Source organism: Triturus cristatus, chromosome 1_1, assembly GCF_964204655.1.
Source record: "Triturus cristatus chromosome 1_1, aTriCri1.1, whole genome shotgun sequence".
NCBI lineage: Eukaryota > Metazoa > Chordata > Amphibia > Caudata > Salamandridae > Triturus > Triturus cristatus.
This window is the reverse complement of record NC_140579.1, coordinates 428,363,274-428,429,082: the sequence shown is the minus strand read 5'-3', so window position 1 is coordinate 428,429,082 and position 65,809 is coordinate 428,363,274.

Here is a 65,809-nt window from a genome sequence, read left to right as displayed (position 1 = left end):
CCTCCCTCTCTCTCCCTCTGTCTGTCTGTCACCCTCTGTCTCCCTCTGTCGCCCTCTGTCTCCCTCCCTCTCTCTCCCTCTCTCTCCGTCTGTCACCCTCTGTCTCCCTCTGTCGCCCTCTGTCTCCCTCCCTCTCTCTCCCTCCGTCTGTCTGTCTCCCTCTGTCGCCCTCTGTCTCCCTCCCTCTCTCTCCCTCTCCCTCCGTCTGTCTGTCTCCCTCTGTCGCCCTCTGTCTCTCTCTCTCCCTTCTCTCTCTCCCTCTCCCTCCGTCTGTCTGTCTCCCTCTGTCGCCCTCTGTCTCCCTCTGTCGCCCTCTGTCTCCCTCCCTCTCTCTCCCTCTCCCTCCGTCTGTCTGTCTCCCTCTGTTGCCCTCTGTCTCACTCCCTCTCTCTCCCTCTCCCTCCGTCTGTCTGTCTCCCTCTGTCGCTCTGTCTCCCTCCCTCTCTCTCCCTCTCCCTCCGTCTGTCTGTCTCCCTCTGTCGCCCTCTGTCGCCCTCTGTCTCCCTCCCTCTCTCTCCCTCCGTCTGTCTGTCACCCTCTGTCTCCCTCTGTCGCCCTCTGTCTCCCTCCCTCTCTCTCCCTCTCCCTCCGTCTGTCGCCCTCTGTCTCCCTCCCTCTCTCTCCCTCTCCCTCCGTCTGTCGCCCTCTGTCTCCCTCCCTCTCTCTCCCTCTCCCTCCGTCTGTCTGTCTCCCTCTGTCTCCCTCTGTCGCCCTCTGTCTCCTTCCCTCTCTCTCCCTCTCCCTCCCTCTGTCTGTCTCCCTCTGTCGCCCTCTGTCTCCCTCCCTCTCTCTCCCTCTCCCTCCGTCTGTCTGTCTCCCTCTGTCGCTCTGTCTCCCTCCCTCTCTCTCCCTCTCCCTCCGTCTGTCTGTCTCCCTCTGTCGCCCTCTGTCTCCCTCCCTCTCTCTCCCTCTGTCTGTCTGTCACCCTCTGTCTCCCTCTGTCGCCCTGTCACCCTCCCTCTCTCTCCCTCTCCATCCGTCTGTCTGTCTCCCTCTGTTGCCCTCTGTCTCCCTCCCTCTCTCTCCCTCTCCCTCCGTCTGTGTGTCACCCTCTGTCGCCCTCCCTCTCTCTCCCTCTCCCTCCGTCTGTCTGTCACCCTCTGTCGCCCTCTGTCTCCCTCCCTCTCTCTCCCTCTCTCTCTCTCCCTCTCCCTCCATCTGTCTGTCACCCTTTGTCTCCCTCTGTCGCCCTCTGTCTCCCTCCCTCTCTCTCCCTCTCCCTCCGTCTGTCTGTCTCCCTCTGTCGCCCTCTGTCTCCCTCCCTCTCTCTCCCTCTCCCTCCCTCTGTCTGTCTCCCTCTGTCAGCCTCTGTCTCCCTCCCTCTCTCTCCCTCTCCCTCCGTCTGTCTGTCTCTCTCTGTCTCCCTCTATTGCCCTCTGTCTCCCTCCCTCTCTCTCCCTCTCCCTCCATCTGTCTGTCTCCCTCTGTCGCTCTGTCTCCCTCCCTCTCTCTCCCTCTCCCTCCGTCTGTCTGTCTCCCTCTGTCGCCCTCTGTCTCCCTCCCTCTCTCTCCCTCTGTCTGTCTGTCACCCTCTGTCTCTCTCTGTCGCCCTCTGTCTCCCTCCCTCTCTCTCCCTCTCCCTCCGTCTGTCTGTCTCCCTCTGTCGCCCTCTGTCTCCCTCCCTCTCTCTCCCTCCGTCTGTCTGTCACCCTCTGTCTCCCTCTGTCGCCCTCTGTCTCCCTCCCTCTCTCTCCCTCTCCCTCCGTCTGTCTGTCACCCTCTGTCACCCTCTGTAGCCCTCTGTCTGCCTCCCTCTCTCTCCCTCTCCCTCCCTCTGTCTGTCTCCCTCTGTCGCCCTCTGTCTCCCTCCCTCTCTCTCCCTCTCTCTCTCTCCCTCTCCCTCCATCTGTCTGTCACCCTCTGTCTCCCTCTGTCGCCTTCTGTCTCCCTCCCTCTCTCTCCCTCTCCCTCCGTCTATCTGTCTCCCTCTGGCGCCCTCTGTCTCCCTCCCTTTCTCTCCCTCTCCCTCCGTCTTTCTCCCTCTGGCGCCCTCTGTCTCCCTCCCTCTCTCTCCCTCTCCCTCCGTCTGTCTGTCTCTCTCTGTCTCCATCTGTCGCCCTCTGTCTCCCTCCCTCTCTCGCCCTCTCCCTCTGTCTGTCTTTCTCCCTCTGTCGCCCTCTGTCTCCCTCCCTCTCTCTCACTCTCTCTATGTCTGTCTGTCTGTCTCCCTCTGTCACCCTCTGTCTCCCTCCCTCTCTCTCCCTCCGTCTGTCTGTCTCCCTCTGTCACCCTCTGTCGCCCTCTGTCTCCCTCCCTCTCTCTCCCTCTCCCTCCGTCTGTCTGTCTCCCTCTGTCGCCCTCTGTCGCCCTCTGTCTCCCTCCCTCTCTCTCCCTCCGTCTGTCTGTCACCCTCTGTCTCCCTCTGTTGCCCTCTGTCTCCCTCCCTCTCTCTCCCTCTCCCTCCGTCTGTCTGTCTCCCTCTGTCGCCCTCTGTCTCTCTATCTCCCTCCCTCTCTCTCCCTCTCCCTCTGTCTGTCTGTCTCCCTCTGTCGCCCTCTGTCTCTCTCTCTCCCTCCCTCTCTCTCCCTCTCCCTCCCTCTGTCTGTCTCCCTCTGTCGCCCTCTGTCTCCCTCCCTCTCTCTCCCTCTCCCTCCGTCTGTCTGTCTCCCTCTGTCGCCCTCTGTCTCCCTCCCTCTCTCTCCCTCCGTCTCTCTGTCTCCCTCTGTCGCCCTCTGTCACCCTCTGTCTCCCTCCCTCTCTCTCCTCTCCCTCCCTCTGTCTGTCTCCCTCTGTTGCCCTCTGTCTCCCTCCCTCTCTCTCCCTCTCCCTCCGTCTATCTGTCTCCCTCTGTCTCCTTCTGTAACCCTCTGTCTCCCTCCCTCTCTCTCCCTCTCCCTCCGTCTGTCTGTCACCCTCTGTTGCCCTCTGTCTCCCTCCTTCTCCCTCTCACTCCGTCTGTCTGTCACCCTCTGTCACCCTCTGTCTCCCTCCCTCTCTCTCCCTCCGTCTGTCTGTCACCCTCTGTCTCCCTCCCTCTCTCTCTCTCTCCCTCCCTCTGTCTGTCGCCCTCTGTCGCCCTCTGTCTCCCTCCCTCTCTCTCTCCCTCTCCCTCCCTCTGTCTGTCTCCCTCTGTCGCCCTCTGTCTCCCTCCCTCTCTCTCCCTCTCTCTCTCTCCCTCTCCCTCCATCTGTCTGTCACCCTCTGTCTCCCTCTGTCACCCTCTGTCTCCCTCCCTCTCTCTCCCTCTCCCTCCGTCTGTCTGTCTCCCTCTGTCGCCCTCTGTCTCCCTCCCTCTCTCTCCCTCTCCCTCCCTCTGTCTCTCTCCCTCTGTCGCCCTCTGTCTCCCTCCCTCTCTCTTTCTCTCCCTCCGTCTGTCTGTCTCCCTCTGTCTCCCTCTGTAGCCCTCTGTCTCCCTCCCTCTCTCTCCCTCTCCCTCCATCTGTCTGTATCCCTCTGTCACCCTCTGTCTCTCTCTCTCCCTCCCTCTCTCTCCCTCTCCCTCCCTCTGTGTGTCACCCTCTGTCGCCCTCTGTCGCCCTCCCTCTCTCTCCCTCTCCCTCCGTCTGTCTGTCTCCCTCTGTCGCCCTCTGTCTCCCTCCCTCTCTCTCCCTCTCCCTCCGTCTGTCTGTCTCCCTCTGTCGCTCTGTCTCCCTCCCTCTCTCTCCCTCTCCCTCCCTCTGTCTGTCTCCCTCTGTCGCCCTCTGTCTCCCTCCCTCTCTCTCCCTCCGTCTGTCTGTCACCCTCTGTCTCCCTCTGTCGCCCTCTGTCTCCCTCCCTCTCTCTCCCTCTCCCTCCGTCTGTCTGTCTCCCTCTGTCGCTCTGTCTCCCTCCCTCTCTCTCCCTCTCCCTCCGTCTGTCTGTCTACCTCTGTCGCCCTCTGTCGCCCTCTGTCTCCCTCCCTCTCTCTCCCTCTCCCTCCGTCTGTCTGTCAGCCTCTCTCTCCCTCTGTCGCCCTGTCTCCCTCCCTCTCTCTCCCTCTCCCTCCGTCTGTCTGTCTCCCTCTGTCGCCCTCTGTCTCCCTCCCTCTCTCTCCCTCTCCCTCCGTCTGTCTGTCTCCCTCTGTCGCCCTCTGTCTCTCTCTCTCCCTCCCTCTCTCTCCCTCTCCCTCCGTCTGTCTGTGTCCCTCTGTCGCCCTCTGTCTCCCTCCCTCTCCCTCTGTCTGTCTGTCTCCCTCTGTCGCTCTGTCTCCTTCCCTCTCTCTCCCTCTTCCTCCGTCTGTCTGTCTCCCTCTGTCGCCTTCTGTCGCCCTCTGTCTCCATCCCTCTCTCTCCCTCCGTCTGTCTGTCACCCTCTGTCTCCCTCTGTCGCCCACTGTCTCCCTCCCTCTCTCTCCCTCTCCCTCCGTCTGTCTGTCACCCTCTGGCTCCCTCTGTCGCCCTGTCTCCCTCCCTCTCTCTCTTTCTCCCTCCGTCTGTCTGTCTCCCTCTGTCGCCCTCTTTCTCCCTCCCTCTCTCTCCCTCTCCCTCCGTCTGTCTGTCACTCTCTGTCGCCCTCTGTCGCCCTCTGTCTCCATCCCTCTCTCTCCCTCTCCCTCCCTCTGTCTGTCTCCCTCTGTCGCCCTCTGTCTCCCTCCCTCTCTCTCCCTCTCTCTCAGTCTGTCTGTCACCCTCTGTCGCCCTCTTTCGCCCTCCCTCTCTCTCCCTCTCCCTCCGTCTGTCTGTCACCCTCTGTCGCCCTCTGTCTCCCTCCTTCTCCCTCTCCCTCCGTCTGTCTGTCAGCCTCTGTCGCCCTCTGTCTCCCTCCCTTTCTCTCCCTCTCCCTCCCCCTCCGTCTGTCTGTCACCCTCTGTCTCCTTCCCTCTCTCTCCCTCTCCCTCTGTCTGTCTGTCGCCCTCTGTCTCCCTCCCTCTCTCTCCCTCTCCCTCCCTCTGTCTGTCTCCCTCTGTCGCCCTCTGTCTCCCTCCCTCTCTCTCCCTCTCCCTCCGTCTGTCTGTCGCCCTCTGTCTCCCTCCCTCTCTCTCCCTCTCCCTCCGTCTGTCTCCCTCCCTCTCTCTCCCTCTCCCTCCCTCTGTCTGTCGCCCTCTGTCGCCCTCTGTCGCCCTCCTTCTCTCTCCCTCTCCCTCCGTCTGTCTGTCACCCTCTGTCGCCCTCTGTCTCCCTCCTTCTCCCTCTCCCTCCGTCTGTCTGTCACCCTCTGTCGCCCTCTGTCTCCCTCCCTCTCCCTCCGTCTGTCTGTCACCCTCTGTCTCCCTCCCTCTCTCTCCCTCTCCCTCTGTCTGTCTGTCGCCCTCTGTCTCCCTCCCTCTCTCTCCCTCTCCCTCCGTCTGTCTCCCTCCCTCTCTCTCCCTCTCCCTCCCTCTGTCTGTCTCCCTCTGTCACCCTCTGTCTCTCTCTCTCTCCCTCCCTCTCTCTCCCTCTCCCTCCCTCTGTCTGTCTCCCTCTGTCGCCCTCTGTCTCCCTCCCTCTCTCTCCCTCTCCCTCTGTCTGTCTGTCACCCTCTGTCGCCCTCTGTCGCCCTCCCTCTCTCTCCCTCTCCCTCCGTCTGTCTGTCACCCTCTGTCGCCCTCTGTCGCCCTCTGTCTCCCTCCCTCTCTCCCTCTCCCTCCCTCTGTCTGTCTCCCTCTGTCGCCCTCTGTCTCCCTCCCTCTCTCTCCCTCTCCCTCCGTCTGTCTGTCACCCTCTGTAGCCCTCTGTAGCCCTCTTTCTCCCTCCCTCTCTCTCCCTCTGTCTGTCTGTCTCCCTCTGTCGCCCTCTGTCTCTCTCCCTCTCTCTCCCTCTCCCTCCGTCTGTCTGTCACCCTCTGTCGCCCTCCCTCTCTCTCCCTCTCCCTCTGTCTGTCTCCCTCCCTCTCTCTCCCTCTCCCTCCCTCTGTCTGTCGCCCTCTGTCGCCCTCTGTCTCCCTCCCTCTCTCTCCCTCCGTCTGTCTGTCACCCTCTGTCTCTCACTGTTGCCCTCTGTCTCCCTCCCTCTCTCTCCCTCTCCCTCCGTCTGTCTGTCACCCTCTGTCTCCCTCTGTCGCCCTGTCTCCCTCCCTCTCTCTCCCTCCGTCTGTCTGTCAACCTCTGTCGCCCTCCCTCTCTCTCCCTCTCCCTCCGTCTGTCTGTCACCCTCTGTCGCCCTCTGTCTCCCTCCTTCTCCCTCTCCCTCCCTCTGTCTGTCACCCTCTGTCGCCCTCTGTCTCCCTCCCTCTCTCTTCCTCTCCCTCCGTCTGTCTGTCTCCCTCTGTCGCCCTCTGTCTCTCTCCTTCTCTCTTCCTCTCCCTCCGTCTGTCTGTCACCCTCTGTCGCCCTCCCTCTCTCTCCCTCTCCCTCTGTCTGTCTCCCTCCCTCTCTCTCCCTCTCCCTCCCTCTGTCTGTCACCCTCTGTCGCCCTCTGTCTCCTTCCTTCTCCCTCTCCCTCCGTCTGTCTGTCGCCCTCTGTCTCCCTCCCTCTCTCTCCCTCTCCCTCTGTCTGTCTCCCTCCCTCTCTCTCCCTCTCCCTCCCTCTGTCTGTCGCCCTCTGTCGCCCTCTGTCGCCCTCTGTCTCCTTCCCTCTCTCTCCCTCTCCCTCCCTCTGTCTGTCTCCCTCTTTCGCCCTCTCCCTCCGTCTGTCTGTCTCCCTCTGTCTCCCTCTGTCGCACTCTGTCTCCTTCCCTCTCTCTCCCTCTCCCTCCCTCTGTCTGTCTCCCTCTGTCGCCCTCTGTCTCCCTCCCTCTCTCTCCCTCTCTCTCTCTCCCTCTCCCTCTCCCTCCATCTGTCTGTCACCCTCTGTCACCCTCTGTAGCCCTCTGTCTCCCTCCCTCTCTCTCCCTCTCCCTCCGTCTGTCTGTCTCCCTCTGTCGCCCTCTGTCTCCCTCCCTCTCTCTCCCTCTCCCTCCGTCTGTCTGTCTCCCTCTGTCGCTCTGTCTCCCTCCCTCTCTCTCCCTCCGTCTGTCTGTCTCCCTCTGTCGCCCTCTGTCGCCGTCTGTCTCCCTCCCTCTCTCGCCCTCCGTCTGTCTGTCACCCTCTGTCTCCCTCTGTCGCCCTCTGTCTCCCTCCCTCTCTCTCCCTCTCCCTCCACCTGTCTGTCACCCTCTGTCTCCCTCTGTCGCTCTGTCTCCCTCCCTCTCTCTCCCTCTCCCTCCGTCTGTATGTCTCCCTCTGTCGCCCTCTGTCTCCCTCCCTCTCTCTCCCTCTCCCTCCGTCTGTCTGTCACCCTCTGTTGCCCTCTGTCTCCCTCCTTCTCCCTCTCCCTCCATCTGTCTGTCACCCTCTGTCGCCCTCTGTCTCCCTCCCTCTCTCTCCCTCTCCCTCCGTCTGTCTGTCACCCTCTCTCTCCCTCTCCTTCCGTCTGTCTGTTGCCCTCTGTCTCCCTCCCTCTCTCCCTCTCCCTCCCTCTGTCTGTCTCCCTCTGTCGCCCTCTGTCTCCCTCCCTCTCTCTCCCTCTCCCTCCATCTGTCTGTCACCCTCTGTCGCCCTCCCTCTCTTTCCCTCTCCCTCCGTCTGTCTGTCACCCTCTGTCGCCCTCTGTCTCCCTCCTTTTCCCTCTCCCTCCGTCTGTCTGTCACCCTCTGTCGCCCTCTGTCTCCCTCCCTCTCTCTCCCTCTCCCTCCGTCTGTCTGTCACCCTCTGTCTCCCTCCCTCTCTCTCCCTCTCCCTCCGTCTGTCTGTCGCCCTCTGTCTCCCTCCCTCTCTCTCCCTCTCCCTCCCTCCGTCTGTCTCCCTCCCTCTCTCTCCCTCTCCCTCCGTCTGTCTGTCTCCCTCTGTCGCCCTCTGTCTCTCTCTTTCCCTCCCTCTCTCTCCCTCTCCCTCCCTCTGTCTGTCTCCCTCTGTCGCCCTCTGTCTCCCTCCCTCTCTCTCCCTCTCCCTCCGTCTGTCTGTCACCCTCTGTCGCCCTCTGTCACCCTCCCACTCTCTCCCTTTCCCTCCGTCTGTCTGTCACCCTCTGTCGCCCTCTGTCTCCCTCCTTCTCCCTCTCCCTCCGTCTGTCTGTCACTCTCTGTCGCCCTCTGTCTCCCTCCCTCTCTCTCCCTCTCCCTCCGTCTGTCTGTCACCCTCTGTCTCCCAACCTCTCTCCCTCTCCTTCCGTCTGTCTGTTGCCCTCTGTCTCCCTCCCTCTCTCTCCCTCTCCCTCCCTCTGTCTGTCTCCCTCTGTCGCCCTCTGTCTCCCTCCCTCTCTCTCCCTCTCCCTCCATCTGTCTGTCACCCTCTGTCGCCCTCCCTCTCTCTCCATCTCCCTCCGTCTGTCTGTCACCCTCTGTCGCCCTCTGTCTCCCTCCTTTTCCCTCTCCCTACGTCTGTGTGTCACCCTCTGTTGCCCTCTATCTCCCTCCCTCTCTCTCCCTCTCCCTCCGTCTGTCTGTCACCCTCTGTCTCCCTCCCTCTCTCTCCCTCTCACTCCGTCTGTCTGTCGCACTCTGTCTCCCTACCTCTCTCTCCCTCTCCCTCCGTCTGTCTCCCTCCCTCTCTCTCCCTCTCCCTCCCTCTGTCTGTCTCCCTCTGTCGCCCTCTGTCTCCCTCCCTCTCTCTCCCTCTCCCTCCGTCTGTCTGTCTCCCTCTGTCGCCCTCTGTCTCTCTCTCTCCCTCCCTCTCTCTCCCTCTCCCTCCCTCTGTCTGTCTCCCTCTGTCGCCCTCTGTCTCCCTCCCTCTCTCTCCCTCTCCCTCCGTCTGTCTGTCACCATCTGTCGCCCTCTGTCTCCCTCCCTCTCTCTCCCTCTCCCTCCATCTGTCTGTCACCCTCTGTCGCCCTCTGTCTCTCTCTCTCCCTCCCTCTCTCTCCCTCTCCCTCCGTCTGTCTGTCTCCCTCTGTCGCCCTCTGTCTCTCTCTCTCCCTCCCTCTCTCTCCCTCTCCCTCCCTCTGTCTATCTCCCTCTGTCGCCCTCTGTCTCCCTCCCTCTCTCTCCCTCTCCCTCCGTCTGTCTTTCACCCTCTGTCGCCCTCTGTCGCCCTCCCTCTCTCTCCCTCTCCCTCCGTCTATCTGTCTCCCTCTGTCGCCCTCTGTCTCCCTCCCTTTCTCTCCCTCTCCCTCCGTCTGTCTCCCTCTGTCGCCCTCTGTCTCCCTCCCTCTCTCTCCCTCTCCCTCCGTCTGTCTGTCTCCCTCTGTTGCCCTCTGTCGCCCTCCCTCTCTCTCCCTCTCCCTCCCTCTGTCACCCTCTGTCTCCCTCCCTCTCTCTCCCTCTCCTTTGTCTGTCTGTCACCCTCTGTCGCCATCTGTCGCCCTTCCTCTCTCTCCCTCTGTCTGTCTGTCACCCTCTGTCGCCCTCTGTCTCCCTCTTTCTCCCTCTCCCTCCGTCTGTCTGTCACCCTCTGTCGCTCTCTGTCTCCCTCCCTCTCTCTCCCTCTCCCTCCGTCTGTCTGTCGCCCTCCGTCTCCCTCCCTCTCTCTCCCTCTACCTCCGTCTGTCTCCCTCCCTCTCTCTCCCTCTCCCTCCCTCTGTCTGTCGCCCTCTGTCGCCCTCTGTCTCCTTCCCTCTCTCTCCCTCTCCCTCCGTCTGTCTGTCTCCCTCTGTCGCCCTCTGTCTCCTTACCTCTCTCTCCCTCTCCCTCCCTCTGTCTGTCTCCCTCTGTCGCCCTCTGTCTCCCTCCCTCTCTCTCCCTCTCTCTCTCTCCCTCTCCCTCCATCTGTCTGTCACCCACTGTCTCCCTCTGTCACCTTCTGTCTCCCTCCCTCTCTCTCCCTCTCCCTCCGTCTGTCTGTCTCCCTCTGTCGCCCTCTGTCTCCCTCCCTTTCTCTCCCTCTCCCTCCGTCTGTCTCCCTCTGTCGCCCTCTGTCTCCCTCCCTCTCTCTCCCTCTACCTCCGTCTGTCTGTCTCCCTCTGCCGCCCTCTGTCTCCCTCCCTCTCTCTCAATCTCTCTACGTCTGTCTGTCTGTCTCACTCTGTCGCCCTCTGTCTCCCTCCCTCTCTCTCCCTCTCCCTCCGTCTGTCTGTCTCCCTCTGTCGCCCTCTGTCGCCCTCTGTCTCCCTCCCTCTCTCTCCCTCCGTCTGTCTGTCACCCTCTGTCTCCCTCTGTCGCCCTCTGTCTCCCTCCCTCTCTCTCCCTCTCCCTCCGTCTGTCTGTCACCCTCTGTCTCCCTCTGTCGCCCTCTGTCTCCCTCCCTCTCTCTCCCTCCGTCTGTCTGTCTCCCTCTGTCGCCCTCTATCTCCCTCCCTCTCTCTCCCTCTCCCTCCGTCTGTCTGTCTCCCTCTGTCGCTCTGTCTCCCTCCCTCTCTCTCCCTCTCCCTCCGTCTGTCTGTCTCCCTCTGTCGCCCTCTGTCGCCCTCTGTCTCCCTCCCTCTCTCTCCCTCTGTCTGTCTGTCACCCTCTGTCTCTCTCTGTCGCCCTCTGTCTCCCTCCCTCTCTCTCCCTCTCCCTCCGTCTGTCTGTCACCCTCTGTCTCCCTCTGTCGCCCTGTCTCCCTCCCTCTCTCTCCCTCTCCCTCCCTCTGTCTGTCTCCCTCTGTCGCCCTCTGTCTCCCTCCCTCTCTCTCCCTCTCCCTCCGTCTCTCGCCCTCTGTCTCCCTCCCTCTCTCTCCCTCTCCCTCCGTCTGTCGCCCTCTGTCGCCCTCTGTCTCCCTCCCTCTCTCTCCCTCTCCCTCCGTCTGTCTGTCTCCCTCTGTCTCCCTCTGTCGCCCTCTGTCTCCCTCCCTCTCTCTCCCTCTCCCTCTGTCTGTCTGTCACCCTCTGTCTCCCTCTGTCGCCCTGTCTCCCTCCCTCTCTCCCCCTCTCCCTCCGTCTGTCTGTCTCCCTCTGTCGCCCTCTGTCTCCCTCCCTCTCACTCCCTCTCCCTCCGTCTGTCTGTCACACTCTGTCGCCCTCTGTCGCCCTCTGTCTCCCTCCCTCTCTCTCCCTCTCCCTCCCTCTGTCTGTCTCCCTCTGTTGCCCTCTGTCTCCCTCCCTCTCTCCCCCTCTCCCTCCGTCTGGCTGTCTCCCTCTGTCACCCTCTGTCTCCCTCCCTCTCACTCCCTCTCCCTCCGTCTGTCTGTCACCCTCTGTCGCCCTCCCTCTCTCTCCCTCTCCCTCCGTCTGTCTGTCACCCTCTGTCGCCCTCTGTCTCCCTCCTTCTCCCTCTCCCTCCGTCTGTCTGTCACCCTCTGTCGCCCTCTGTCTCCCTCCCTCTCTCTCCCTTTCCCTCCGTCTGTCTGTCACCCTCTGTCTCCCTCCCTCTCTCTCCCTCTCCCTCCGTCTGTCTGTCGCCCTCTGTCTCCTTCCCTCTCTCTCCCTCTCCCTCCCTCTGTCTGTCTCTCTCTGTCGCCCTCTGTCTCCCTCCCTCTCTCTCCCTCCGTCTGTCTGTCACCCTCTGTCGCCCTCCCTCTCTCTCCCTCCGTCTGTCTGTCACCCTCTGTCGCCCTCTGTCTCCCTCCTTCTCCCTCTCCCTCCGTCTGTCTGTCACCCTCTGTCGCCCTCTGTCTCCCTCCCTCTCTCTCCCTCTCCCTCCGTCTGTATGTCACCCTCTGTCTCCCTTCCTCTCTCTCCCTCTCCCTCCGTCTGTCTGTCGCCCTCTGTCTCCCTCCCTCTCTCTCCCTCTCCCTCCGTCTGTCTCCCTCCCTCTCTCTCCCTCTCCCTCCATCTGTCTGTCCCCCTCTGTCGCCCTCTGTCTCCCTCCCTCTCTCTCCCTCTCTCTCCCTCTGTCTGTCGCCCTCTGTCGCCCTCTGTCTCCCTCCCTCTCACTCCCTCTCCCTCCGTCTGTCTGTCACACTCTGTCTCCCTCTGTCGCCCTCTGTCTCCTTCCCTCTCTCTCCCTCTCCCTCCCTCTGTCTGTCTCCCTCTGTCGCCCTCTGTCTCCCTCCCTCTCTCTCCCTCTCTCTCTCTCCCTCTCCCTCCATCTGTCTGTCACCCTCTGTCTCCCTCTGTCGCCTTCTGTCTCCCTCCCTCTCTCTCCCTCTCCCTCCGTCTATCTGTCTCCCTCTGTCGCCCTCTGTCTCCCTCCCTTTCTCTCCCTCTCCCTCCGTCTTTCTCCCTCTGTCGCCCTCTGTCTCCCTCCCTCTCTCTCCCTCTCCCTCCGTCTGTCTATCTCTCTCTGTCTCCATCTGTCGCCCTCTGTCTCCCTCCCTCTCTCTCCCTCCCTCTCCCTCCGTCTGTCTTTCTCCCTCTGTCGCCCTCTGTCTCCCTCCGTCTCTCTCACTCTCTCTACGTCTGTCTGTCTGTCTCCCTCTGTCGCCCTCTGTCTCCCTCCCTCTCTCTCCCTCTCCCTCCGTCTGTCTGTCACCCTCTGTCTCCCTCTGTCGCCCTCTGTCTCCCTCCCTCTCTCTCCCTCCGTCTGTCTGTCTCCCTCTGTCGCCCTCTGTCTCCCTCCCTCTCTCTCCCTCTCCCTCCGTCTGTCTGTCTCCCTCTGTCGCCCTCTGTCTCTCTCTCTCCCTCCCTCTCTCTCCCTCTCCCTCCGTCTGTCTGTCTCCCTCTGTCGCCCTCTGTTGCCCTCTGTCTCCCTCCCTCTCTCTCCCTCCGTCTGTCTGTCTCCCTCTGTCGCCCTCTGTCGCCCTCTGTCTCCCTCCCTCTCTCTCCCTCCGTCTGTCTGTCACCCTCTGTCTCCCTCTGTCGCCCTGTCTCCCTCCCTCTCTCTCCCTCTCCCTCCCTCTGTCTGTCTCCCTCTGTCGCCCTCTGTCTCCCTCCCTCTCTCTCCCTCTCCCTCCGTCTGTCGCCCTCTGTCTCCCTCCCTCTCTCTCCCTCTCCCTCCGTCTGTCGCCCTCTGTCGCCCTCTGTCTCCCTCCCTCTCTCTCCCTCTCCCTCCGTCTGTCTGTCTCCCTCTGTCGCCCTCTATCTCCCTCCCTCTCTCTCCCTCTCCCTCCGTCTGTCTGTCTCCCTCTGTCGCTCTGTCTCCCTCCCTCTCTCTCCCTCTCCCTCCGTCTGTCTGTCTCCCTCTGTCGCCCTCTGTCGCCCTCTGTCTCCCTCCCTCTCTCTCCCTCTGTCTGTCTGTCACCCTCTGTCTCTCTCTGTCGCCCTCTGTCTCCCTCCCTCTCTCTCCCTCTCCCTCCGTCTGTCTGTCACCCTCTGTCTCCCTCTGTCGCCCTGTCTCCCTCCCTCTCTCTCCCTCTCCCTCCCTCTGTCTGTCTCCCTCTGTCGCCCTCTGTCTCCCTCCCTCTCTCTCCCTCTCCCTCCGTCTGTCGCCCTCTGTCTCCCTCCCTCTCTCTCCCTCTCCCTCCGTCTGTCGCCCTCTGTCGCCCTCTGTCTCCCTCCCTCTCTCTCCCTCTCCCTCCGTCTGTCTGTCTCCCTCTGTCTCCCTCTGTCCCCCTCTGTCTCCCTCCCTCTCTCTCCCTCTCCCTCTGTCTGTCTGTCACCCTCTGTCTCCCTCTGTCGCCCTGTCTCCCTCCCTCTCTCCCCCTCTCCCTCCGTCTGTCTGTCTCCCTCTGTCGCCCTCTGTCTCCCTCCCTCTCACTCCCTCTCCCTCCGTCTGTCTGTCACACTCTGTCGCCCTCTGTCGCCCTCTGTCTCCCTCCCTCTCTCTCCCTCTCCCTCCCTCTGTCTGTCTCCCTCTGTCGCCCTCTGTCTCCCTCCCTCTCACTCCCTCTCCCTCCATCTGTCTGTCACACTCTGTCGCCCTCTGTCGCCCTCTGTCTCCCTCCCTCTCTCTCCCTCTCCCTCCCTCTGTCTGTCTCCCTCTGTCGCCCTCTGTCTCCCTCCCTCTCTCTCCCTCTCCCTCCGTCTGTCTGTCACCCTCTGTCGCCCTCCCTCTCTCTCCCTCTCCCTCCGTCTGTCTGTCACCCTCTGTCGCCCTCTGTCTCCCTCCTTCTCCCTCTCCCTCTGTCTGTCTGTCACCCTCTGTCGCCCTCTGTCTCCCTCTGTCTCCCTCCCTCTCTCTCCCTTTCCCTCCGTCTGTCTGTCACCATCTGTCTCCCTCCCTCTCTCTCCCTCTCCCTCCGTCTGTCTGTCGCCCTCTGTCTCCTTCCCTCTCTCTCCCTCTCCCTCCCTCTGTCTGTCTCTCTCTGTCGCCCTCTGTCTCCCTCCCTCTCTCTCCCTCTGTCTGTCTGTCACCCTCTGTCGCCCTCCCTCTCTCTCCCTCCGTCTGTCTGTCACCCTCTGTCGCCCTCTGTCTCCCTCCTTCTCCCTCTCCCTCCGTCTGTCTGTCACCCTCTGTCGCCCTCTGTCTCCCTCCCTCTCTCTCCCTCTCCCTCCGTCTGTATGTCACCCTCTGTCTCCCTTCCTCTCTCTCCCTCTCCCTCCGTCTGTCTGTCGCCCTCTGTCACCCTCCCTCTCTTTCCCTCTCCCTCCGTCTGTCTCCCTCCCTCTCTCTCCCTCTCCCTCCATCTGTCTGTCCCCCTCTGTCGCCCTCTGTCTCCCTCCCTCTCTCTCCCTCTCTCTCCCTCTGTCTGTCGCCCTCTGTCGCGCTCTGTCTCCCTCCCTCTCACTCCCTCTCCCTCCGTCTGTCTGTCACACTCTGTCTCCCTCTGTCGCCCTCTGTCTCCTTCCCTCTCTCTCCCTCTCCCTCCCTCTGTCTGTCTCCCTCTGTCGCCCTCTGTCTCCCTCCCTCTCTCTCCCTCTCTCTCTCTCCCTCTCCCTCCATCTGTCTGTCACCCTCTGTCTCCCTCTGTCGCCTTCTGTCTCCCTCCCTCTCTCTCCCTCTCCCTCCGTCTATCTGTCTCCCTCTGTCGCCCTCTGTCTCCCTCCCTTTCTCTCCCTCTCCCTCCGTCTTTCTCCCTCTGTCGCCCTCTGTCTCCCTCCCTCTCTCTCCCTCTCCCTCCGTCTGTCTGTCTCTCTCTGTCTCCATCTGTCGCCCTCTGTCTCCCTCCCTCTCTCTCCCTCCCTCTCCCTCCGTCTGTCTTTCTCCCTCTGTCGCCCTCTGTCTCCCTCCGTCTCTCTCACTCTCTCTACGTCTGTCTGTCTGTCTCCCTCTGTCGCCCTCTGTCTCCCTCCCTCTCTCTCCCTCTCCCTCCGTCTGTCTGTCACCCTCTGTCTCCCTCTGTCGCCCTCTGTCTCCCTCCCTCTCTCTCCCTCCGTCTGTCTGTCTCCCTCTGTCTCTCTCTCTCCCTCCCTCTCTCTCCCTCTCCCTCCCTCTGTCTGTCTCCCTCTGTCGCCCTCTGTCTCCCTCCCTCTCTCTCCCTCTCCCTCCGTCTGTCTGTCACCATCTGTCGCCCTCTGTCTCCCTCCCTCTCTCTCCCTCTCCCTCCATCTGCCTGTCACCCTCTGTCGCCCTCTGTCTCTCTCTCTCCCTCCCTCTCTCTCCCTCTCCCTCCGTCTGTCTGTCTCCCTCTGTCGCCCTCTGTCTCTCTCTCTCCCTCCCTCTCTCTCCCTCTCCCTCCCTCTGTCTATCTCCCTCTGTCGCCCTCTGTCTCCCTCCCTCTCTCTCCCTCTCCCTCCGTCTGTCTTTCACCCTCTGTCGCCCTCTGTCGCCCTCCCTCTCTCTCCCTCTCCCTCCGTCTGTCTCCCTCTGTCGCCCTCTGTCTCCCTCCCTCTCTCTCCCTCTCCCTCCGTCTGTCTGTCACCCTCTGTTGCCCTCTGTCGCCCTCCCTCTCTCTCCCTCTCTCTCCCTCTCCCTCCCTCTGTCACCCTCTGTCTCCCTCCCTCTCTCTCCCTCTCCCTCCGTCTGTCTGTCACCCTCTGTCGCCATCTGTCGCCCTTCCTCTCTCTCCCTCTGTCTGTCTGTCACCCTCTGTCGCCCTCTGTCTCCCTCTTTCTCCCTCTCCCTCCATCTGTCTGTCACCCTCTGTCGCTCTCTGTCTCCCTCCCTCTCTCTCCCTCTCCCTCCGTCTGTCTGTCGCCCTCCGTCTCCCTCCCTCTCTCTTCCTCTCCCTCCGTCTGTCTCCCTCCCTCTCTCTCCCTCTCCCTCCCTCTGTCTGTCGCCCTCTGTCGCCCTCTGTCTCCTTCCCTCTCTCTCCCTCTCCCTCCGTCTGTCTGTCTCCCTCTGTCTCCCTCTGTCGCCCTCTGTCTCCTTACCTCTCTCTCCCTCTCCCTCCCTCTGTCTGTCTCCCTCTGTCACCCTCTGTCTCCCTCCCTCTCTCTCCCTCTCTCTCTCTCCCTCTCCCTCCATCTGTCTGTCACCCACTGTCTCCCTCTGTCACCTTCTGTCTCCCTCCCTCTCTCTCCCTCTCCCTCCGTCTGTCTGTCTCCCTCTGTCGCCCTCTGTCTCCCTCCCTTTCTCTCCCTCTCCCTCCGTCTGTCTCCCTCTGTCGCCCTCTGTCTCCCTCCCTCTCTCTCCCTCCGTCTGTCTGTCTCTCTCTGTCTCCCTCTGTCGCCCTCTGTCTCCCTCTGATGAATACAGGCCCCAGCTAGGCCCGCAGGACACAAGGGTTCGCTCTCCTGTAATGGAATCTACAAGGAAGTTGGCACGGAAACTGCAAAGTACAAAGACAGCATTTATTAACCCTTAAGGGTGGTCCTACAATCCACACAACACTCTTCAGTATTGCATAGAGTAGCACAAAGAACATTCGTACATGGTCCCCTTTTATACACAGTAGAGGGGCTCATAAGTGGGTGGATACAACATGAAGACGAAGAACATTACCATTTATGGTCATTTTCGATACTGAATCAATATGTGGGCGGAGCTAACGCACTCCTTGAGCCCGCGAAAACATGGTCAAGCAAGGCTAACTGATAACAGATGTGGTCAAGTCTGGGCATGCGCCAGATGGACAAAGGAGCTATTTATAGACTGTTACTGGGCAGATTACGAGAGCAACTAACACAGAGGTTGGACTCTTCTCGTGGGGAACACGTGGAGGCATGACAATACAAAATGGAGTCCAAGCTTTGGTCAACATAACAGAGAAAACACGATCTATAACAGAGGAACTAATGTCTTTAGTAAATGCTTAATCACATCGTTGTTTCAATTTACAACAGACGACCCTTTCAGCATTTACTGAAGACATCCGGCTTGTTAGGATAATCATCATATATATCAATTGTCATCATTTCTTCAACTTCTTTAGCTAAACGTTTTTGGTGGGCAACATCAGCAATAGCTTTCTTATCAGGGATACAGAATGATACACATAATGAGCAGAGTAAGGGACCACATTGGATACAAATACAGCATGAGAACAGAACCGCTACAATAATACAGAGACCAGTTAGAACCTTCCATCCCCAGGCAGTAATTAACGCCCAAAACCATCCAGAAAAAGACCAAGTGCCGTTTTCTGTATGGATCTCAGCTGCAATTTTATGCAGTTTATTGATGGCATTATAAACTGATGGCGTATGATCAGGGATAAACACACAGCAGCTACTTCCAATAATTTTACATGCTCCTCCTCTGTCAGCTAGCATAACGTCTAATACCATACGATTCTGCAATGCAACAATTCTTGTGATCTGCAATTCCTCCGTAAGATTCCCAAGAGCAGCAGCAGTCTGATTTGTCACAGCTTCTACCACTCTTGTTAATCTTCGGATCTTCCTACTGTTCAGGGCAGCTCCAACAAAGAAAAACAGTCCTAAGTTAAAATCAATATACTGTTGCAGACTGGTGTCAGTCTGATCTACATCATCAATTGATAGAGTACGTTTATACCTATTTACAGTCACATTATTCAATAATTTCAAATCCTTATGATAAGATGCAGGAGCTAGGAATACAGGAGGTAGTAGAAATGATACATAGCATACCCCAGACCACCCAGCCGGCAGACGGTAATAACCTTTATTTCCACACACAAAGTACGTATTATGGGAGGCTAAAAAGGTACTGTTGTTCAACCCATCAATGTTTAAAACAGTAATGCAATCACTGACACCAACAGGGATGAAACCCACACTCTGGACACACAGGTCCGCTTGAGCTTGTGCTACTTGAATTACAAATTTATCTCTTCCCACAGTGTCTCTTGTGTTCGTAAAGATGTAGGGAATGGATTCATTGTCTGGTCGGTACTCTTCCCACTCCCAAATTGTCCCATTCGCTTGTGGATACCCATTCTTATCTTGATGGCATTCTTTATTAAGTCTAAAAAGCAATCGTCCCACTGTCGGTTTCCGAGTGGCAAAAAGCAAAGTATACCATGCTCTACAAGAGCCATTATGAGAGAAAGGAAGTGGTATAAATGGCGTTCCTCCTTTCTTCTGATGGGCTGGCATCATCCCACATATCCAACAGTTCGTAGCATTCGTAGCAACGTGGGTATGATGCAGCATCTGGATGAAAGTGTTATTCAAGTAGGATTGTCGATGCTTCAACTCTTGATACGGTAATGTATAAAAATAGTGCTCCTCAGGCACCAGAGTTGTCAGCACAAGAATCTTCCGAGCTGGAGTTACATCCTCCACGAACCATGTGGTTATCCCAACAATGGCTACTGTCAACATGAACCCTAATGCGCAAAGAATTTTCTTTTTCTCCATATCAACGTAAAAAAGAAAATAAAATCCAATATCTTCCTGAAACTAAAAAGTCTGTCAGAACTCTTCCCCTTGGGCAGCGGTTGATTTCTTCACCAGCGGGCCAAGACGGGTGTCGCTACACTAATGCAGGGCTGATCCCCCCCCCCTTGCCTCATCGGCTCTCCGTTTCACTAGCCCAAGGGCCGTTCTGACAGTATGTCCCGATACTGGAAAACTCACTTCCGTGGTCGAAGATGATATCGCCTTCCTCCAGAAGTCGCGTGGTCCGGAAAGAGCTCCTCAGTGGCGTTTGGCTCCGCAGCACGACCTGTCTCTGCAGCCAAAATGTCTCGTTGATCGGTCAGCACGGCAGGTTCCACCAATCCGGGCGGCACCTTCCTACAGTGCAGAGAGTGGATCCAATTCTTTCTGTTGGAGACTCGCACAGCCGTCCTCGTGGCGAGGAGGACCTGCTCAGGGCCCACCCATCTCGGTTCCAAGCTGTTCGTTCTGTCGAAGACTTTCACCATGACATGGTCCCCAGGCCGGAGACCATGTCCTTCGCCGGTAGACCGATCAGGGAGCGCCTCTCGGACCTGTTGATGGATAGAATCCAAGTTATCCGTTAACTGTGCCAGATAATCGCTCATCATTACACAAGGTACATCATACACAGCCTTAGGTCTTGGTGGACCCCAAATATTCATTGGGCGTCCAAAGACAATCTCGTACGGCGTAAGGCCAGTTCGAGAGTGCGGTACTGATCTGATTGACAATAACGCCAGTGGCAGAGCGTCTGGCCAAGTCAAAGACGTCGAAGCTTGAATTTTGGCGATCTTAAGCTTCAGTGTACCATTATACTTCTCAACTAGGCCTGCAGACTGAGGGTGAAACACGGCGTGGAACTTCTGAGTGATGCCTAGACCCTTCAAGACATACTTTATAACATCCGCTACAAAGTGGGGGCCATTATCACTCCACAGAAGTCTACAAACGCCATATCGGGGGAAAAACTCCTTCAGCAGCAGCTTCGCAGTAGTCATTGCAGTATTGTCTTTCGTAGGGTACGCTTCAACCCATTTGCTGAAAGCGCAGACCACTACTAGAACATACTTCAGATTATTACAGCGCTCAAGCTGGATGTAATCCATCTGCAGAACCTCAAAGGGTGCAGTGGGTGTCACAAATCCTCCTGCTGGAGTTCGAGTACCCTTTCCTGGGTTATACCTCAGACAGATCATACAGGTCTGCACCACCCTCTTTGCCGTGCTAGCAATCTCTGGATGCTCCCAGACTTGGGTAAGCAATTTCACAATTGCGGAAGCTCCAACATGTGCTAGCCCATGTGCCATCTGAACCATCGGTTGTACAAAGGCCGTGGGTAATTTCCATCTATCCATCTGCTTATTTCTCCAGCAACCCTCGTCATCCAGTTCTCCCTCGCTAGCCCATTGTTCCCGCTCTTTGTCAGAAGCGGTCCTTTGCATTTCTCGCACTTCCTCCTTCGCATCATGCCATCTCTCCACCTGTGACTTTACTACATACATGGCAGTAGTACCGGGCTGCATCGCAGTCTCCCGTGCTACTCGATCCGCTAACGCATTCCCTTCTCCAACTTTATCAACCACTTTCCTATGGGCGCTACACTTTACAATGGCAATTTTCTTTGGGTACGTCAATGCAGTTAAAAGATTATGAACTAACTCTCCATGCATTATCTGTACTCCATGTGACGTTAAAAACCCTCTCTCCTTCCAGAGTAGGCCAAAGTCATGCGCTACCCCGAAGGCATAGCGGCTATCTGTATAAACATTCACACATAATCCTGTACTGAGCTCACATGCTCGTGTTAATGCTATCAGTTCCGCTGCTTGAGCTGATTTCTGTGGTATGCGTGCTGTCTCCACTATCGTTTGTAATGTGGTAATTGCATATGCTGCTAAAGCCGTACCATCTGGTAGCTTCAGACAGGATCCATCCACCCACAGTTCTCCATCTACATCTGAAAAGGGCGTATCCTGGAGATCAATACGACCCTTTGTTTGTTCCTCAGTCACGAGAATACAATCATGCGCTTTCCGCGCCTCAGGCTGGGTTTCGGGGTATGGCAGCAATGTTGCCGGGTTTAGCGTTACGCACCTTTTCAACGTAATATGAGGAGCCAAAAGCGTCAGCTCATATCCCGTTAAACGGGCACTGGTCAAATGCTGCGTCTTTGTTTGATTAAGCAGGGCATCAACAGCATGGGGGACTAATACCAACAGCTTATGAGATAACACAATTCCCTCGCTTTGGCGTATTGACACAGCTGTCGCCGCAACCGAGCGAAAACACCCTGGTAATGCTCGGGCGACAGGGTCAAGTACAGCCGAAAAATATGCACATGGGCGCTGCTTATCGCCGTGCATCTGCACTAAAACTGACAATGCACATCCATCTTTCTCATGCACATGCAACGAAAAGGGTTTTGCATAATCAGGGGTCCCTAACACTGGTGCTGAACAAAGGGCCTGTCGTAGTTGCTGAAAGGCAGTATCACACTCATCTGACCAAGGGATTGGGATAGGCGTGTCCTTTGTCAAGAGGGCTAACAATGGCTTAGCTATGTGCGAAAACCCCAATATCCACTGTCTACAAAAAGAAACAAGGCCCAAAAATGCACGCACATCCTTCTGTGTGGACGGCCTCGGTGTATCCAGAATTACTTGGATACGATCCGGTGTGAGTGCACGTCCCTCCTTAGACAAAAGGTGACCCAGATAAGTCACCTTTGGTCTACAGAATTGCAACTTCTTCCTAGATACCTTATGATTGCGGGACGCTAGAAAGGAAAGTAAGGATAACGTACTTTTTTCACATAACTCCAGAGTGTCAGCCGCCAGTAAGATGTCATCAACATATTGAATGAGGGCGACACCCTCGAGCAGGACAAAGGAATCCAATTGTCGTTTCAAAGCCTGACTGTAAATGCTAGGGCTTTCTGTATAGCCCTGGGGAATCCTACAGAAACGATAAGATCTATTATTCAGTGTAAACCCAAAAAGATATCGGCTATCAGGGTGAATGGGAATGGAAAAGAAGGCATTCTTCAAATCGATCACTGAGAACATAGTCGCCGTAGGCGGGACCAAGGTAAGCAACGTCGTGATATCGGAAACCACTGGGTATTGAGGGATCACGATCTTGTTCACTTCTCTTAAATCAATTATAAACCGATAAACTCTGGCATCCGTATCCTTTTTCAGTATGGGAAGAATCGGACTGTTACAAATGTTGTAGGGGACTTCCTCGACTACTCCTACCGTTATCAAATCCTGCACTATCTGTATGAGAGCCTCCTCGCCCTCCTGGGAAATACGGTACTGTGGGAGGCGTGGTAGCACCGCCCCCTCCTGGACGCTAATGTGGACCGGTGGAATCACCATTTGTCCCACATCAGTATCCGAAGTTGCCCACAAAGCACGAGGGAGGGTAGATAACAGCGCATCTTCTGACATCGTACACATGGCTGCCGAACAACGTATTGACCCGAAACTTGTAGCCTACGCTCCTTCTCTTGCCTGTCCGTCTGCTCTCTGTCCTCCCGACGCTTCGCTTCCTGTGCTCGCACATGATCATTCTTCCGTTGTTCCTTATCAAACAGCGCTTTCTCACGTTTCTCTCGCTCACGCACCTCCTTCACCCACAACCGTACACACTCAAACATATCCTGACGAGCACGCCGCTTACACATACACTGTTCCACATACTCAATCTTACGTATATCAAACGATCCATACAAAGGCCATCGCAACTCAGGATCTTTTTTTGTATATTTCCTCCATACTGTGCTGTACATTATGGAAGAAAGACCATGCTTCACGTACATATCCCTATTAGGAGTCCCCTCTGGGGGAGCTGGAGTAGATTCCTCGAGGTTCAACCGGTTTCCGAAACAGCAGCACCACTTACGGAGTGCGCTGAAAGCAGGCATGCTCAGAAATAATGCAAAATATGCAATATCATAAAAAAAATGGCACTTAATCGTTGCGCCGTTCAAAGTTACACAGTTCTGGAGAAATCTCTCCACATTACCTGCCTATATGTGTTGCAACGCATATATATTCACGAAGACAAACCCAAAATATGACTAGTCATCACAAATCAAACTCAAATAGCCAGATCAGGCTTCAAAAACTCGGAGCAAGTACCGTACACCGGTTCTTACCAATCAAGAGTCCAGGTTCCAACTGCCAAGCTCCACAATCGCCCAAACGGCTGTCACGGCAAGACCGACAGAAGAGGTCTCAGTCGAGGACCGGCGCCACCCAGACGGTCAGCTCGGAAGGGAAGGAAGAAAAACCTTGGGATGCCAGGGCTAAAACGCCGCTGGCAGTGATCACGTCCCCGGCCCAATTCCTCACCTTCGTCGCGACCAATCCTTCAAGCATCCGAGTCGCCGATGAGCCCCACGTGACGGGCGCCAATTGATGAATACAGGCCCCAGCTAGGCCCGCAGGACACAAGGGTTCGCTCTCCTGTAATGGAATCTACAAGGAAGTTGGCACGGAAACTGCAAAGTACAAAGACAGCATTTATTAACCCTTAAGGGTGGTCCTACAATCCACACAACACTCTTCAGTATTGCATAGAGTAGCACAAAGAACATTCGTACATGGTCCCCTTTTATACACAGTAGAGGGGCTCATAAGTGGGTGGATACAACATGAAGACGAAGAACATTACCATTTATGGTCATTTTCGATACTGAATCAATATGTGGGTGGAGCTAACGCACTCCTTGAGCCCGCGAAAACATGGTCAAGCAAGGCTAACTGATAACAGATGTGGTCAAGTCTGGGCATGCGCCAGATGGACAAAGGAGCTATTTATAGACTGTTACTGGGCAGATTACGAGAGCAACTAACACAGAGGTTGGACTCTTCTCGTGGGGAACACGTGGAGGCATGACAATACAAAATGGAGTCCAAGCTTTGGTCAACATAACAGAGAAAACACGATCTATAACAGAGGAACTAATGTCTTTAGTAAATGCTTAATCACATAGTTGTTTCAATTTACAACACCTCCCTCTCTCTCCCTCTACCTCCGTCTGTCTGTCTCCCTCTGTCGCCCTCTGTCTCCCTCCCTCTCTCTCAATCTCTCTACGTCTGTCTGTCTGTCTCCCTCTGTCGCCCTCTGTCTCCCTCCCTCTCTCTCCCTCTCCCTCCGTCTGTCTGTCTCCCTCTGTCGCCCTCTGTCGCCCTCTGTCTCCCTCCCTCTCTCTCCCTCCGTCTGTCTGTCACCCTCTGTCTCCCTCTGTCGCCCTCTGTCTCCCTCCCTCTCTCTCCCTCTCCCTCCGTCTGTCTGTCACCCTCTGTCTCCCTCTGTCGCCCTCTGTCTCCCTCCCTCTCTCTCCCTCCGTCTGTCTGTCTCCCTCTGTCGCCCTCTATCTCCCTCCCTCTCTCTCCCTCTCCCTCCGTCTGTCTGTCTCCCTCTGTCGCTCTGTCTCCCTCCCTCTCTCTCCCTCTCCCTCCGTCTGTCTGTCTCCCTCTGTCGCCCTCTGTCGCCCTCTGTCTCCCTCCCTCTCTCTCCCTCTGTCTGTCTGTCACCCTCTGTCTCTCTCTGTCGCCCTCTGTCTCCCTCCCTCTCTCTCCCTCTCCCTCCGTCTGTCTGTCACCCTCTGTCTCCCTCTGTCGCCCTGTCTCCCTCCCTCTCTCTCCCTCTCCCTCCCTCTGTCTGTCTCCCTCTGTCGCCCTCTGTCTCCCTCCCTCTCTCTCCCTCTCCCTCCGTCTGTCACCCTCTGTCTCCCTCCCTCTCTCTCCCTCTCCCTCCGTCTGTCGCCCTCTGTCGCCCTCTGTCTCCCTCCCTCTCTCTCCCTCTCCCTCCGTCTGTCTGTCTCCCTCTGTCTCCCTCTGTCGCCCTCTGTCTCCCTCCCTCTCTCTCCCTCTCCCTCTGTCTGTCTGTCACCCTCTGTCTCCCTCTGTCGCCCTGTCTCCCTCCCTCTCTCCCCCTCTCCCTCCGTCTGTCTGTCTCCCTCTGTCGCCCTCTGTCTCCCTCCCTCTCACTCCCTCTCCCTCCGTCTGTCTGTCACACTCTGTCGCCCTCTGTCGCCCTCTGTCTCGCTCCCTCTCTCTCCCTCTCCCTCCCTCTGTCTGTCTCCCTCTGTTGCCCTCTGTCTCCCTCCCTCTCTCCCCCTCTCCCTCCGTCTGTCTGTCTCCCTCTGTCGCCCTCTGTCTCCCTCCCTCTCACTCCCTCTCCCTCCGTCTGTCTGTCACACTCTGTCGCCCTCTGTCGCCCTCTGTCTCCCTCCCTCTCTCTCCCTCTCCCTCCCTCTGTCTGTCTCCCTCTGTCGCCCTCTGTCTCCCTCCCTCTCTCTCCCTCTCCCTCCGTCTGTCTGTCACCCTCTGTCGCCCTCCCTCTCTCTCCCTCTCCCTCCGTCTGTCTGTCACCCTCTGTCGCCCTCTGTCTCCCTCCTTCTCCCTCTCCCTCCGTCTGTCTGTCACCCTCTGTCGCCCTCTGTCTCCCTCCCTCTCTCTCCCTTTCCCTCCGTCTGTCTGTCACCCTCTGTCTCCCTCCCTCTCTCTCCCTCTCCCTCCGTCTGTCTGTCGCCCTCTGTCTCCTTCCCTCTCTCTCCCTCTCCCTCCCTCTGTCTGTCTCTCTCTGTCGCCCTCTGTCTCCCTCCCTCTCTCTCCCTCCGTCTGTCTGTCACCCTCTGTCGCCCTCCCTCTCTCTCCCTCCGTCTGTCTGTCACCCTCTGTCGCCCTCTGTCTCCCTCCCTCTCTCTCCCTCTCCCTCCGTCTGTATGTCACCCTCTGTCTCCCTTCCTCTCTCTCCCTCTCCCTCCGTCTGTCTGTCGCCCTCTGTCTCCCTCCCTCTCTCTCCCTCTCCCTCCGTCTGTCTCCCTCCCTCTCTCTCCCTCTCCCTCCATCTGTCTGTCCCCCTCTCTCTCCCTCTCCCTCCGTCTGTCACCCTCTGTCTCCCTCCCTCTCTCTCCCTCTCCCTCCGTCTGTCGCCCTCTGTCGCCCTCTGTCTCCCTCCCTCTCTCTCCCTCTCCCTCCGTCTGTCTGTCTCCCTCTGTCTCCCTCTGTCGCCCTCTGTCTCCCTCCCTCTCTCTCCCTCTCCCTCTGTCTGTCTGTCACCCTCTGTCTCCCTCTGTCGCCCTGTCTCCCTCCCTCTCTCCCCCTCTCCCTCCGTCTGTCTGTCTCCCTCTGTCGCCCTCTGTCTCCCTCCCTCTCACTCCCTCTCCCTCCGTCTGTCTGTCACACTCTGTCGCCCTCTGTCGCCCTCTGTCTCGCTCCCTCTCTCTCCCTCTCCCTCCCTCTGTCTGTCTCCCTCTGTTGCCCTCTGTCTCCCTCCTCTCTCCCCCTCTCCCTCCGTCTGTCTGTCTCCCTCTGTCGCCCTCTGTCTCCCTCCCTCTCACTCCCTCTCCCTCCGTCTGTCTGTCACACTCTGTCGCCCTCTGTCGCCCTCTGTCTCCCTCCCTCTCTCTCCCTCTCCCTCCCTCTGTCTGTCTCCCTCTGTCGCCCTCTGTCTCCCTCCCTCTCTCTCCCTCTCCCTCCGTCTGTCTGTCACCCTCTGTCGCCCTCCCTCTCTCTCCCTCTCCCTCCGTCTGTCTGTCACCCTCTGTCGCCCTCTGTCTCCCTCCTTCTCCCTCTCCCTCCGTCTGTCTGTCACCCTCTGTCGCCCTCTGTCTCCCTCCCTCTCTCTCCCTTTCCCTCCGTCTGTCTGTCACCCTCTGTCTCCCTCCCTCTCTCTCCCTCTCCCTCCGTCTGTCTGTCGCCCTCTGTCTCCTTCCCTCTCTCTCCCTCTCCCTCCCTCTGTCTGTCTCTCTCTGTCGCCCTCTGTCTCCCTCCCTCTCTCTCCCTCCGTCTGTCTGTCACCCTCTGTCGCCCTCCCTCTCTCTCCCTCCGTCTGTCTGTCACCCTCTGTCGCCCTCTGTCTCCCTCCCTCTCTCTCCCTCTCCCTCCGTCTGTATGTCACCCTCTGTCTCCCTTCCTCTCTCTCCCTCTCCCTCCGTCTGTCTGTCGCCCTCTGTCTCCCTCCCTCTCTCTCCCTCTCCCTCCGTCTGTCTCCCTCCCTCTCTCTCCCTCTCCCTCCATCTGTCTGTCCCCCTCTGTCGCCCTCTGTCTCCCTCCCTCTCTCTCCCTCTCTCTCCCTCTGTCTGTCGCCCTCTGTCGCCCTCTGTCTCCCTCCCTCTCACTCCCTCTCCCTCCGTCTGTCTGTCACACTCTGTCTCCCTCTGTCGCCCTCTGTCTCCTTCCCTCTCTCTCCCTCTCCCTCCCTCTGTCTGTCTCCCTCTGTCGCCCTCTGTCTCCCTCCCTCTCTCTCCCTCTCTCTCTCTCCCTCTCCCTCCATCTGTCTGTCACCCTCTGTCTCCCTCTGTCGCCTTCTGTCTCCCTCCCTCTCTCTCCCTCTCCCTCCGTCTATCTGTCTCCCTCTGTCGCCCTCTGTCTCCCTCCCTTTCTCTCCCTCTCCCTCCGTCTTTCTCCCTCTGTCGCCCTCTGTCTCCCTCCCTCTCTCTCCCTCTCCCTCCGTCTGTCTGTCTCTCTCTGTCTCCATCTGTCGCCCTCTGTCTCCCTCCCTCTCTCTCCCTCCCTCTCCCTCCGTCTGTCTTTCTCCCTCTGTCGCCCTCTGTCTCCCTCCGTCTCTCTCACTCTCTCTACGTCTGTCTGTCTGTCTCCCTCTGTCGCCCTCTGTCTCCCTCCCTCTCTCTCCCTCTCCCTCCGTCTGTCTGTCACCCTCTGTCTCCCTCTGTCGCCCTCTGTCTCCCTCCCTCTCTCTCCCTCCGTCTGTCTGTCTCCCTCTGTCGCCCTCTGTCTCCCTCCCTCTCTCTCCCTCTCCCTCCGTCTGTCTGTCTCCCTCTGTCGCCCTCTGTCTCTCTCTCTCCCTCCCTCTCTCTCCCTCTCCCTCCGTCTGTCTGTCTCCCTCTGTCGCCCTCTGTTGCCCTCTGTCTCCCTCCCTCTCTCTCCCTCCGTCTGTCTGTCTCCCTCTGTCGCCCTCTGTCGCCCTCTGTCTCCCTCCCTCTCTCTCCCTCCGTCTGTCTGTCACCCTCTGTCTCCCTCTGTCGCCCTGTCTCCCTCCCTCTCTCTCCCTCTCCCTCCCTCTGTCTGTCTCCCTCTGTCGCCCTCTGTCTCCCTCCCTCTCTCTCCCTCTCCCTCCGTCTGTCGCCCTCTGTCTCCCTCCCTCTCTCTCCCTCTCCCTCCGTCTGTCGCCCTCTGTCGCCCTCTGTCTCCCTCCCTCTCTCTCCCTCCGTCTGTCTGTCTCCCTCAGTCGCCCTCTATCTCCCTCCCTCTCTCTCCCTCTCCCTCCGTCTGTCTGTCTCCCTCTGTCGCTCTGTCTCCCTCCCTCTCTCTCCCTCTCCCTCCGTCTGTCTGTCTCCCTCTGTCGCCCTCTGTCGCCCTCTGTCTCCCTCCCTCTCTCTCCCTCTGTCTGTCTGTCACCCTCTGTCTCTCTCTGTCGCCCTCTGTCTCCCTCCCTCTCTCTCCCTCTCCCTCCGTCTGTCTGTCACCCTCTGTCTCCCTCTGTCGCCCTGTCTCCCTCCCTCTCTCTCCCTCTCCCTCCCTCTGTCTGTCTCCCTCTGTCGCCCTCTGTCTCCCTCCCTCTCTCTCCCTCTCCCTCCGTCTGTCGCCCTCTGTCTCCCTCCCTCTCTCTCCCTCTCCCTCCGTCTGTCGCCCTCTGTCGCCCTCTATCTCCCTCCCTCTCTCTCCCTCTCCCTCCGTCTGTCTGTCGCCCTCTGTCTCCCTCCCTCTCTCTCCCTCTCCCTCTGTCTGTCTCCCTCCCTCTCTCTCCCTCTCCCTCCCTCTGTCTGTCGCCCTCTGTCGCCCTCTGTCGCCCTCTGTCTCCTTCCCTCTCTCTCCCTCTCCCTCCCTCTGTCTGTCTCCCTCTTTCGCCCTCTCCCTCCGTCTGTCTGTCTCCCTCTGTCTCCCTCTGTCGCACTCTGTCTCCTTCCCTCTCTCTCCCTCTCCCTCCCTCTGTCTGTCTCCCTCTGTCGCCCTCTGTCTCCCTCCCTCTCTCTCCCTCTCTCTCTCTCCCTCTCCCTCTCCCTCCATCTGTCTGTCACCCTCTGTCACCCTCTGTAGCCCTCTGTCTCCCTCCCTCTCTCTCCCTCTCCCTCCGTCTGTCTGTCTCCCTCTGTCGCCCTCTGTCTCCCTTCCTCTCTCTCCCTCTCCCTCCGTCTGTCTGTCTCCCTCTGTCGCTCTGTCTCCCTCCCTCTCTCTCCCTCCGTCTGTCTGTCTCCCTCTGTCGCCCTCTGTCGCCGTCTGTCTCCCTCCCTCTCTCGCCCTCCGTCTGTCTGTCACCCTCTGTCTCCCTCTGTCGCCCTCTGTCTCCCTCCCTCTCTCTCCCTCTCCCTCCACCTGTCTGTCACCCTCTGTCTCCCTCTGTCGCTCTGTCTCCCTCCCTCTCTCTCCCACTCCCTCCGTCTGTATGTCTCCCTCTGTCGCCCTCCCTCTCTCTCCCTCTCCCTCCGTCTGTCTGTCACCCTCTGTTGCCCTCTGTCTCCCTCCTTCTCCCTCTCCCTCCGTCTGTCTGTCACCCTCTGTCGCCCTCTGTCTCCCTCCCTCTCTCTCCCTCTCCCTCCGTCTGTCTGTCACCCTCTCTCTCCCTCTCCTTCCGTCTGTCTGTTGCCCTCTGTCTCCCTCCCTCTCTCCCTCTCCCTCCCTCTGTCTGTCTCCCTCTGTCGCCCTCTGTCTCCCTCCCTCTCTCTCCCTCTCCCTCCATCTGTCTGTCACCCTCTGTCGCCCTCCCTCTCTTTCCCTCTCCCTCCGTCTGTCTGTCACCCTCTGTCGCCCTCTGTCTCCCTCCTTTTCCCTCTCCCTCCGTCTGTCTGTCACCCTCTGTCGCCCTCTGTCTCCCTCCCTCTCTCTCCCTCTCCCTCCGTCTGTCTGTCACCCTCTGTCTCCCTCCCTCTCTCTCCCTCTCCCTCCGTCTGTCTGTCGCCCTCTGTCTCCCTCCCTCTCTCTCCCTCTCCCTCCCTCCGTCTGTCTCCCTCCCTCTCTCTCCCTCTCCCTCCGTCTGTCTGTCTCCCTCTGTCGCCCTCTGTCTCTCTCTTTCCCTCCCTCTCTCTCCCTCTCCCTCCCTCTGTCTGTCTCCCTCTGTCGCCCTCTGTCTCCCTCCCTCTCTCTCCCTCTCCCTCCGTCTGTCTGTCACCCTCTGTCGCCCTCTGTCACCCTCCCACTCTCTCCCTTTCCCTCCGTCTGTCTGTCACCCTCTGTCGCCCTCTGTCTCCCTCCTTCTCCCTCTCCCTCCGTCTGTCTGTCACTCTCTGTCGCCCTCTGTCTCCCTCCCTCTCTCTCCCTCTCCTCCGTCTGTCTGTCACCCTCTGTCTCCCTCCCTCTCTCTCCCTCTCCTTCCGTCTGTCTGTTGCCCTCTGTCTCCCTCCCTCTCTCTCCCTCTCCCTCCCTCTGTCTGTCTCCCTCTGTCGCCCTCTGTCTCCCTCCCTCTCTCTCCCTCTCCCTCCATCTGTCTGTCACCCTCTGTCGCCCTCCCTCTCTTCTCCCTCTCCCTCCGTCTGTCTGTCACCCTCTGTCGCCCTCTGTCTCCCTCCTTTTCCCTCTCCCTACGTCTGTGTGTCACCCTCTGTTGCCCTCTATCTCCCTCCCTCTCTCTCCCTCTCCCTCCGTCTGTCTGTCACCCTCTGTCTCCCTCCCTCTCTCTCCCTCTCACTCCGTCTGTCTGTCGCACTCTGTCTCCCTCCCTCTCTCTCCCTCTCCCTCCGTCTGTCTCCCTCCCTCTTTCTCCCTCTCCCTCCCTCTGTCTGTCTCCCTCTGTCGCCCTCTGTCTCCCTCCCTCTCTCTCCCTCTCCCTCCGTCTGTCTGTCTCCCTCTGTCGCCCTCTGTCTCTCTCTCTCCCTCCCTCTCTCTCCCTCTCCCTCCCTCTGTCTGTCTCCCTCTGTCGCCCTCTGTCTCCCTCCCTCTCTCTCCCTCTCCCTCCGTCTGTCTGTCACCATCTGTCGCCCTCTGTCTCCCTCCCTCTCTCTCCCTCTCCCTCCATCTGTCTGTCACCCTCTGTCGCCCTCTGTCTCTCTCTCTCCCTCCCTCTCTCTCCCTCCGTCTGTCTGTCTCCCTCTGTCGCCCTCTGTCTCTCTCTCTCCCTCCCTCTCTCTCCCTCTCCCTCCCTCTGTCTATCTCCCTCTGTCGCCCTCTGTCTCCCTCCCTCTCTCTCCCTCTCCCTCCGTCTGTCTTTCACCCTCTGTCGCCCTCTGTCGCCCTCCCTCTCTCTCCCTCTCCCTCCGTCTATCTGTCTCCCTCTGTCGCCCTCTGTCTCCCTCCCTTTCTATCCCTCTCCCTCCGTCTGTCTCCCTCTGTCGCCCTTGTCTCCCTCCCTCTCTCTCCCTCTCCCTCCGTCTGTCTGTCACCCTCTGTTGCCCTCTGTCGCCCTCCCTCTCTCTCCCTCTCTCTCCCTCTCCCTCCCTCTGTCACCCTCTGTCTCCCTCCCTCTCTCTCCCTCTCCTTCGTCTGTCTGTCACCCTCTGTCGCCATCTGTCGCCCTTCCTCTCTCTCCCTCTGTCTGTCTGTCACCCTCTGTCGCCCTCTGTCTCCCTCTTTCTCCCTCTCCCTCCGTCTGTCTGTCACCCTCTGTCGCTCTCTGTCTCCCTCCCTCTCTCTCCCTCTCCCTCCGTCTGTCTGTCGCCCTCCGTCTCCCTCCCTCTCTCTCCCTCTCCCTCCGTCTGTCTCCCTCCCTCTCTCTCCCTCTCCCTCCCTCTGTCTGTCGCCCTCTGTCGCCCTCTGTCTCCTTCCCTCTCTCTCTCCCTCTCCCTCCGTCTGTCTGTCTCCCTCTGTCTCCCTCTGTCGCCCTCTGTCTCCTTACCTCTCTCTCCCTCTCCCTCCCTCTGTCTGTCTCCCTCTGTCGCCCTCTGTCTCCCTCCCTCTCTCTCCCTCTCTCTCTCTCCTTCTCCCTCCATCTGTCTGTCACCCACTGTCTCCCTCTGTCACCTTCTGTCTCCCTCCCTCTCTCTCCCTCTCCCTCCGTCTGTCTGTCTCCCTCTGTCACCCTCTGTCTCCCTCCCTTTCTCTCCCTCTCCCTCCGTCTGTCTCCCTCTGTCGCCCTCTGTCTCCCTCCCTCTCTCTCCCTCTACCTCCGTCTGTCTTTCACCCTCTGTCGCCCTCTGTCGCCCTCCCTCTCTCTCCCTCTCCCTCCGTCTATCTGTCTCCCTCTGTCGCCCTCTGTCTCCCTCCCTTTCTATCCCTCTCCCTCCGTCTGTCTGTCTCCCTCTGTCGCCCTCTGTCGCCCTCTGTCTCCCTCCCTCTCTCTCCCTCCGTCTGTCTGTCACCCTCTGTCTCCCTCTGTCGCCCTCTGTCTCCCTCCCTCTCTCTCCCTCTCCCTCCGTCTGTCTGTCACCCTCTGTCTCCCTCTGTCGCCCTCTGTCTCCCTCCCTCTCTCTCCCTCCGTCTGTCTGTCTCCCTCTGTCGCCCTCTATCTCCCTCCCTCTCTCTCCCTCTCCCTCCGTCTGTCTGTCTCCCTCTGTCGCTCTGTCTCCCTCCCTCTCTCTCCCTCTCCCTCCGTCTGTCTGTCTCCCTCTGTCGCCCTCTGTCGCCTCTGTCTCCCTCCCTCTCTCTCCCTCTGTCTGTCTGTCACCCTCTGTCTCTCTCTGTCGCCCTCTGTCTCCCTCCCTCTCTCTCCCTCTCCCTCCGTCTGTCTGTCACCCTCTGTCTCCCTCTGTCGCCCTGTCTCCCTCCCTCTCTCTCCCTCTCCCTCCCTCTGTCTGTCTCCCTCTGTCGCCCTCTGTCTCCCTCCCTCTCTCTCCCTCTCCCTCCGTCTGTCGCCCTCTGTCTCCCTCCCTCTCTCTCCCTCTCCCTCCGTCTGTCGCCCTCTGTCGCCCTCTGTCTCCCTCCCTCTCTCTCCCTCTCCCTCCGTCTGTCTGTCTCCCTCTGTCTCCCTCTGTCGCCCTCTGTCTCCCTCCCTCTCTCTCCCTCTCCCTCTGTCTGTCTGTCACCCTCTGTCTCCCTCTGTCGCCCTGTCTCCCTCCCTCTCTCCCCCTCTCCCTCCGTCTGTCTGTCTCCCTCTGTCTCCCTCTGTCGCCCTCTGTCTCCCTCCCTCTCACTCCCTCTCCCTCCCGTCTGTCTGTCACACTCTGTCGCCCTCTGTCGCCCTCTGTCTCCCTCCCTCTCTCTCCCTCTCCCTCCCTCTGTCTGTCTCCCTCTGTTGCCCTCTGTCTCCCTCCCTCTCTCCCCCTCTCCCTCCGTCTGTCTGTCTCCCTCTGTCGCCCTCTGTCTCCCTCCCTCTCACTCCCTCTCCCTCCGTCTGTCTGTCACACTCTGTCGCCCTCTGTCGCCCTCTGTCTCCCTCCCTCTCTCTCCCTCTCCCTCCCTCTGTCTGTCTCCCTCTGTCGCCCTCTGTCTCCCTCCCTCTCTCTCCCCTCTCCCTCCGTCTGTCTGTCACCCTCTGTCGCCCTCCCTCTCTCTCCCTCTCCCTCCGTCTGTCTGTCACCCTCTGTCGCCCTCTGTCTCCCTCCTTCTCCCTCTCCCTCCGTCTGTCTGTCACCCTCTGTCGCCCTCTGTCTCCCTCCCTCTCTCTCCCTTTCCCTCCGTCTGTCTGTAACCCTCTGTCTCCCTCCCTCTCTCTCCCTCTCCCTCCGTCTGTCTGTCGCCCTCTGTCTCCTTCCCTCTCTCTCCCTCTCCCTCCCTCTGTCTGTCTCTCTCTGTCGCCCTCTGTCTCCCTCCCTCTCTCTCCCTCCGTCTGTCTGTCACCCTCTGTCGCCCTCCCTCTCTCTCCCTCCGTCTGTCTGTCACCCTCTGTCGCCCTCTGTCTCCCTCCTTCTCCCTCTCCCTCCGTCTGTCTGTCACCCTCTGTCGCACTCTGTCTCCCTCCCTCTCTCTCCCTCTCCCTCCGTCTGTATGTCACCCTCTGTCTCCCTTCCTCTCTCTCCCTCTCCCTCCGTCTGTCTGTCGCCCTCTGTCTCCCTCCCTCTCTCTCCCTCTCCCTCCGTCTGTCTCCCTCCCTCTCTCTCCCTCTCCCTCCATCTGTCTGTCCCCCTCTGTCGCCCTCTGTCTCCCTCCCTCTCTCTCCCTCTCTCTCCCTCTGTCTGTCGCCCTCTGTCGCCCTCTGTCTCCCTCCCTCTCACTCCCTCTCCCTCCGTCTGTCTGTCACACTCTGTCTCCCTCTGTCGCCCTCTGTCTCCTTCCCTCTCTCTCCCTCTCCCTCCCTCTGTCTGTCTCCCTCTGTCGCCCTCTGTCTCCCTCCCTCTCTCTCCCTCTCTCTCTCTCCCTCTCCCTCCATCTGTCTGTCACCCTCTGTCTCCCTCTGTCGCCTTCTGTCTCCCTCCCTCTCTCTCCCTCTCCCTCCGTCTATCTGTCTCCCTCTGTCGCCCTCTGTCTCCCTCCCTTTCTCTCCCTCTCCCTCCGTCTTTCTCCCTCTGTCGCCCTCTGTCTCCCTCCCTCTCTCTCCCTCTCCCTCCGTCTGTCTGTCTCTCTCTGTCTCCATCTGTCGCCCTCTGTCTCCCTCCCTCTCTCTCCCTCCCTCTACCTCGGTCTGTCTTTCTCCCTCTGTCGCCCTCTGTCTCCCTCCGTCTCTCTCACTCTCTCTACGTCTGTCTGTCTGTCTCCCTCTGTCGCCCTCTGTCTCTCTCCCTCTCCCTCCCGTCTGTCTGTCACCCTCTGTCTCCCTCTGTCGCCCTCTGTCTCCCTCCCTCTCTCTCCCTCCGTCTGTCTGTCTCCCTCTGTCGCCCTCTGTCTCCCTCCCTCTCTCTCCCTCCGTCTGTCTGTCTCCCTCTGTCGCCCTCTGTCTCTCTCTCTCCCTCCCTCTCTCTCCCTCTCCCTCCGTCTGTCTGTCTCCCTCTGTCGCCCTCTGTTGCCCTCTGTCTCCCTCCCTCTCTCTCCCTCCGTCTGTCTGTCTCCCTCTGTCGCCCTCTGTCGCCCTCTGTCTCCCTCCCTCTCTCTCCCTCCGTCTGTCTGTCACCCTCTGTCTCCCTCTGTCACCCTGTCTCCCTCCCTCTCTCTCCCTCTCCCTCCCTCTGTCTGTCTCCCTCTGTCGCCCTCTGTCTCCCTCCCTCTCTCTCCCTCTCCCTCCGTCTGTCGCCCTCTGTCTCCCTCCCTCTCTCTCCCTCTCCCTCCGTCTGTCGCCCTCTGTCGCCCTCTGTCTCCCTCCCTCTCTCTCCCTCTCCCTCCGTCTGTCTGTCTCCCTCTGTCGCCCTCTATCTCCCTCCCTCTCTCTCCCTCTCCCTCCGTCTGTCTGTCTCCCTCTGTCGCTCTGTCTCCCTCCCTCTCTCTCCCTCTCCCTCCGTCTGTCTGTCTCCCTCTGTCGCCCTCTGTCGCCCTCTGTCTCCCTCCCTCTCTCTCCCTCTGTCTGTCTGTCACCCTCTGTCTCTCTCTGTCGCCCTCTGTCTCCCTCCCTCTCTCTCCCTCTCCCTCCGTCTGTCTGTCACCCTCTGTCTCCCTCTGTCGCCCTGTCTCCCTCCCTCTCTCTCCCTCTCCCTCCCTCTGTCTGTCTCCCTCTGTCGCCCTCTGTCTCCCTCCCTCTCTCTCCCTCTCCCTCCGTCTGTCGCCCTCTGTCTCCCTCCCTCTCTCTCCCTCTCCCTCCGTCTGTCGCCCTCTGTCGCCCTCTGTCTCCCTCCCTCTCTCTCCCTCTCCCTCCCGTCTGTCTGTCTCCCTCTGTCTCCCTCTGTCGCCCTCTGTCTCCCTCCCTCTCTCTCCCTCTCCCTCTGTCTGTCTGTCACCCTCTGTCTCCCTCTGTCGCCCTGTCTCCCTCCCTCCCTCTCTCCCCCTCTCCCTCCGTCTGTCTGTCTCCCTCTGTCGCCCTCTGTCTCCCTCCCTCTCACTCCCTCTCCCCTCCGTCTGTCTGTCACACTCTGTCGCCCTCTGTCGCCCTCTGTCTCCCTCCCTCTCTCTCCCTCTCCCTCCCTCTGTCTGTCTCCCTCTGTTGCCCTCTGTCTCCCTCCCTCTCTCCCCCTCTCCCTCCGTCTGTCTGTCTCCCTCTGTCGCCCTCTGTCTCCCTCCCTCTCTCTCCCTCTCCCTCCGTCTGTCTGTCACCCTCTGTCGCCCTCCCTCTCTCTCCCTCTCCCTCCGTCTGTCTGTCACCCTCTTTCGCCCTCTGTCTCCCTCCTTCTCCCTCTCCCTCCGTCTGTCTGTCACCCTCTGTCGCCCTCTGTCTCCCTCCCTCTCTCTCCCTTTCCCTCCGTCTGTCTGTCACCATCTGTCTCCCTCCCTCTCTCTCCCTCTCCCTCCGTCTGTCTGTCGCCCTCTGTCTCCTTCCCTCTCTCTCCCTCTCCCTCCCTCTGTCTGTCTCTCTCTGTCGCCCTCTGTCTCCCTCCCTCTCTCTCCCTCCGTCTGTCTGTCACCCTCTGTCGCCCTCCCTCTCTCTCCCTCCGTCTGTCTGTCACCCTCTGTCGCCCTCTGTCTCCCTCCTTCTCCCTCTCCCTCCGTCTGTCTGTCACCCTCTGTCGCCCTCTGTCTCCCTCCCTCTCTCTCCCTCTCCCTCCGTCTGTATGTCACCCTCTGTCTCCCTTCCTCTCTCTCCCTCTCCCTCCGTCTGTCTGTCGCCCTCTGTCACCCTCCCTCTCTTTCCCTCTCCCTCCGTCTGTCTCCCTCCCTCTCTCTCCCTCTCCCTCCATCTGTCTGTCCCCCTCTGTCGCCCTCTGTCTCCCTCCCTCTCTCTCCCTCTCTCTCCCTCTGTCTGTCGCCCTCTGTCGCGCTCTGTCTCCCTCCCTCTCACTCCCTCTCCCTCCGTCTGTCTGTCACACTCTGTCTCCCTCTGTCACCCTCTGTCTCCTTCCCTCTCTCTCCCTCTCCCTCCCTCTGTCTGTCTCCCTCTGTCGCCCTCTGTCTCCCTCCCTCTCTCTCCCCCTCTCTCTCTCCCTCTCCCTCCATCTGTCTGTCACCCTCTGTCTCCCTCTATCGCCTTCTGTCTCCCTCCCTCTCTCTCCCTCTCCCTCCGTCTATCTGTCTCCCTCTGTCGCCCTCTGTCTCCCTCCCTTTCTCTCCCTCTCCCTCCGTCTTTCTCCCTCTGTCGCCCTCTGTCTCCCTCCCTCTCTCTCCCTCTCCCTCCGTCTGTCTGTCTCTCTCTGTCTCCATCTGTCGCCCTCTGTCTCCCTCCCTCTCTCTCCCTCCCTCTCCCTCCGTCTGTCTTTCTCCCTCTGTCGCCCTCTGTCTCCCTCCGTCTCTCTCACTCTCTCTACGTCTGTCTGTCTGTCTCCCTCTGTCGCCCTCTGTCTCCCTCCCTCTCTCTCCCTCTCCCTCCGTCTGTCTGTCACCCTCTGTCTCCCTCTGTCGCCCTCTGTCTCCCTCCCTCTCTCTCCCTCCGTCTGTCTGTCTCCCTCTGTCTCTCTCTCTCCCTCCCTCTCTCTCCCTCTCCCTCCCTCTGTCTGTCTCCCTCTGTCGCCCTCTGTCTCCCTCCCTCTCTCTCCCTCTCCCTCCGTCTGTCTGTCACCATCTGTCGCCCTCTGTCTCCCTCCCTCTCTCTCCCTCTCCCTCCATCTGTCTGTCACCCTCTGTCGCCCTCTGTCTCTCTCTCTCCCTCCCTCTCTCTCCCTCTCCCTCCGTCTGTCTGTCACCCTCTGTCTCCCTCTGTCGCCCTCTGTCTCCCTCCCTCTCTCTCCCTCCGTCTGTCTGTCTCCCTCTGTCGCCCTCTGTCTCCCTCCCTCTCTCTCCCTCTCCCTCCGTCTGTCTGTCTCCCTCTGTCGCCCTCTGTCTCTCTCTCTCCCTCCCTCTCTCTCCCTCTCCCTCCGTCTGTCTGTCTCCCTCTGTCGCCCTCTGTTGCCCTCTGTCTCCCTCCCTCTCTCTCCCTCCGTCTGTCTGTCTCCCTCTGTCGCCCTCTGTCGCCCTCTGTCTCCCTCCCTCTCTCTCCCTCCGTCTGTCTGTCACCCTCTGTCTCCCTCTGTCGCCCTGTCTCCCTCCCTCTCTCTCCCTCTCCCTCCCTCTGTCTGTCTCCCTCTGTCGCCCTCTGTCTCCCTCCCTCTCTCTCCCTCTCCCTCCGTCTGTCGCCCTCTGTCTCCCTCCCTCTCTCTCCCTCTCCCTCCGTCTGTCGCCCTCTGTCGCCCTCTGTCTCCCTCCCTCTCTCTCCCTCTCCCTCCGTCTGTCTGTCTCCCTCTGTCGCCCTCTATCTCCCTCCCTCTCTCTCCCTCTCCCTCCGTCTGTCTGTCTCCCTCTGTCGCTCTGTCTCCCTCCCTCTCTCTCCCTCTCCCTCCGTCTGTCTGTCTCCCTCTGTCGCCCTCTGTCGCCCTCTGTCTCCCTCCCTCTCTCTCCCTCTGTCTGTCTGTCACCCTCTGTCTCTCTCTGTCGCCCTCTGTCTCCCTCCCTCTCTCTCCCTCTCCCTCCGTCTGTCTGTCACTCTCTGTCTCCCTCTGTCGCCCTGTCTCCCTCCCTCTCTCTCCCTCTCCCTCCCTCTGTCTGTCTCCCTCTGTCGCCCTCTGTCTCCCTCCCTCTCTCTCCCTCTCCCTCCGTCTGTCGCCCTCTGTCTCCCTCCCTCTCTCTCCCTCTCCCTCCGTCTGTCGCCCTCTGTCGCCCTCTGTCTCCCTCCCTCTCTCTCCCTCTCCCTCCGTCTGTCTGTCACCCTCTGTCTCCCTCTGTCGCCCTCTGTCTCCCTCCCTCTCTCTCCCTCCGTCTGTCTGTCTCCCTCTGTCGCCCTCTGTCTCCCTCTCTCTCTCTCCCTCTCCCTCCGTCTGTCTGTCTCCCTCTGTCGCCCTCTGTCTCTCTCTCTCCCTCCCTCTCTCTCCCTCTCCCTCCGTCTGTCTGTCTCCCTCTGTCGCCCTCTGTTGCCCTCTGTCTCCCTCCCTCTCTCTCCCTCCGTCTGTCTGTCTCCCTCTGTCGCCCTCTGTCGCCCTCTGTCTCCCTCCCTCTCTCTCCCTCCGTCTGTCTGTCACCCTCTGTCTCCCTCTGTCGCCCTGTCTCCCTCCCTCTCTCTCCCTCTCCCTCCCTCTGTCTGTCTCCCTCTGTCGCCCTCTGTCTCCCTCCCTCTCTCTCCCTCTCCCTCCGTCTGTCGCCCTCTGTCTCCCTCCCTCTCTCTCCCTCTCCCTCCGTCTGTCGCCCTCTGTCGCCCTCTGTCTCCCTCCCTCTCTCTCCCTCTCCCTCCGTCTGTCTGTCTCCCTCTGTCGCCCTCTATCTCCCTCCCTCTCTCTCCCTCTCCCTCCGTCTGTCTGTCTCCCTCTGTCGCTCTGTCTCCCTCCCTCTCTCTCCCTCTCCCTCCGTCTGTCTGTCTCCCTCTGTCGCCCTCTGTCGCCCTCTGTCTCCCTCCCTCTCTCTCCCTCTGTCTGTCTGTCACCCTCTGTCTCTCTCTGTCGCCCTCTGTCTCCCTCCCTCTCTCTCCCTCTCCCTCCGTCTGTCTGTCACCCTCTGTCTCCCTCTGTCGCCCTGTCTCCCTCCCTCTCTCTCCCTCTCCCTCCCTCTGTCTGTCTCCCTCTGTCGCCCTCTGTCTCCCTCCCTCTCTCTCCCTCTCCCTCCGTCTGTCGCCCTCTGTCTCCCTCCCTCTCTCTCCCTCTCCCTCGTCTGTCGCCCTCTGTCGCCCTCTGTCTCCCTCCCTCTCTCTCCCTCTCCCTCCGTCTGTCTGTCTCCCTCTGTCTCCCTCTGTCGCCCTCTGTCTCCCTCCCTCTCTCTCCCTCTCCCTCTGTCTGTCTGTCACCCTCTGTCTCCCTCTGTCGCCCTGTCTCCCTCCCTCTCTCCCCCTCTCCCTCCGTCTGTCTGTCTCCCTCTGTCGCCCTCTGTCTCCCTCCCTCTCACTCCCTCTCCCTCCGTCTGTCTGTCACACTCTGTCGCCCTCTGTCGCCCTCTGTCTCCCTCCCTCTCTCTCCCTCTCCCTCCCTCTGTCTGTCTCCCTCTGTTGCCCTCTGTCTCCCTCCCTCTCTCCCCCTCTCCCTCCGTCTGTCTGTCTCCCTCTGTCGCCCTCTGTCTCCCTCCCTCTCACTCCCTCTCCCTCCATCTGTCTGTCACACTCTGTCGCCCTCTGTCGCCCTCTGTCTCCCTCCCTCTCTCTCCCTCTCCCTCCCTCTGTCTGTCTCCCTCTGTCGACCTCTGTCTCCCTCCCTCTCTCTCCCTCTCCCTCCGTCTGTCTGTCACCCTCTGTCGCCCTCCCTCTCTCTCCCTCTCCCTCCGTCTGTCTGTCACCCTCTGTCGCCCTCTGTCTCCCTCCTTCTCCCTCTCCCTCCGTCTGTCTGTCACCCTCTGTCGCCCTCTGTCTCCCTCCCTCTCTCTCCCTTTCCCTCCGTCTGTCTGTCACCATCTGTCTCCCTCCCTCTCTCTCCCTCTCCCTCCGTCTGTCTGTCGCCCTCTGTCTCCTTCCCTCTCTCTCCCTCTCCCTCCCTCTGTCTGTCTCTCTCTGTCGCCCTCTGTCTCCCTCCCTCTCTCTCCCTCCGTCTGTCTGTCACCCTCTGTCGCCCTCCCTCTCTCTCCCTCCGTCTGTCTGTCACCCTCTGTCGCCCTCTGTCTCCCTCCTTCTCCCTCTCCCTCCGTCTGTCTGTCACCCTCTGTCGCCCTCTGTCTCCCTCCCTCTCTCTCCCTCTCCCTCCGTCTGTATGTCACCCTCTGTCTCCCTTCCTCTCTCTCCCTCTCCCTCCGTCTGTCTGTCGCCCTCTGTCACCCTCCCTCTCTTTCCCTCTCCCTCCGTCTGTCTCCCTCCCTCTCTCTCCCTCTCCCTCCATCTGTCTGTCCCCCTCTGTCGCCCTCTGTCTCCCTCCCTCTCTCTCCCTCTCTCTCCCTCTGTCTGTCGCCCTCTGTCGCGCTCTGTCTCCCTCCCTCTCACTCCCTCTCCCTCCGTCTGTCTGTCACACTCTGTCTCCCTCTGTCACCCTCTGTCTCCTTCCCTCTCTCTCCCTCTCCCTCCCTCTGTCTGTCTCCCTCTGTCGCCCTCTGTCTCCCTCCCTCTCTCTCCCTCTCTCTCTCTCCCTCTCCCTCCATCTGTCTGTCACCCTCTGTCTCCCTCTGTCGCCTTCTGTCTCCCTCCCTCTCTCTCCCTCTCCCTCCGTCTATCTGTCTCCCTCTGTCGCCCTCTGTCTCCCTCCCTTTCTCTCCCTCTCCCTCCGTCTTTCTCCCTCTGTCGCCCTCTGTCTCCCTCCCTCTCTCTCCCTCTCCCTCCGTCTGTCTGTCTCTCTCTGTCTCCATCTGTCGCCCTCTGTCTCCCTCCCTCTCTCTCCCTCCCTCTCCCTCCGTCTGTCTTTCTCCCTCTGTCGCCCTCTGTCTCCCTCCGTCTCTCTCACTCTCTCTACGTCTGTCTGTCTGTCTCCCTCTGTCGCCCTCTGTCTCCCTCCCTCTCTCTCCCTCTCCCTCCGTCTGTCTGTCACCCTCTGTCTCCCTCTGTCGCCCTCTGTCTCCCTCCCTCTCTCTCCCTCCGTCTGTCTGTCTCCCTCTGTCTCTCTCTCTCCCTCCCTCTCTCTCCCTCTCCCTCCCTCTGTCTGTCTCCCTCTGTCGCCCTCTGTCTCCCTCCCTCTCTCTCCCTCTCCCTCCGTCTGTCTGTCACCATCTGTCGCCCTCTGTCTCCCTCCCTCTCTCTCCCTCTCCCTCCATCTGTCTGTCACCCTCTGTCGCCCTCTGTCTCTCTCTCTCCCTCCCTCTCTCTCCCTCTCCCTCCGTCTGTCTGTCTCCCTCTGTCGCCCTCTGTCTCTCTCTCTCCCTCCCTCTCTCTCCCTCTCCCTCCCTCTGTCTATCTCCCTCTGTCGCCCTCTGTCTCCCTCCCTCTCTCTCCCTCTCCCTCCGTCTGTCTTTCACCCTCTGTCGCCCTCTGTCGCCCTCCCTCTCTCTCCCTCTCCCTCCGTCTATCTGTCTCCCTCTGTCGCCCTCTGTCTCCCTCCCTTTCTCTCCCTCTCCCTCCGTCTGTCTCCCTCTGTCGCCCTCTGTCTCCCTCCCTCTCTCTCCCTCTCCCTCCGTCTGTCTGTCACCCTCTGTTGCCCTCTGTCGCCCTCCCTCTCTCTCCCTCTCTCTCCCTCTCCCTCCCTCTGTCACCCTCTGTCTCCCTCCCTCTCTCTCCCTCTCCCTCCGTCTGTCTGTCACCCTCTGTCGCCATCTGTCGCCCTTCCTCTCTCTCCCTCTGTCTGTCTGTCACCCTCTGTCGCCCTCTGTCTCCCTCTTTCTCCCTCTCCCTCCGTCTGTCTGTCACCCTCTGTCGCTCTCTGTCTCCCTCCCTCTCTCTCCCTCTCCCTCCGTCTGTCTGTCGCCCTCCGTCTCCCTCCCTCTCTCTCCCTCTCCCTCCGTCTGTCTCCCTCCCTCTCTCTCCCTCTCCCTCCCTCTGTCTGTCGCCCTCTGTCGCCCTCTGTCTCCTTCCCTATCTCTCCCTCTCCCTCCGTCTGTCTGTCTCCCTCTGTCTCCCTCTGTCGCCCTCTGTCTCCTTACCTCTCTCTCCCTCTCCCTCCCTCTGTCTGTCTCCCTCTGTCGCCCTCTGTCTCCCTCCCTCTCTCTCCCTCTCTCTCTCTCCCTCTCCCTCCATCTGTCTGTCACCCACTGTCTCCCTCTGTCACCTTCTGTCTCCCTCCCTCTCTCTCCCTCTCCCTCCGTCTGTCTGTCTCCCTCTGTCGCCCTCTGTCTCCCTCCCTTTCTCTCCCTCTCCCTCCGTCTGTCTCCCTCTGTCGCCCTCTGTCTCCCTCCCTCTCTCTCCCTCCGTCTGTCTGTCTCTCTCTGTCTCCCTCTGTCGCCCTCTGTCTCCCTCCCTCTCTCTCCCTCTACCTCCGTCTGTCTGTCTCCCTCTGTCGCCCTCTGTCTCCCTCCCTCTCTCTCAATCTCTCTACGTCTGTCTGTCTGTCTCCCTCTGTCGCCCTCTGTCTCCCTCCCTCTCTCTCCCTCTCCCTCCGTCTGTCTGTCTCCCTCTGTCGCCCTCTGTCGCCCTCTGTCTCCCTCCCTCTCTCTCCCTCCGTCTGTCTGTCACCCTCTGTCTCCCTCTGTCGCCCTCTGTCTCCCTCCCTCTCTCTCCCTCTCCCTCCGTCTGTCTGTCACCCTCTGTCTCCCTCTGTCGCCCTCTGTCTCCCTCCCTCTCTCTCCCTCTGTCTGTCTGTCTCCCTCTGTCGCCCTCTATCTCCCTCCCTCTCTCTCCCTCTCCCTCCGTCTGTCTGTCTCCCTCTGTCGCTCTGTCTCCCTCCCTCTCTCTCCCTCTCCCTCCGTCTGTCTGTCTCCCTCTGTCGCCCTCTGTCGCCCTCTGTCTCCCTCCCTCTCTCTCCCTCTGTCTGTCTGTCACCCTCTGTCTCTCTCTGTCGCCCTCTGTCTCCCTCCCTCTCTCTCCCTCTCCCTCCGTCTGTCTGTCACCCTCTGTCTCCCTCTGTCGCCCTGTCTCCCTCCCTCTCTCTCCCTCTCCCTCCCTCTGTCTGTCTCCCTCTGTCGCCCTCTGTCTCCCTCCCTCTCTCTCCCTCTCCCTCCGTCTGTCGCCCTCTGTCTCCCTCCCTCTCTCTCCCTCTCCCTCCGTCTGTCGCCCTCTGTCGCCCTCTGTCTCCCTCCCTCTCTCTCCCTCCGTCTGTCTGTCTCCCTCTGTCTCCCTCTGTCGCCCTCTGTCTCCCTCCCTCTCTCTCCCTCTCCCTCTGTCTGTCTGTCACCCTCTGTCTCCCTCTGTCGCCCTGTCTCCCTCCCTCTCTCCCCCTCTCCCTCCGTCTGTCTGTCTCCCTCTGTCGCCCTCTGTCTCCCTCCCTCTCACTCCCTCTCCCTCCGTCTGTCTGTCACACTCTGTCGCCCTCTGTCGCCCTCTGTCTCCCTCCCTCTCTCTCCCTCTCCCTCCCTCTGTCTGTCTCCCTCTGTTGCCCTCTGTCTCCCTCCCTCTCTCCCCCTCTCCCTCCGTCTGTCTGTCTCCCTCTGTCGCCCTCTGTCTCCCTCCCTCTCACTCCCTCTCCCTCCGTCTGTCTGTCACACTCTGTCACCCTCTGTCGCCCTCTGTCTCCCTCCCTCTCTCTCCCTCTCCCTCCCTCTGTCTGTCTCCCTCTGTCGCCCTCTGTCTCCCTCCCTCTCTCTCCCTCTCCCTCCGTCTGTCTGTCACCCTCTGTCGCCCTCCCTCTCTCTCCCTCTCCCTCCGTCTGTCTGTCACCCTCTGTCGCCCTCTGTCTCCCTCCTTCTCCCTCTCCCTCCGTCTGTCTGTCACCCTCTGTCGCCCTCTGTCTCCCTCCCTCTCTCTCCCTTTCCCTCCGTCTGTCTGTCACCCTCTGTCTCCCTCCCTCTCTCTCCCTCTCCCTCCGTCTGTCTGTCGCCCTCTGTCTCCTTCCCTCTCTCTCCCTCTCCCTCCCTCTGTCTGTCTCTCTCTGTCGCCCTCTGTCTCCCTCCCTCTCTCTCCCTCCGTCTGTCTGTCACCCTCTGTCGCCCTCCCTCTCTCTCCCTCCGTCTGTCTGTCACCCTCTGTCGCCCTCTGTCTCCCTCCTTCTCCCTCTCCCTCCGTCTGTCTGTCACCCTCTGTCGCCCTCTGTCTCCCTCCCTCTCTCTCCCTCTCCCTCTCCCTCCGTCTGTATGTCACCCTCTGTCTCCCTTCCTCTCTCTCCCTCTCCCTCCGTCTGTCTGTCGCCCTCTGTCTCCCTCCCTCTCTCTCCCTCTCCCTCCGTCTATCTCCCTCCCTCTCTCTCCCTCTCCCTCCATCTGTCTGTCCCCCTCTGTCGCCCTCTGTCTCCCTCCCTCTCTCTCCCTCTCTCTCCCTCTGTCTGTCGCCCTCTGTCGCCCTCTGTCTCCCTCCCTCTCACTCCCTCTCCCTCCGTCTGTCTGTCACACTCTGTCTCCCTCTGTCGCCCTCTGTCTCCTTCCCTCTCTCTCCCTCTCCCTCCCTCTGTCTGTCTCCCTCTGTCGCCCTCTGTCTCCCTCCCTCTCTCTCCCTCTCTCTCTCTCCCTCTCCCTCCATCTGTCTGTCACCCTCTGTCTCCCTCTGTCGCCTTCTGTCTCCCTCCCTCTCTCTCCCTCTCCCTCCGTCTATCTGTCTCCCTCTGTCGCCCTCTGTCTCCCTCCCTTTCTCTCCCTCTCCCTCCGTCTTTCTCCCTCTGTCGCCCTCTGTCTCCCTCCCTCTCTCTCCCTCTCCCTCCGTCTGTCTGTCTCTCTCTGTCTCCATCTGTCGCCCTCTGTCTCCCTCCCTCTCTCTCCCTCCCTCTCCCTCCGTCTGTCTTTCTCCCTCTGTCGCCCTCTGTCTCCCTCCGTCTCTCTCACTCTCTCTACGTCTGTCTGTCTGTCTCCCTCTGTCGCCCTCTGTCTCCCTCCCTCTCTCTCCCTCTCCCTCCGTCTGTCTGTCACCCTCTGTCTCCCTCTGTCACCCTCTGTCTCCCTCCCTCTCTCTCCCTCCGTCTGTCTGTCTCCCTCTGTCGCCCTCTGTCTCCCTCCCTCTCTCTCCCTCTCCCTCCGTCTGTCTGTCTTCTTCTGTCGCCCTCTGTCTCTCTCTCTCCCTCCCTCTCTCTCCCTCTCCCTCCGTCTGTCTGTCTCCCTCTGTCGCCCTCTGTTGCCCTCTGTCTCCCTCCCTCTCTCTCCCTCCGTCTGTCTGTCTCCCTCTGTCGCCCTCTGTCACCCTCTGTCTCCCTCCCTCTCTCTCCCTCCGTCTGTCTGTCACCCTCTGTCTCCCTCTGTCGCCCTCTGTCTCCCTCCCTCTCTCTCCCTCTCCCTCCGTCTGTCTGTCTCCCTCTGTCGCCCTCTGTAGCCCTCTGTATCCCTCCCTCTCTCTCCCTCTCCCTCCGTCTGTCTGTCTCCCTCTGTCACCCTCTGTCTCACTCCCTCTCTCTCCCTCTCCCTCCGTCTGTCTGTCTCCCTCTGTCGCTCTGTCTCCCTCCCTCTCTCTCCCTCTCCCTCCGTCTGTCTGTCTCCCTCTGTCGCCCTCTGTCTCCCTCCCTCTCTCTCCCTCCGTCTGTCTGTCACCCTCTGTCTCCCTCTGTCGCCCTCTGTCTCCCTCCCTCTCTCTCCCTCTCCCTCCGTCTGTCTGTCACCCTCTGTCGCCCTCTGTAGCCCCCTGTCTGCCTCCCTCTCTCTCCCTCTCCCTCCCTCTGTCTGTCTCCCTCTGTCACCCTCTGTCTCCCTCCCTCTCTCTCCCTCTCTCTCTCTCCCTCTCCCTCCATCTGTCTGTCACCCTCTGTCTCCCTCTGTCGCCTTCTGTCTCCCTCCCTCTCTCTCCCTCTCCCTCCGTCTATCTGTCTCCCTCTGTCGCCCTCTGTCTCCCTCCCTTTCTCTCCCTCTCCCTCCGTCTTTCTCCCTCTGTCGCCCTCTGTCTCCCTCCCTCTCTCTCCCTCTCCCTCCGTCTGTCTGTCTCTCTCTGTCTCCATCTGTCGCCCTCTGTCTCCCTCCCTCTCTCGCCCTCTCCCTCTGTCTGTCTTTCTCCCTCTGTCGCCCTCTGTCTCCCTCCCTCTCTCTCACTCTCTCTATGTCTGTCTGTCTGTCTCCCTCTGTCACCCTCTGTCTCCCTCCCTCTCTCTCCCTCCGTCTGTCTGTCTCCCTCTGTCACCCTCTGTCGCCCTCTGTCTCCCTCCCTCTCTCTCCCTCCGTCTGTCTGTCACCCTCTGTCTCCCTCTGTCGCCCTCTGTCTCCCTCCCTCTCTCTCCCTCTCCCTCCGCCTGTCACCCTCTGTCTCCCTCTGTCGCCCTCTGTCTCCCTCCCTCTCTCTCCCTCCGTCTGTCTGTCTCCCTCTGTCGCCCTCTGTCTCCCTCCCTCTCTCTCCCTCTCCCTCCGTCTGTCTGTCTCCCTCTGTCGCCCTCTGTCTCTCTCTCTCCCTCCCTCTCTCTCCCTCTCCCTCCGTCTGTCCGTCTCCCTCTGTCGCCCTCTGTCTCCCTCTGTCGCCCTCTGTCTCCCTCCATCTCTCTCCCTCTCCCTCCGTCTGTCTGTCTCCCTCTGTCGCCCTCTGTCTCACTCCCTCTCACTCCCTCTCCCTCCGTCTGTCTGTCTCCCTCTGTCGCTCTGTCTCCCTCCCTCTCTCTCCCTCTCCCTCCGTCTGTCTGTCTCCCTCTGTCGCCCTCTGTCGCCCTCTGTCTCCCTCCCTCTCTCTCCCTCCGTCTGTCTGTCACCCTCTGTCTCCCTCTGTCGCCCTCTGTCTCCCTCCCTCTCTCTCCCTCTCCCTCCGTCTGTCTGTCACCCTCTGTCTCCCTCTGTCGCCCTGTCTCCCTCCCTCTCTCTCCCTCTCCCTCCGTCTGTCTGTCTCCCTCTGTCGCCCTCTGTCTCCCTCCCTCTCACTCCCTCTCCCTCCGTCTGTCTGTCACACTCTGTCGCCCTCTGTCGCCCTCTGTCTCCCTCCCTCTCTCTCCCTCTCCCTCCCTCTGTCTGTCTCCCTCTGTCGCCCTCTGTCTCCCTCCCTCTCTCTCCCTCTCCCTCCGTCTGTCTGTCACCCTCTGTCGCCCTCCCTCTCTCTCCCTCTCCCTCCGTCTGTCTGTCACCCTCTGTCGCCCTCTGTCTCCCTCCTTCTCCCTCTCCCTCCGTCTGTCTGTCACCCTCTGTCTCCCTTCTTCTCTCTCCCTCTCCCTCCGTCTGTCTGTCGCCCTCTGTCTCCCTCCCTCTCTCTCCCTCTCCCTCCGTCTGTCTCCCTCCCTCTCTCTCCCTCTCCCTCCCTCTGTCTGTCTCCCTCTGTCGCCCTCTGTCTCCCTCCCTCTCTCTCCCTCTCCCTCCATCTGTCTGTCTCCCTCTCTCGCCCTCTGTATCCCTCCCTCTCTCTCCCTCTCCCTCCGTCTGTCTGTCACCCTCCCTCTCTCTCCCTCTCCCTCCGTCTGTCTGTCGCCCTCTGTCTCCCTCCCTCTCTCTCCCTCTCCCTCCCTCTGTCTGTCTCTCTCTGTCGCCCTCTGTCTCCCTCCCTCTCTCTCCCTCTCCCTCCGTCTGTCTGTCACCCTCTGTCGCCCTCCCTCTCTCTCCCTCTCCCTCCGTCTGTCTGTCACCCTCTGTCGCCCTCTGTCTCCCTCCTTCTCCCTCTCCCTCCGTCTGTCTGTCACCCTCTGTCGCCCTCTGTCTCCCTCCCTCTCTCTCCCTCTCCCTCCGTCTGTCTGTCACCCTCTCTCTCCCTCTCCTTCCGTCTGTCTGTTGCCCTCTGTCTCCCTCCCTCTCTCCCTCTCCCTCCCTCTGTCTGTCTCCCTCTGTCGCCCTCTGTCTCCCTCCCTCTCTCTCCCTCTCCCTCCATCTGTCTGTCACCCTCTGTCGCCCTCCCTCTCTTTCCCTCTCCCTCCGTCTGTCTGTCACCCTCTGTTGCCCTCTGTCTCCCTCCTTTTCCCTCTCCCTCCGTCTGTCTGTCACCCTCTGTCGCCCTCTGTCTCCCTCCCTCTCTCTCCCTCTCCCTCCGTCTGTCTGTTACCCTCTGTCTCCCTCCCTCTCTCTCCCTCTCCCTCCGTCTGTCTGTCGCCCTCTGTCTCCCTCCCTCTCTCTCCCTCTCCCTCCCTCCGTCTGTCTCCCTCCCTCTCTCTCCCTCTCCCTCCGTCTGTCTGTCTCCCTCTGTCGCCCTCTGTCTCTCTCTCTCCCTCCCTCTCTCTCCCTCTCCCTCCCTCTGTCTGTCTCCCTCTGTAGCCCTCTGTCTCCCTCCCTCTCTCTCCCTCTCCCTCCGTCTGTCTGTCACCCTCTGTCGCCCTCTGTCACCCTCCCTCTCTCTCCCTTTCCCTCCGTCTGTCTGTCACCCTCTGTCGCCCTCTGTCTCCCTCCTTCTCCCTCTCCCTCCGTCTGTCTGTCACCCTCTGTCGCCCTCTGTCTCCCTCCCTCTCTCTCCCTCTGTCTGTCTGTCACCCTCTGTCTCCCTCCCTCTCTCTCCCTCTCCTTCCGTCTGTCTGTTGCCCTCTGTCTCCCTCCCTCTCACTCCCTCTCCCTCCCTCTGTCTGTCTCCCTCTGTCGCCCTCTGTCTCCCTCCCTCTCTCTCCCTCTCCCTCCATCTGTCTGTCACCCTCTGTCGCCCTCCCTCTCTCTCCCTCTCCCTCCGTCTGTCTGTCACCCTCTGTCGCCCTCTGTCTCCCTCCTTTTCCCTCTCCCTACGTCTGTGTGTCACCCTCTGTTGCCCTCTATCTCCCTCCCTCTCTCTCCCTCTCCCTCCGTCTGTCTGTCACCCTCTGTCTCCCTCCCTCTCTCTCCCTCTCCCTCCGTCTGTCTGTCGCCCTCTGTCTCCCTCCCTCTCTCTCCCTCTCCCTCCGTCTGTCTCCCTCCCTCTCTCTCCCTCTCCCTCCCTCTGTCTGTCTCCCTCTGTCGCCCTCTGTCTCCCTCCCTCTCTCTCCCTCTCCCTCCGTCTGTCTGTCTCCCTCTGTCGCCCTCTGTCTCTCTCTCTCCCTCCCTCTCTCTCCCTCTCCCTCCCTCTGTCTGTCTCCCTCTTTCGCCCTCTGTCTCCCTCCCTCTCTCTCCCTCTCCCTCCGTCTGTCTGTCACCATCTGTCGCCCTCTGTCTCCCTCCCTCTCTCTCCCTCTCCCTCCATCTGTCTGTCACCCTCTGTCGCCCTCTGTCTCTCTCTCTCCCTCCCTCTCTCTCCCTCTCCCTCCGTCTGTCTGTCTCCCTCTGTCGCCCTCTGTCTCTCTCTCTCCCTCCCTCTCTCTCCCTCTCCCTCCCTCTGTCTATCTCCATCTGTCGCCCTCTGTCTCCCTCCCTCTCTCTCCCTCTCCCTCCGTCTGTCTTTCACCCTCTGTCGCCCTCTGTCGCCCTCCCTCTCTCTCCCTCTCCCTCCGTCTATCTGTCTCCCTCTGTCGCCCTCTGTCTCCCTCCCTTTCTCTCCCTCTCCCTCCGTCTGTCTCCCTCTGTCGCCCTCTGTCTCCCTCCCTCTCTCTCCCTCTCCCTCCGTCTGTATGTCACCCTCTGTTGCCCTCTGTCGCCCTCCCTCTCTCTCCCTCTCTCTCCCTCTCCCTCCCTCTGTCACCCTCTGTCTCCCTCCCTCTCTCTCCCTCTCCCTCCGTCTGTCTGTCACCCTCTGTCGCCCTCTGTCGCCCTTCCTCTCTCTCCCTCTGTCTGTCTGTCACCCTCTGTCGCCCTCTGTCTCCCCCTTTCTCCCTCTCCCTCCGTATGTCTGTCACCCTCTGTCGCTCTCTGTCTCCCTCCCTCTCTCTCCCTCTCCCTCCGTCTGTCTGTCGCCCTCCGTCTCCCTCCCTCTCTCTCCCTCTCCCTCCGTCTGTCTCCCTCCCTCTCTCTCCCTCCCTCTGTCTGTCGCCCTCTGTCGCCCTCTGTCTCCTTCCCTCTCTCTCCCTCTCCCTCCGTCTGTCTGTCTCCCTCTGTCTCCCTCTGTCGCTCTCTGTCTCCTTCCCTCTCTCTCCCTCTCCCTCCCTCTGTCTGTCTCCCTCTGTCGCCCTCTGTCTCCCTCCCTCTCTCTCCTTCTCTCTCTCTCCCTCTCCCTCCATCTGTCTGTCACCCACTGTCTCCCTCTGTCACCTTCTGTCTCCCTCCCTCTCTCTCCCTCTCCCTCCGTCTGTCTGTCTCCCTCTGTCGCCCTCTGTCTCCCTCCCTTTCTCTCCCTCTCCCTCCATCTGTCTCCCTCTGTCGCCCTCTGTCTCCCTCCCTCTCTCTCCCTCTCCCTCCGTCTGTCTGTCTCTCTCTGTCTCCCTCTGTCGCCCTCTGTCTCCCTCCCTCTCTCTCCCTCTACCTCCGTCTGTCTGTCTCCCTCTGTCGCCCTCTGTCTCCCTCCCTCTCTCTCAATCTCTCTACGTCTGTCTGTCTGTCTCCCTCTATCGCCCTCTGTCTCCCTCCCTCTCTCTCCGTCTCCCTCCGTCTGTCTGTCTCCCTCTGTCGCCCTCTGTCGCCCTCTGTCTCCCTCCCTCTCTCTCCCTCCGTCTGTCTGTCACCCTCTGTCTCCCTCTGTCGCCCTCTGTCTCCCTCCCTCTCTCTCCCTCTCCCTCCGTCTGTCTGTCACCCTCTGTCTCCCTCTGTCGCCCTCTGTCTCCCTCCCTCTCTCTCCCTCCGTCTGTCTGTCTCCCTCTGTCGCCCTCTATCTCCCTCCCTCTCTCTCCCTCTCCCTCCGTCTGTCTGTCTCCCTCTGTCGCTCTGTCTCCCTCCCTCTCTCTCCCTCTCCCTCCGTCTGTCTGTCTCCCTCTGTCGCCCTCTGTCGCCCTCTGTCTCCCTCCCTCTCTCTCCCTCCGTCTGTCTGTCACCCTCTGTCTCTCTCTGTCGCCCTCTGTCTCCCTCCCTCTCTCTCCCTCTCCCTCCGTCTGTCTGTCACCCTCTGTCTCCCTCTGTCGCCCTGTCTCCCTCCCTCTCTCTCCCTCTCCCTCCCTCTGTCTGTCTCCCTCTGTCGCCCTCTGTCTCCCTCCCTCTCTCTCCCTCTCCCTCCGTCTGTCGCCCTCTGTCTCCCTCCCTCTCTCTCCCTCTCCCTCCGTCTGTCGCCCTCTGTCGCCCTCTGTCTCCCTCCCTCTCTCTCCCTCTCCCTCCGTCTGTCTGTCTCCCTCTGTCTCCCTCTGTCGCCCTCTGTCTCCCTCCCTCTCTCTCCCTCTCCCTCCGTCTGTCTGTCACCCTCTGTCTCCCTCTGTCGCCCTGTCTCCCTCCCTCTCTCCCCCTCTCCCTCCGTCTGTCTGTCTCCCTCTGTCACCCTCTGTCTCCCTCCCTCTCACTCCCTCTCCCTCCGTCTGTCTGTCACACTCTGTCGCCCTCTGTCGCCCTCTGTCTCCCTCCCTCTCTCTCCCTCTCCCTCCCTCTGTCTGTCTCCCTCTGTTGCCCTCTGTCTCCCTCCCTCTCTCCCCCTCTCCCTCCGTCTGTCTGTCTCCCTCTGTCGCCCTCTGTCTCCCTCCCTCTCACTCCCTCTCCCTCCGTCTGTATGTCACCCTCTGTCTCCCTTCCTCTCTCTCCCTCTCCCTCCGTCTGTCTGTCGCCCTCTGTCTCCCTCCCTCTCTCTCCCTCTCCCTCCGTCTGTCTCCCTCCCTCTCTCTCCCTCTCCCTCCATCTGTCTGTCCCCCTCTGTCGCCCTCTGTCTCCCTCCCTCTCTCTCCCTCTCTCTCCCTCTGTCTGTCGCCCTCTGTCGCCCTCTGTCTCCCTCCCTCTCACTCCCTCTCCCTCCGTCTGTCTGTCACACTCTGTCTCCCTCTGTCGCCCTCTGTCTCCTTCCCTCTCTCTCCCTCTCCCTCCCTCTGTCTGTCTCCCTCTGTCGCCCTCTGTCTCCCTCCCTCTCTCTCCCTCTCTCTCTCTCCCTCTCCCTCCATCTGTCTGTCACCCTCTGTCTCCCTCTGTCGCCTTCTGTCTCCCTCCCTCTCTCTCCCTCTCCCTCCGTCTATCTGTCTCCCTCTGTCGCCCTCTGTCTCCCTCCCTTTCTCTCCCTCTCCCTCCGTCTTTCTCCCTCTGTCGCCCTCTGTCTCCCTCCCTCTCTCTCCCTCTCCCTCCGTCTGTCTGTCTCTCTCTGTCTCCATCTGTCGCCCTCTGTCTCCCTCCCTCTCTCTCCCTCCCTCTCCCTCCGTCTGTCTTTCTCCCTCTGTCGCCCTCTGTCTCCCTCCGTCTCTCTCACTCTCTCTACGTCTGTCTGTCTGTCTCCCTCTGTCGCCCTCTGTCTCCCTCCCTCTCTCTCCCTCTCCCTCCGTCTGTCTGTCACCCTCTGTCTCCCTCTGTCGCCCTCTGTCTCCCTCCCTCTCTCTCCCTCCGTCTGTCTGTCTCCCTCTGTCGCCCTCTGTCTCCCTCCCTCTCTCTCCCTCTCCCTCCGTCTGTCTGTCTTCTTCTGTCGCCCTCTGTCTCTCTCTCTCCCTCCCTCTCTCTCCCTCTCCCTCCGTCTGTCTGTCTCCCTCTGTCGCCCTCTGTTGCCCTCTGTCTCCCTCCCTCTCTCTCCCTCCGTCTGTCTGTCTCCCTCTGTCGCCCTCTGTCGCCCTCTGTCTCCCTCCCTCTCTCTCCCTCCGTCTGTCTGTCACCCTCTGTCTCCCTCTGTCGCCCTCTGTCTCCCTCCCTCTCTCTCCCTCTCCCTCCGTCTGTCTGTCTCCCTCTGTCGCCCTCTGTAGCCCTCTGTATCCCTCCCTCTCTCTCCCTCTCCCTCCGTCTGTCTGTCTCCCTCTGTCGCCCTCTGTCTCACTCCCTCTCTCTCCCTCTCCCTCCGTCTGTCTGTCTCCCTCTGTCGCTCTGTCTCCCTCCCTCTCTCTCCCTCTCCCTCCGTCTGTCTGTCTCCCTCTGTCGCCCTCTGTCTCCCTCCCTCTCTCTCCCTCCGTCTGTCTGTCACCCTCTGTCTCCCTCTGTCGCCCTCTGTCTCCCTCCCTCTCTCTCCCTCTCCCTCCGTCTGTCTGTCACCCTCTGTCGCCCTCTGTAGCCCTCTGTCTGCCTCCCTCTCTCTCCCTCTCCCTCCCTCTGTCTGTCTCCCTCTGTCGCCCTCTGTCTCCCTCCCTCTCTCTCCCTCTCTCTCTCTCCCTCTCCCTCCATCTGTCTGTCACCCTCTGTCTCCCTCTGTCGCCTTCTGTCTCCCTCCCTCTCTCTCCCTCTCCCTCCGTCTATCTGTCTCCCTCTGTCGCCCTCTGTCTCCCTCCCTTTCTCTCCCTCTCCCTCCGTCTTTCTCCCTCTGTCGCCCTCTGTCTCCCTCCCTCTCTCTCCCTCTCCCTCCGTCTGTCTGTCTCTCTCTGTCTCCATCTGTCGCCCTCTGTCTCCCTCCCTCTCTCGCCCTCTCCCTCTGTCTGTCTTTCTCCCTCTGTCGCCCTCTGTCTCCCTCCCTCTCTCTCACTCTCTCTATGTCTGTCTGTCTGTCTCCCTCTGTCACCCTCTGTCTCCCTCCCTCTCTCTCCCTCCGTCTGTCTGTCTCCCTCTGTCACCCTCTGTCGCCCTCTGTCTCCCTCCCTCTCTCTCCCGCCGTCTGTCTGTCACCCTCTGTCTCCCTCTGTCGCCCTCTGTCTCCCTCCCTCTCTCTCCCTCTCCCTCCGCCTGTCACCCTCTGTCTCCCTCTGTCGCCCTCTGTCTCCCTCCCTCTCTCTCCCTCCGTCTCTCTGTCTCCCTCTGTCGCCCTCTGTCTCCCTCCCTCTCTCTCCCTCTCCCTCCGTCTGTCTGTCTCCCTCTGTCGCCCTCTGTCTCTCTCTCTCCCTCCCTCTCTCTCCCTCTCCCTCCGTCTGTCCGTCTCCCTCTGTCGCCCTCTGTCTCCCTCTGTCGCCCTCTGTCTCCCTCCATCTCTCTCCCTCTCCCTCCGTCTGTCTGTCTCCCTCTGTCGCCCTCTGTCTCACTCCCTCTCTCTCCCTCTCCCTCCGTCTGTCTGTCTCCCTCTGTCGCTCTGTCTCCCTCCCTCTCTCTCCCTCTCCCTCCGTCTGTCTGTCTCCCTCTGTCGCCCTCTGTCGCCCTCTGTCTCCCTCCCTCTCTCTCCCTCCGTCTGTCTGTCACCCTCTGTCTCCCTCTGTCGCCCTCTGTCTCCCTCCCTCTCTCTCCCTCTCCCTCCGTCTGTCTGTCACCCTCTGTCTCCCTCTGTCGCCCTGTCTCCCTCCCTCTCTCTCCCTCTCCCTCCGTCTGTCTGTCTCCCTCTGTCGCCCTCTGTCTCCCTCCCTCTCACTCCCTCTCCCTCCGTCTGTCTGTCACACTCTGTCGCCCTCTGTCGCCCTCTGTCTCCCTCCCTCTCTCTCCCTCTCCCTCCCTCTGTCTGTCTCCCTCTGTCGCCCTCTGTCTCCCTCCCTCTCTCTCCCTCTCCCTCCGTCTGTCTGTCACCCTCTGTCGCCCTCCCTCTCTCTCCCTCTCCCTCCGTCTGTCTGTCACCCTCTGTCGCCCTCTGTCTCCCTCCTTCTCCCTCACCCTCCGTCTGTCTGTCACCCTCTGTCTCCCTTCTTCTCTCTCCCTCTCCCTCCGTCTGTCTGTCGCCCTCTGTCTCCCTCCCTCTCTCTCCCTCTCCCTCCGTCTGTCTCCCTCCCTCTCTCTCCCTCTCCCTCCCTCTGTCTGTCTCCCTCTGTCGCCCTCTGTCTCCCTCCCTCTCTCTCCCTCTCCCTCCATCTGTCTGTCTCCCTCTCTCGCCCTCTGTATCCCTCCCTCTCTCTCCCTCTCCCTCCGTCTGTCTGTCACCCTCTGTCTCCCTCCCTCTCTCTCCCTCTCCCTCCGTCTGTCTGTCGCCCTCTGTCTCCCTCCCTCTCTCTCCCTCTCCCTCCCTCTGTCTGTCTCTCTCTGTCGCCCTCTGTCTCCCTCCCTCTCTGTCCCTCTCCCTCCGTCTGTCTGTCACCCTCTGTCGCCCTCCCTCTCTCTCCCTCTCCCTCCGTCTGTCTGTCACCCTCTGTCGCCCTCTGTCTCCCTCCTTCTCCCTCTCCCTCCGTCTGTCTGTCACCCTCTGTCGCCCTCTGTCTCCCTCCCTCTCTCTCCCTCTCCCTCCGTCTGTGTGTCACCCTCTCTCTCCCTCTCCTTCCGTCTGTCTGTTGCCCTCTGTCTCCCTCCCTCTCTCCCTCTCCCTCCCTCTGTCTGTCTCCCTCTGTCGCCCTCTGTCTCCCTCCCTCTCTCTCCCTCTCCCTCCATCTGTCTGTCACCCTCTGTCGCCCTCCCTCTCTTTCCCTCTCCCTCCGTCTGTCTGTCACCCTCTGTTGCCCTCTGTCTCCCTCCTTTTCCCTCTCCCTCCGTCTGTCTGTCACCCTCTGTCGCCCTCTGTCTCCCTCCCTCTCTCTCCCTCTCCCTCCGTCTGTCTGTTACCCTCTGTCTCCCTCCCTCTCTCTCCCTCTCCCTCCGTCTGTCTGTCGCCCTCTATCTCCCTCCCTCTCTCTCCCTCTCCCTCCCTCCGTCTGTCTCCCTCCCTCTCTCTCCCTCTCCCTCCGTCTGTCTGTCTCCCTCTGTCGCCCTCTGTCTCTCTCTCTCCCTCCCTCTCTCTCCCTCTCCCTCCCTCTGTCTGTCTCCCTCTGTCGCCCTCTGTCTCCCTCCCTCTCTCTCCCTCTCCCTCCGTCGTCTGTCACCCTCTGTCGCCCTCTGTCACCCTCCCTCTCTCTCCCTTTCCCTCCGTCTGTCTGTCACCCTCTGTCGCCCTCTGTCTCCCTCCTTCTCCCTCTCCCTCCGTCTGTCTGTCACCCTCTGTCGCCCTCTGTCTCCCTCCCTCTCTCTCCCTCTCCCTCCGTCTGTCTGTCACCCTCTGTCTCCCTCCCTCTCTCTCCCTCTCCTTCCGTCTGTCTGTTGCCCTCTGTCTCCCTCCCTCTCTCTCCCTCTCCCTCCCTCTGTCTGTCTCCCTCTGTCGCCCTCTGTCTCCCTCCCTCTCTCTCCCTCTCCCTCCATCTGTCTGTCACCCTCTGTCGCCCTCCCTCTCTCTCCCTCTCCCTCCATCTGTCTGTCACCCTCTGTCGCCCTCTGTCTCCCTCCTTTTCCCTCTCCCTACGTCTGTGTGTCACCCTCTGTTGCCCTCTATCTCCCTCCCTCTCTCTCCCTCTCCCTCCGTCTGTCTGTCACCCTCTGTCTCCCTCCCTCTCTCTCCCTCTCCCTCCGTCTGTCTGTCGCCCTCTGTCTCCCTCCCTCTGTCTCCCTCTCCCTCCGTCTGTGTCCCTCCCTCTCTCTCCCTCTCCCTCCCTCTGTCTGTCTCCCTCTGTCGCCCTCTGTCTCCCTCCCTCTCTCTCCCTCTCCCTCCGTCTGTCTGTCTCCCTCTGTCGCCCTCTGTCTCTCTCTCTCCCTCCCTCTCTCTCTCTCTCCCTCCCTCTGTCTGTCTCCCTCTGTCGCCCTCTGTCTCCCTCCCTCTCTCTCCCTCTCCCTCCGTCTGTCTGTCACCATCTGTCGCCCTCTGTCTCCCTCCTTCTCTCTCCCTCTCCCTCCATCTGTCTGTCACCCTCTGTCGCCCTCTGTCTCTCTCTCTCCCTCCCTCTCTCTCCCTCTCCCTCCGTCTGTCTGTCTCCCTCTGTCGCCCTCTGTCTCTCTCTCTCCCTCCCTCTCTCTCCCTCTCCCTCCCTCTGTCTATCTCCATCTGTCGCCCTCTGTCTCCCACCCTCTCTCTCGCTCTCCCTCCGTCTGTCTTTCACCCTCTGTCGTCCTCTGTCGCCCTCCCTCTCTCTCCCTCTCCCTCCGTCTATCTGTCTCCCTCTGTCGCCCTCTGTCTCCCTCCCTTTCTCTCCCTCTCCCTCCGTCTGTCTCCCTCTGTCGCCCTCTGTCTCCCTCCCTCTCTCTCCCTCTCCCTCCGTCTGTATGTCACCCTCTGTTGCCCTCTGTCGCCCTCCCTCTCTCTCCCTCTCTCTCCCTCCCTCTGTCACCCTCTGTCTCCCTCCCTCTCTCTCCCTCTCCCTCCCTTTCTGTCTGTCACCCTCTGTCGCCCTCTGTCGCCCTTCCTCTCTCTCCCTCTGTCTGTCTGTCACCCTCTGTCGCCCTCTGTCTCCCTCTTTCTCCCTCTCCCTCCGTATGTCTGTCACCCTCTGTCGCTCTCTGTCTCCCACCCTCTCTCTCCCTCTCCCTCCGTCTGTCTGTCGCCCTCCGTCTCCTTCCCTCTCTCTCCCTCTCCCTCCGTCTGTCTCCCTCCCTCTCTCTCCCTCCCTCTGTCTGTCGCCCTCTGTCGCCCTCTGTCTCCTTCCCTCTCTCTCCCTCTCCCTCCGTCTGTCTCTCTCCCTCTGTCTCCCTCTGTCGCTCTCTGTCTCCTTCCCTCTCTCTCCCTCTCCCTCCCTCTGTCTGTCTCCCTCTGTCGCCCTCTGTCTCCCTCCCTCTCTCTCCCTCTCTCTCTCTCCCTCTCCCTCCATCTGTCTGTCACCCACTGTCTCCCTCTGTCACCTTCTGTCTCCCTCCCTCTCTCTCCCTCTCCCTCCGTCTGTCTGTCTCCCTCTGTCGCCCTCTGTCTCCCTCCCTTTCTCTCCCTCTCCCTCCGTCTGTCTCCCTCTGTCGCCCTCTGTCTCCCTCCCTCTCTCTCCCTCTCCCTCCGTCTGTCTGTCACCCTCTGTCTCCCTCTGTCGCCCTGTCTCCCTCCCTCTCTCTCCCTCTCCCTCCGTCTGTCTGTCTCCCTCTGTCGCCCTCTGTCTCCCTCCCTCTCACTCCCTCTCCCTCCGTCTGTCTGTCACACTCTGTCGCCCTCTGTCGCCCTCTGTCTCCCTCCCTCTCTCTCCCTCTCCCTCCCTCTGTCTGTCTCCCTCTGTCGCCCTCTGTCTCCCTCCCTCTCTCTCCCTCTCCCTCCGTCTGTCTGTCACCCTCTGTCGCCCTCCCTCTCTCTCCCTCTCCCTCCGTCTGTCTGTCACCCTCTGTCGCCCTCTGTCTCCCTCCTTCTCCCTCTCCCTCCGTCTGTCTGTCACCCTCTGTCTCCCTTCTTCTCTCTCCCTCTCCCTCCGTCTGTCTGTCGCCCTCTGTCTCCCTCCCTCTCTCTCCCTCTCCCTCCGTCTGTCTCCCTCCCTCTCTCTCCCTCTCCCTCCCTCTGTCTGTCTCCCTCTGTCGCCCTCTGTCTCCCTCCCTCTCTCTCCCTCTCCCTCCATCTGTCTGTCTCCCTCTCTCGCCCTCTGTATCCCTCCCTCTCTCTCCCTCTCCCTCCGTCTGTCTGTCACCCTCCCTCTCTCTCCCTCTCCCTCCGTCTGTCTGTCGCCCTCTGTCTCCCTCCCTCTCTCTCCCTCTCCCTCCCTCTGTCTGTCTCTCTCTGTCGCCCTCTGTCTCCCTCCCTCTCTCTCCCTCTCCCTCCGTCTGTCTGTCACCCTCTGTCGCCCTCCCTCTCTCTCCCTCTCCCTCCGTCTGTCTGTCACCCTCTGTCGCCCTCTGTCTCCCTCCTTCTCCCTCTCCCTCCGTCTGTCTGTCACCCTCTGTCGCCCTCTGTCTCCCTCCCTCTCTCTCCCTCTCCCTCCGTCTGTCTGTCACCCTCTCTCTCCCTCTCCTTCCGTCTGTCTGTTGCCCTCTGTCTCCCTCCCTCTCTCCCTCTCCCTCCCTCTGTCTGTCTCCCTCTGTCGCCCTCTGTCTCCCTCCCTCTCTCTCCCTCTCCCTCCATCTGTCTGTCACCCTCTGTCGCCCTCCCTCTCTTTCCCTCTCCCTCCGTCTGTCTGTCACCCTCTGTTGCCCTCTGTCTCCCTCCTTTTCCCTCTCCCTCCGTCTGTCTGTCACCCTCTGTCGCCCTCTGTCTCCCTCCCTCTCTCTCCCTCTCCCTCCGTCTGTCTGTTACCCTCTGTCTCCCTCCCTCTCTCTCCCTCTCCCTCCGTCTGTCTGTCGCCCTCTGTCTCCCTCCCTCTCTCTCCCTCTCCCTCCCTCCGTCTGTCTCCCTCCCTCTCTCTCCCTCTCCCTCCGTCTGTCTGTCTCCCTCTGTCGCCCTCTGTCTCTCTCTCTCCCTCCCTCTCTCTCCCTCTCCCTCCCTCTGTCTGTCTCCCTCTGTAGCCCTCTGTCTCCCTCCCTCTCTCTCCCTCTCCCTCCGTCTGTCTGTCACCCTCTGTCGCCCTCTGTCACCCTCCCTCTCTCTCCCTTTCCCTCCGTCTGTCTGTCACCCTCTGTCGCCCTCTGTCTCCCTCCTTCTCCCTCTCCCTCCGTCTGTCTGTCACCCTCTGTCGCCCTCTGTCTCCCTCCCTCTCTCTCCCTCTGTCTGTCTGTCACCCTCTGTCTCCCTCCCTCTCTCTCCCTCTCCTTCCGTCTGTCTGTTGCCCTCTGTCTCCCTCCCTCTCTCTCCCTCTCCCTCCCTCTGTCTGTCTCCCTCTGTCGCCCTCTGTCTCCCTCCCTCTCTCTCCCTCTCCCTCCATCTGTCTGTCACCCTCTGTCGCCCTCCCTCTCTCTCCCTCTCCCTCCGTCTGTCTGTCACCCTCTGTCGCCCTCTGTCTCCCTCCTTTTCCCTCTCCCTACGTCTGTGTGTCACCCTCTGTTGCCCTCTATCTCCCTCCCTCTCTCTCCCTCTCCCTCCGTCTGTCTGTCACCCTCTGTCTCCCTCCCTCTCTCTCCCTCTCCCTCCGTCTGTCTGTCGCCCTCTGTCTCCCTCCCTCTCTCTCCCTCTCCCTCCGTCTGTCTCCCTCCCTCTCTCTCCCTCTCCCTCCCTCTGTCTGTCTCCCTCTGTCGCCCTCTGTCTCCCTCCCTCTCTCTCCCTCTCCCTCCGTCTGTCTGTCTCCCTCTGTCGCCCTCTGTCTCTCTCTCTCCCTCCCTCTCTCTCCCTCTCCCTCCCTCTGTCTGTCTCCCTCTTTCGCCCTCTGTCTCCCTCCCTCTCTCTCCCTCTCCCTCCGTCTGTCTGTCACCATCTGTCGCCCTCTGTCTCCCTCCCTCTCTCTCCCTCTCCCTCCATCTGTCTGTCACCCTCTGTCGCCCTCTGTCTCTCTCTCTCCCTCCCTCTCTCTCCCTCTCCCTCCGTCTGTCTGTCTCCCTCTGTCGCCCTCTGTCTCTCTCTCTCCCTCCCTCTCTCTCCCTCTCCCTCCCTCTGTCTATCTCCATCTGTCGCCCTCTGTCTCCCTCCCTCTCTCTCCCTCTCCCTCCGTCTGTCTTTCACCCTCTGTCGCCCTCTGTCGCCCTCCCTCTCTCTCCCTCTCCCTCCGTCTATCTGTCTCCCTCTGTCGCCCTCTGTCTCCCTCCCTTTCTCTCCCTCTCCCTCCGTCTGTCTCCCTCTGTCGCCCTCTGTCTCCCTCCCTCTCTCTCCCTCTCCCTCCGTCTGTATGTCACCCTCTGTTGCCCTCTGTCGCCCTCCCTCTCTCTCCCTCTCTCTCCCTCTCCCTCCCTCTGTCACCCTCTGTCTCCCTCCCTCTCTCTCCCTCTCCCTCCGTCTGTCTGTCACCCTCTGTCGCCCTCTGTCGCCCTTCCTCTCTCTCCCTCTGTCTGTCTGTCACCCTCTGTCGCCCTCTGTCTCCCCCTTTCTCCCTCTCCCTCCGTATGTCTGTCACCCTCTGTCGCTCTCTGTCTCCCTCCCTCTCTCTCCCTCCGTCTGTCTGTCGCCCTCCGTCTCCCTCCCTCTCTCTCCCTCTCCCTCCGTCTGTCTCCCTCCCTCTCTCTCCCTCCCTCTGTCTGTCGCCCTCTGTCGCCCTCTGTCTCCTTCCCTCTCTCTCCCTCTCCCTCCGTCTGTCTGTCTCCCTCTGTCTCCCTCTGTCGCTCTCTGTCTCCTTCCCTCTCTCTCCCTCTCCCTCCCTCTGTCTGTCTCCCTCTGTCGCCCTCTGTCTCCCTCCCTCTCTCTCCCTCTCTCTCTCTCCCTCTCCCTCCATCTGTCTGTCACCCACTGTCTCCCTCTGTCACCTTCTGTCTCCCTCCCTCTCTCTCCCTCTCCCTCCGTCTGTCTGTCTCCCTCTGTCACCCTCTGTCTCCCTCCCTTTCTCTCCCTCTCCCTCCGTCTGTCTCCCTCTGTCGCCCTCTGTCTCCCTCCCTCTCTCTCCCTCTCCCTCCGTCTGTCTGTCTCTCTCTGTCTCCCTCTGTCGCCCTCTGTCTCCCTCCCTCTCTCTCCCTCTACCTCCGTCTGTCTGTCTCCCTCTGTCGCCCTCTGTCTCCCTCCCTCTCTCTCAATCTCTCTACGTCTGTCTGTCTGTCTCCCTCTATCGCCCTCTGTCTCCCTCCCTCTCTCTCCGTCTCCCTCCGTCTGTCTGTCTCCCTCTGTCGCCCTCTGTCGCCCTCTGTCTCCCTCCCTCTCTCTCCCTCCGTCTGTCTGTCACCCTCTGTCTCCCTCTGTCGCCCTCTGTCTCCCTCCCTCTCTCTCCCTCTCCCTCCGTCTGTCTGTCACCCTCTGTCTCCCTCTGTCGCCCTCTGTCTCCCTCCCTCTCTCTCCCTCCGTCTGTCTGTCTCCCTCTGTCGCCCTCTATCTCCCTCCCTCTCTCTCCCTCTCCCTCCGTCTGTCTGTCTCCCTCTGTCGCTCTGTCTCCCTCCCTCTCTCTCCCTCTCCCTCCGTCTGTCTGTCTCCCTCTGTCGCCCTCTGTCGCCCTCTGTCTCCCTCCCTCTCTCTCCCTCCGTCTGTCTGTCACCCTCTGTCTCTCTCTGTCGCCCTCTGTCTCCCTCCCTCTCTCTCCCTCTCCCTCCGTCTGTCTGTCACCCTCTGTCTCCCTGTCGCCCTGTCTCCCTCCCTCTCTCTCCCTCTCCCTCCCTCTGTCTGTCTCCCTCTGTCGCCCTCTGTCTCCCTCCCTCTCTCTCCCTCTCCCTCCGTCTGTCGCCCTCTGTCTCCCTCCCTCTCTCTCCCTCTCCCTCCGTCTGTCGCCCTCTGTCGCCCTCTGTCTCCCTCCCTCTCTCTCCCTCTCCCTCCGTCTGTCTGTCTCCCTCTGTCTCCCTCTGTCGCCCTCTGTCTCCCTCCCTCTCTCTCCCTCTCCCTCCGTCTGTCTGTCACCCTCTGTCTCCCTCTGTCGCCCTGTCTCCCTCCCTCTCTCCCCCTCTCCCTCCGTCTGTCTGTCTCCCTCTGTCACCCTCTGTCTCCCTCCCTCTCACTCCCTCTCCCTCCGTCTGTCTGTCACACTCTGTCGCCCTCTGTCGCCCTCTGTCTCCCTCCCTCTCTCTCCCTCTCCCTCCCTCTGTCTGTCTCCCTCTGTTGCCCTCTGTCTCCCTCCCTCTCTCCCCCTCTCCCTCCGTCTGTCTGTCTCCCTCTGTCGCCCTCTGTCTCCCTCCCTCTCACTCCCTCTCCCTCCGTCTGTATGTCACCCTCTGTCTCCCTTCCTCTCTCTCCCTCTCCCTCCGTCTGTCTGTCGCCCTCTGTCTCCCTCCCTCTCTCTCCCTCTCCCTCCGTCTGTCTCCCTCCCTCTCTCTCCCTCTCCCTCCATCTGTCTGTCCCCCTCTGTCGCCCTCTGTCTCCCTCCCTCTCTCTCCCTCTCTCTCCCTCTGTCTGTCGCCCTCTGTCGCCCTCTGTCTCCCTCCCTCTCACTCCCTCTCCCTCCGTCTGTCTGTCACACTCTGTCTCCCTCTGTCGCCCTCTGTCTCCTTCCCTCTCTCTCCCTCTCCCTCCCTCTGTCTGTCTCCCTCTGTCGCCCTCTGTCTCCCTCCCTCTCTCTCCCTCTCTCTCTCTCCCTCTCCCTCCATCTGTCTGTCACCCTCTGTCTCCCTCTGTCGCCTTCTGTCTCCCTCCCTCTCTCTCCCTCTCCCTCCGTCTATCTGTCTCCCTCTGTCGCCCTCTGTCTCCCTCCCTTTCTCTCCCTCTCCCTCCGTCTTTCTCCCTCTGTCGCCCTCTGTCTCCCTCCGTCTCTCTCCCTCTCCCTCCGTCTGTCTGTCTCTCTCTGTCTCCATCTGTCGCCCTCTGTCTCCCTCCCTCTCTCTCCCTCCCTCTCCCTCCGTCTGTCTTTCTCCCTCTGTCGCCCTCTGTCTCCCTCCGTCTCTCTCACTCTCTCTACGTCTGTCTGTCTGTCTCCCTCTGTCGCCCTCTGTCTCCCTCCCTCTCTCTCCCTCTCCCTCCGTCTGCCTGTCAACCTCTGTCTCCCTCTGTCGCCCTCTGTCTCCCTCCCTCTCTCTCCCTCCGTCTGTCTGTCTCCCTCTGTCGCCCTCTGTCTCCCTCCCTCTCTCTCCCTCTCCCTCCGTCTGTCTGTCTTCTTCTGTCGCCCTCTGTCTCTCTCTCTCCCTCCCTCTCTCTCCCTCTCCCTCCGTCTGTCTGTCTCCCTCTGTCGCCCTCTGTTGCCCTCTGTCTCCCTCCCTCTCTCTCCCTCCGTCTGTCTGTCTCCCTCTGTCGCCCTCTGTCGCCCTCTGTCTCCCTCCCTCTCTCTCCCTCCGTCTGTCTGTCACCCTCTGTCTCCCTCTGTCGCCCTCTGTCTCCCTCCCTCTCTCTCCCTCTCCCTCCGTCTGTCTGTCTCCCTCTGTCGCCCTCTGTAGCCCTCTGTATCCCTCCCTCTCTCTCCCTCTCCCTCCGTCTGTCTGTCTCCCTCTGTCGCCCTCTGTCTCACTCCCTCTCTCTCCCTCTCCCTCCGTCTGTCTGTCTCCCTCTGTCGCTCTGTCTCCCTCCCTCTCTCTCCCTCTCCCTCCGTCTGTCTGTCTCCCTCTGTCGCCCTCTGTCTCCCTCCCTCTCTCTCCCTCCGTCTGTCTGTCACCCTCTGTCTCCCTCTGTCGCCCTCTGTCTCCCTCCCTCTCTCTCCCTCTCCCTCCGTCTGTCTGTCACCCTCTGTCGCCCTCTGTAGCCCTCTGTCTGCCTCCCTCTCTCTCCCTCTCCCTCCCTCTGTCTGTCTCCCTCTGTCGCCCTCTGTCTCCCTCCCTCTCTCTCCCTCTCTCTCTCTCCCTCTCCCTCCATCTGTCTGTCACCCTCTGTCTCCCTCTGTCGCCTTCTGTCTCCCTCCCTCTCTCTCCCTCTCCCTCCGTCTATCTGTCTCCCTCTGTCGCCCTCTGTCTCCCTCCCTTTCTCTCCCTCTCCCTCCGTCTTTCTCCCTCTGTCGCCCTCTGTCTCCCTCCCTCTCTCTCCCTCTCCCTCCGTCTGTCTGTCTCTCTCTGTCTCCATCTGTCGCCCTCTGTCTCCCTCCCTCTCTCGCCCTCTCCCTCTGTCTGTCTTTCTCCCTCTGTCGCCCTCTGTCTCCCTCCCTCTCTCTCACTCTCTCTATGTCTGTCTGTCTGTCTCCCTCTGTCACCCTCTGTCTCCCTCCCTCTCTCTCCCTCCGTCTGTCTGTCTCCCTCTGTCACCCTCTGTCGCCCTCTGTCTCCCTCCCTCTCTCTCCCGCCGTCTGTCTGTCACCCTCTGTCTCCCTCTGTCGCCCTCTGTCTCCCTCCCTCTCTCTCCCTCTCCCTCCGCCTGTCACCCTCTGTCTCCCTCTGTCGCCCTCTGTCTCCCTCCCTCTCTCTCCCTCCGTCTCTCTGTCTCCCTCTGTCGCCCTCTGTCTCCCTCCCTCTCTCTCCCTCTCCCTCCGTCTGTCTGTCTCCCTCTGTCGCCCTCTGTCTCTCTCTCTCCCTCCCTCTCTCTCCCTCTCCCTCCGTCTGTCCGTCTCCCTCTGTCGCCCTCTGTCTCCCTCTGTCGCCCTCTGTCTCCCTCCATCTCTCTCCCTCTCCCTCCGTCTGTCTGTCTCCCTCTGTCGCCCTCTGTCTCACTCCCTCTCTCTCCCTCTCCCTCCGTCTGTCTGTCTCCCTCTGTCGCTCTGTCTCCCTCCCTCTCTCTCCCTCTCCCTCCGTCTGTCTGTCTCCCTCTGTCGCCCTCTGTCGCCCTCTGTCTCCCTCCCTCTCTCTCCCTCCGTCTGTCTGTCACCCTCTGTCTCCCTCTGTCGCCCTCTGTCTCCATCCCTCTCTCTCCCTCTCCCTCCGTCTGTCTGTCACCCTCTGTCTCCCTCTGTCGCCCTGTCTCCCTCCCTCTCTCTCCCTCTCCCTCCGTCTGTCTGTCTCCCTCTGTCGCCCTCTGTCTCCCTCCCTCTCACTCCCTCTCCCTCCGTCTGTCTGTCACACTCTGTCGCCCTCTGTCGCCCTCTGTCTCCCTCCCTCTCTCTCCCTCTCCCTCCCTCTGTCTGTCTCCCTCTGTCGCCCTCTGTCTCCCTCCCTCTCTCTCCCTCTCCCTCCGTCTGTCTGTCACCCTCTGTCGCCCTCCCTCTCTCTCCCTCTCCCTCCGTCTGTCTGTCACCCTCTGTCGCCCTCTGTCTCCCTCCTTCTCCCTCTCCCTCCGTCTGTCTGTCACCCTCTGTCTCCCTTCTTCTCTCTCCCTCTCCCTCCGTCTGTCTGTCGCCCTCTGTCTCCCTCCCTCTCTCTCCCTCTCCCTCCGTCTGTCTCCCTCCCTCTCTCTCCCTCTCCCTCCCTCTGTCTGTCTCCCTCTGTCGCCCTCTGTCTCCCTCCCTCTCTCTCCCTCTCCCTCCATCTGTCTGTCTCCCTCTCTCGCCCTCTGTATCCCTCCCTCTCTCTCCCTCTCCCTCCGTCTGTCTGTCACCCTCTGTCTCCCTCCCTCTCTCTCCCTCTCCCTCCGTCTGTCTGTCGCCCTCTGTCTCCCTCCCTCTCTCTCCCTCTCCCTCCCTCTGTCTGTCTCTCTCTGTCGCCCTCTGTCTCCCTCCCTCTCTGTCCCTCTCCCTCCGTCTGTCTGTCACCCTCTGTCGCCCTCCCTCTCTCTCCCTCTCCCTCCGTCTGTCTGTCACCCTCTGTCGCCCTCTGTCTCCCTCCTTCTCCCTCTCCCTCCGTCTGTCTGTCACCCTCTGTCGCCCTCTGTCTCCCTCCCTCTCTCTCCCTCTCCCTCCGTCTGTGTGTCACCCTCTCTCTCCCTCTCCTTCCGTCTGTCTGTTGCCCTCTGTCTCCCTCCCTCTCTCCCTCTCCCTCCCTCTGTCTGTCTCCCTCTGTCGCCCTCTGTCTCCCTCCCTCTCTCTCCCTCTCCCTCCATCTGTCTGTCACCCTCTGTCGCCCTCCCTCTCTTTCCCTCTCCCTCCGTATGTCTGTCACCCTCTGTTGCCCTCTGTCTCCCTCCTTTTCCCTCTCCCTCCGTCTGTCTGTCACCCTCTGTCGCCCTCTGTCTCCCTCCCTCTCTCTCCCTCTCCCTCTCCCTCCGTCTGTCTGTTACCCTCTGTCTCCCTCCCTCTCTCTCCCTCTCCCTCCGTCTGTCTGTCGCCCTCTATCTCCCTCCCTCTCTCTCCCTCTCCCTCCCTCCGTCTGTCTCCCTCCCTCTCTCTCCCTCTCCCTCCGTCTGTCTGTCTCCCTCTGTCGCCCTCTGTCTCTCTCTCTCCCTCCCTCTCTCTCCCTCTCCCTCCCTCTGTCTGTCTCCCTCTGTCGCCCTCTGTCTCCCTCCCTCTCTCTCCCTCTCCCTCCGTCGTCTGTCACCCTCTGTCGCCCTCTGTCACCCTCTCTCTCTCTCCCTTTCCCTCCGTCTGTCTGTCACCCTCTGTCGCCCTCTGTCTCCCTCCTTCTCCCTCTCCCTCCGTCTGTCTGTCACCCTCTGTCGCCCTCTGTCTCCCTCCCTCTCTCTCCCTCTCCCTCCGTCTGTCTGTCACCCTCTGTCTCCCTCCCTCTCTCTCCCTCTCCTTCCGTCTGTCTGTTGCCCTCTGTCTCCCTCCCTCTCTCTCCCTCTCCCTCCCTCTGTCTGTCTCCCTCTGTCGCCCTCTGTCTCCCTCCCTCTCTCTCCCTCTCCCTCCATCTGTCTGTCACCCTCTGTCGCCCTCCCTCTCTCTCCCTCTCCCTCCGTCTGTCTGTCACCCTCTGTCGCCCTCTGTCTCCCTCCTTTTCCCTCTCCCTACGTCTGTGTGTCACCCTCTGTTGCCCTCTATCTCCCTCCCTCTCTCTCCCTCTCCCTCCGTCTGTCTGTCACCCTCTGTCTCCCTCCCTCTCTCTCCCTCTCCCTCCGTCTGTCTGTCGCCCTCTGTCTCCCTCCCTCTGTCTCCCTCTCCCTCCGTCTGTCTCCCTCCCTCTCTCTCC